The sequence below is a fragment of the Nuphar pumila genome, chromosome 6 (genome assembly GCF_984573655.1).
Source record: "Nuphar pumila chromosome 6, dmNupPumi1.hap1.1, whole genome shotgun sequence".
In the NCBI taxonomy this organism is placed as follows: domain Eukaryota; kingdom Viridiplantae; phylum Streptophyta; class Magnoliopsida; order Nymphaeales; family Nymphaeaceae; genus Nuphar; species Nuphar pumila.
In genome coordinates, this window is record NC_143254.1 from 29,239,337 (window position 1) to 29,300,284 (window position 60,948).

Sequence of the window (60,948 nt, forward strand, 5' to 3'; positions counted from 1 at the left end):
AGGCTGCAACCCCTTCTCTTCGTTAGAGCGGCACCCCACGTCGATAATGGATGTTCACGCGTTCAGCAAGGGAGGTCCACACAGTCCAACAATGGAGGTCGACCACCACCGTGAGAGAGAGGGAGAGAGAGAGATATACGTCTAATATAACTCCTTACCAAAAATCTCTCATTTAACTCCTCTATTTAGGGGGAAGTTACCAAATTTTCAAAGCATTTAATCTTCACCCAAATCTTACGTTTTTTGTTGGGATAGCATCTCTTCCGATTTTGCCCTTTACTCCATGTGTCATTTTTTTCAACTTCCACTCTCTTTTTTCATTATTGTGGTACCCCTCATCCCTTGATGCATGGGATTCTCCTCTATCTTTGGTAAGGTGAGAGGAGTTGCTCACATTTTTGGTGGAGAGAGACAAAAAATGTAGGGTTTAATTTGAGCCCACGTTTTTACCCTTTTCACCAAGGTAGAAATCATCACTTTCTTGTAAAAAAAATAATTTGTGCACAAGGGGTTTTGAACTTGGGTTGTGGTATCACACACCGTGTGTCCTACCACAACACCACACCATCACTTGGTGTTTACTTTTGCAGAAAATTCTCTTTATGTCACATTGAGACGTTTTTCCTTGTTGATGGATTTCTTCTATTTTCAAGTGGATTTTTCACCCATTGATTTCTAAACTTGCACTCGCTTACTTTAAATGTGCTTTGGATCTCACGCTATCATCCCGAAACCATCGGGTTTCCTTACTTGGCCTCGTGAACCGGGTCGGATCATCGGATCTCGTCAAAGTTCGGATCTAAATACCCTTTCCAGTATTCGTTATTGGGTTCGCTCGACTGGCCCGCAAGCCTCAAATCACATTGAATATCTCATAAACCATATTATCTCACGTAAACACACATTTTTATTTCATTGAAATTTCTTTAAAATTCATGGGTTTTACATGTGGTTTCTAGAACGAAACCGATAACAAACTCTCACAAGTGGTATTTGGATCCGGATCTTGACAAGATCCGATAATCTGACCCGGTTCACGGGACCCAATGATAAATTCTATGGTTTCGGGATAAGAGCGTGAGATCCGAAACACATTTAAGGTAAGAGAGGGCAAGTTTAAAACCAACAGGTGAAAAATCCACTTGAAAATGGAAGAAATCCATCAACAAGGAAATACGTCCAAATATGACATAAAAAGAATTTTCTTGCAAAAGCAAACACTTGGTGGTGTTGTGGTGTAGTGGTAGGATGCACGGTTGTGTAGAGCCACAACCCAAGTTCAAAAACCCGGAGCACCCACGTAGAAGTGAAAAACATTATTTTTTTATGAAATCCGGAATGAAACTGAAAAGGGTTAAATACAATTTAATTCATACACATTGCAATGAAAGACAATGTAGCACAAGTAGTGGAGTTTGTTGCCCCTTTGGTGGAAGACCTCGGTTCAAAACCCCCTGTACATGGATTTTTCATTTTTGCACAAAAAGGGAATGATGTTGACAAAAAAAAACTCTATTTCATAACCACCTCCCACCAAAAACGTGTGGGAGTGTTTTTAGGTTCTCTTTTTTCAAGAAACAAGGAAAAATCCCACCAAATGGGGGAGGGTACCAATAAAGAAGAAAAAATGGAGGTTGTAGGGACTTGTGCAAAGGAGAGGAGTGGGTAGATTTGGAATTTCTAGCCCCACTAAAAAGGTGGGCTGGAAGTTAGGTTTTTGAAAAACCAATACCCCCCTTAGTGGGGAGGGAAGGAGTTAAAGAGAAGGGAAAAAAATGTGTAGCATCTCTCTCTCTCTCTCTCTCTCTCTCTCTCTCTCCATCTTCTCTTCCACCGTGAGTGTAGACTCTATTGCTGTACGATTTGACTCCATTGACATCGTAGTGGGCTCCAACGTGAAGAAGAAACCACCATCGTTGCCAGTCAAAACTTCGAACGAGGTAAGGAGTATTTTTATCTATTTGTGAGTGTTCGATGCCCTTTTGCACAAATGTGCTGCAGCGCCATCTGTTTGGTCTTGGATGGAACCATCTTCATTAGTCAGTAGCAGTCGTTTCTTTTCTGTTTCTAGCCTTCTTTTGCCAAATATCTCACAAGTTTTTCTTTTTCAGTAGAGGAACTAGGGGTAGTATATTTGGGTTGATGCAGGTTTGCTTATTTTAAACCATGATCCTGGAGACTGATATAACCTTGGATTTATGGATCCATAAGGCGTTTATTACTTCAGGGTTAGAACACTGTTCTAGCAACTTTTAGTTTTTTTTCTGTATACTTTAGTTGATGTAGGTCATGACTTACTGGGTTATGGTCACATTTGTGTAGCAAATATTAGGTATAACAACTGCTCAAGAAACAAAACCTATATATATATATATATATATATATATATATATATATATATATATATATATATATATATATATATATATATATATCATTTGATACTAATGCATTCAACAGACTAGACCACGATCCTGCATACTGAATGGTCTTTGATAGCATAGGAATCATATGGTTATTTGTGGATTCATATTGAATTCTTATGCTATTAATATGCTTTCATGGAGCATTCTTGTTATTTATTTATTTATTTTTGAATCAATCTTATAAAGTTACGGTTATACAGGTAGATTTTTGTTATGGCCCAATGCTCTACTAATAACTACATATTTGATTTGTTACCGAATTATCATGCGTGAAGATTTTCTTTGTGGCTACGAAGTACGGATATCTAAACTTGATTTGAGTAGTCAGATATAAGCATGGCAGTGATCTCATGGACGACAAAAAAAAAAAGAAGGATAATGATAATCTTTTTTTTTTGTGTGTGAGTCATTGGAGGTTAAAATGGGTTGTGTAGGTTTTATCGTTCAGAATTTTTGGCAGCGTGTTGGTAGGAGCTGACAGTGGACATCTCACTGTGGTGGGACGTTACAAGTTAAAAATAAATAGGGGTACGTCGAATACCTATTGGTGGGGTTTGCCTAACACCGCTTGCTTATATATATATATATATATATATATATATATATATATATATATATATATATATATATATATATATATATAACATAGGCAAGGGTCGATTGACCCCAGCCTTACTCGGTTATCCAGAACAATGGACCGATTGACCCATTCGGTCAACTTGTGTCTGTCTTGCATCGTTGTGGCTCGATGCAGGATGGCCAGACCAACAAGTGCTGGTGTTGCTGGGTAACCCAACGTTCTGTTGGGGGGCCTGAGCCAGCTCGAGCAGCGGCTAGGATGCTGCAGACGGGTGGAACCGGACCCGGGTGAACCCAACCATCTAAATGGATGGATTATTCTTAATGTTTTTTTTTTTTTATAATCTTGTTCTTGTAACTTATAGTTGTTGCTAAGGCTGAACCACACATGAGTGCAAGGCTATGTTGGGGCTGGTTTGCTCGTTCCTTGATGGGGTGGACCCAACCATCTAAATTGCTGGATTATTCTTAATGCTTTTATTTATAACCTGTAGCCTTGGTAACCAGCATTGAAATGCTGTTATTGGGTGTATATGCTATGACCAGGATGCTGGCCACTACTTGTAACATACAACATATTGATAGGGGTCTATTGTGGCCAATCAAGCTTGAAAGGAAATGCTGAACCCCATAGTTGAGGTGCAGCCCGTCAATCTCCTCCTTTCTTGAGGTTAGTGGAGCCTCACCCGAGCAAGGGTGATAACCGAACCGAGTGGTCCAGCTCCTCCCTAACCGTGGGCGACAAGTGAGTCGCAGGTTTTGAATCGCGCACACTCATGGTGGCAGCTACATGGCCACATCGAGTCAATAGCTCAGGGTGCCGAGAATGTGCTTCCGGTTTCACCAAACCGTGGATGGGCCTTTCAAAAATATATTTAGTAAGAGGACCAAGCCTATATACCACATAGATGGCAAACTTTATGGGTACGAATGTGTACGCCATATCCGAAAACAAATATTAAAATAAGGGTTCTGAGTCGAGTAAGATTCTGGGAAATATTACTTCATGTTGGTGCTTATAGGCACCACGGCTCAAAAATGCATATAATTGGTGTGAACCCTGAGTCGGGTTTGGGATTTTGGAAATCCCCTGTGGTGTGAGGGATTGCACAAGAGAAACAAACAAAGGAATGTGAATCATCAAATATGAGATTTACGAGGCTCTGGGTATACCTGAAGGAAGGTATATGTTACCGGACCCCTCATAGTGCGATAGCTCGCACTTGGTTATAAAGAAAATGTAAAATGAAATATAAAACCTTTGAGACTCTGGGTATACCTGAAAGACGGTATATGTTACCGGATTCTCCGAGCTCTGAGTACACCTGAAAGATGGTGTATGTTACTGGACTCATGGTCTACCTTAGAGAGGGTAGGTGGTACAAGCTTCGTGAACATTCTTGTTTTCGTGAGAGCTAGGCGTCTCACCAGGTCCCCAGTCCACGAAGTTAGGGGACCAGGACTACCAGTATGTCCTAGGTGGTAGATCCAAGTCTTCTGCAGAAGTACAGGGTGCATCCTAATTTTTGTTTTAGCCACGGGGGAGTTCTCTCTCGGTCACTGACCGTCCCCTTTGGATATCCGTATGACTAGTCATACGGGTTATTAAATAATAGACACCCGTATGGTCTCGGTCCGCTACGAGGTCTATGCCTGTGCGTACCCACAGGGTAAAAGTAAGCTAAACATTAAATAATTTAAGTTGACTGGAATTTATTTCTGAAGAGTTATAAACTGTTGATATGACTTTTACAAAACTTGTGTAATCTACAGCTTGTGCTAATGTGGATAAATGCATCTTTAGTTCAATCATATTTTGTTTTGTATCATGAATTAGAAAGCATGATCTTTTTATTAGAATGATATAAATTTCTATGCTAGTTATATCTGTAGTTATTGTACATACTTGTACACATGACACTGAGCACCACATATAAATATAATGTTTCTTACGCAGACAGGGGAGTCTGACCCTTCTGCTTTAAATGTTTTTCAGGAAGCAACTAAATCGGAGTATCGTGGGCGTCGCGTATGGAAGTAGTCAAGAAATCTCAGTTATTCAGTGTTTTCTGTTTGAACTCTGATTAGTGGATTAACATTTTTGTCATGGGATGTAATTATTGACATTAATGTTTTAATTAATAAATGTTATGCTTTTATTACTTCTCTGTTTTTACCCTGTAATGCACCCGACTTGTGTTTTTCGCACTCCCGCTATTTTAAAAAAAAAAAAAATTTACTCCAAAATTTTTACTATAAAAAGTTGGGGTGTTACAACGAGAAACTCAATATGTTTGTCATGAGTTTAAAATAACATTTTTTGGATGTCTTCACTTGCTATTTGGATTTGGTGGTAACCTATTTGAACACCTATCTTGGTGAAGACTCAAGCTCCATGCAATCCCTTTAAGAGCACATCTATGATCAGAATGAGGTTCTTGTCCTTTATGGTCACAACGTTTAAGGTCCTCTAATTCATGCAAAAATGCCAAGTATTGTCTTTCTTTTATACCAAGAATGCAAGATAAGAGTAGGGACTCAAACTAGGCTGGATCACCCTACTATCGAGCAATTTCTGGACAAGTCTTTTAATCCCGTCATTTTTGGAATGGGCATAATGATAGGACCTAACACTCATACGCCTAACAATTGGGTTGAGTGTTATATGATGGTCTTGAGACTTTTGACGAAAAAAAATCACCTTGAAAAAAACTTTCTTGAATTGATCAATGATCTCTTGCATTTTGGGTTCTACTTCTTCTGACCCTTCATCCTCTCATGGTTCTTTTACCGTGATTGTACAAAGTAGCCTCTCTTGAGTAACTCTATATATCTCAAGAGCTTCCTTGAAGCCCACTTCATTCACTTCCTTGGGGATAAGGGCTTTTAGACAAATCTTACTTCTATAATGCTCAAAACTCATTTTCATCTTACTAAAATTTCATTGAACCTTGCCAAAGGTCCGCAATCAACTCATTCCAAGGACTATATCTGCCCCTTTCATAGGCAACACATAGAGGTCCACCATAAACTTGAATCCTTGGAGATCCAACTCCACCTCCGAGCAAACATACAAATACTTGAAGTGGTTTATGTTTTCAATCATGACATTGAACCTTGGTTGATCTTTGGTCAGGTAACCTCTGATTTGCACAAGATCTTTCCTTACAAAATTATGCATTGATCCTGTGTCGATCAACACCTCAATATCTTCCTTGTTCTAATGTCTCCTAACTCGCATGGAGTTTAGAACAAATACCCTAGCCAAGTCATGGTATGAAATTCCATGGCCTTGCTCGGTTTCCTCCTCATAATCACTTGATTCATCTTCTCTGTTGTTTTCACATACCACAAATATTTTAAGGGTCTTGCACTTATGACCCAGTGTCCACTTCTCATCACAGCTATAACAAAGGATCTTTCTCCTACGATCTGCCATTTGAGCCTTAGAAATAAATTTGGTTCATATATTGGAACCTGATTTGGATTTAGGTCCAATATTTCTAGCCAATTTTTTATTACCGTACTCGTCGGGGGGTCGATTGGGCCTCTTCACATGGGTCAATTTCTCCAAACACTCTTGATCAGCCATGTCTTGACATAACACTCTTAGAGGGTTTGTGGGTCTAATGTCATTAATTTAAACCGCATTTCATCCTAGAGTCCTCCCACAAAAGCACATATCAAAGTTGACTTAGACCAATCACCACACATAGTGCAAAGGTTTTCACAATCCAATTGATATTCTCGGACCAACCCCTTTTGCATGAGGTTCTTTATCTCTACATTATGGTTAACATAGAGAGATGGTCGAAATTGCTTGAGCACTTCCCACTCAAATTCATACCAAGTCAGGGTCCTGTGGTGTTGTTTACACCAATGGTGCCAATGAATAGTCTCACCATTGAGGTGAGCTACCACACATCTTAGTCTAATTTTCATTAATATGTTTTAGGTTACACTGTATTGCTTGGCTTTATACAACCATTGATTTATATCTTCTAGAGAATATAGAGAATGGGATCTTCATTGGCCTTGGAAGAGAAACTTCAGAAGAGTTGCACCTTCGCGTTCCACCTCTCGATACCGTCCAAAGATAGAACCTTATGTTTCATCCTCCTCCCGATCATTATACTCTTATTCATAGGCTCCACCATAACCATTTGTGAATTGGTTTGCTAGTAAGATTGTACAAATTTATTGCAAATGTTCTTTAATGGCTTGCATATTGGTTTTGAGAGTGGTTGCCTTTCAAAATCGCCTATTCTTATAATGGTTTTTTTGGTGGCCTTTTGAATGAACTTGGGGTTCATCTCTAGAAAATCATTGTTACCCCTCTTGGGAGGTATGAAGATAAACCAGGTTTTCTCTAATACCACATCAATATATTTTGGGCCTATGGGGTTTAGATAGATCCAAATAGAAAAAACAAAAAACTTGTATAGTTGGGTCCTGATGGGTTTTACTAAAAAAATTGGTTCTCCTAAATGGATGGGCAAAAAAATCCTAAATTTTTAGATATTGAACTAGACATGTCTAGAAAAGTCTAGTTAAAATTTGAGAGCCTAACTATATGGGGTTTGAGTTTTATGAGGTTAGGAATAGGAAACCAAAAATATGGTCACGGCTGGGTTTCAGGTTTGGTTCGATAAATAGGTTGGTTCTCCTAATTCGTTTAGAGTTTGGGGCTAGCTTTTGGCAGGTAGGTTGGGGGCACTTTGGATCGCCTATAGTTAAAATTGCAGGGTTTGATAAGGTCATATGAGGGATATATGACCTAGAGAAATTGGGCCAAATTCTATAGTTCAGAACATGAAAGAACTGAGTTGGTTAACTAGATTTGGATTCTGTCAAAAGGGTGTAGAAGTGGGTTTGAGCCTAGGTGAAAGTGGTTTTGAATTATTAGAACCTAGGTGAGATACTTAGAGAGGTCTAATATAACTTACTATGGGTGGGCTGGGTCTGGTACAATCAGAAAAACATTGTGCCTTTAAAGGCTTTAGTTCTTCGCGTGTAGTCTTTGAGCATAGTGACAAATATTTTTATCGGCAATTTCTTGTTTTTCAAAAACTCATGAGAAATTTAAAAAAATCTATAAATCTTGCATTTTTGGCAAAATCTTAGCAATAAAAAAGTAAATTTAAAAATATATAATTTATTTTTTATAATAAAATATTAATAAAAAGTATTTAAAATAAAAATACATGATTTTCCATGATAAATAGCCATTTAAAACGTAAATATCATGTTTAAATAATGGTATTTATGTTTTTTCATAAATTTCATGATATTTTGAAAATCTTGTGAGAAATTGTTGTTTCAAACTTTCAGGCAATTTCTTACGATATTTCTCAAGTTTTTCATAAATCTCGTGATATTTGCCACTGTCTTTGAGCACCTTGGTGAAAGTATGCTTGGGCTGCAGCATAGGACCACTTATAATGATTAGATTCACTAGGGATTAGCTACTATACTAAGTAAGGTATGGGCCTTACCAAGTAAGAGAGATGAGTCAAGGGAAGGTACTCACAATAAGCTCAAAGAGGGGACACCTTGGTGGGCCCCACTAGGGCCAGCCAACCCTCCTTGGATCCATGTCCACCTTTGCCAATCTGATCTGCTCCATGCTTTGATCTGCCCAAGGCTGATTTGGGTTAGTTTTCTTCTTGCTCCAATCCATCCAATGCTAAAGTGAATCTAGTTTTAAATGGATATGTATCACCCTCTCCCTTCTTACCTTCTTATCACTATCATCCTTCACCTCAATTGTGTCATCCTTCCTCTCTGCCACTTCAACTTCCTTTTATTAAGGATCATCCTCTACCCACACTCTTACTCTCCATCTTAGCATTGGTTTCCTCCCTTTGATAGGATTCCTCCTCTGCCCTCTCACCACCTATACTTTGATTCTCCACATCAGCATTGACTTTTTTATTTGCTTGTGATGGATCTTCTCCATAAATATTAGACAAATCTAAGCTTATAAAATTACATAAAATAATTCAAATAACAACAAAAATATAACCAAACTTACTACGGGCTTAAGTATTGGCTTAGTTCAAGCACCAAAAGAGGGTAAGTTAGGCGATATGGACTCTAGGCTTGGCTAGATAGGCTAGGAGGAGTAGGTGCCTACCATGAGAAAATGGGGTCTTTTGGAGTTTTTTTTGCAAGTCTGACCCTATAGATGTATTCAACATGTTTGATTTGCTAAAAAATGACACCTAGATCGTGCTTTTTTGATGAAAACATAATTTTTTTTAGCTTGAATATTTATAAAAATTATAGACCATCCATTTTCAAACCTCAGTCCAAGAGGCCATTCTTATAAAATCAAGCATGTAGAACACATTTGTGTCGTTAGATTTAAGAAAAATATGAAAAAGAAAAAACACTTTTGAACCCTCTGGCGATAGGCACGGATTAGATTAGACAGCTACCCTCTCTATCTATATATATAGAACACATTTGTATGGTCAGATTTGAGAAAAACATGAAAAAGAAAAACCCTTTAGAAGCCCGATAGCCATGGATTAGATTAGACAACTTCTCTCTCTCTCTCTCTCTCTCTATATATATATATATATATATATATATATATATATATATATATATATATATATATATATATATATATATATATAAGTGTGTGTATGCATGTGTTTAATCTAGCTTTGAAATCATAGATATGGGTAGGGCAAAGGGCCGACCCAGCCCGCTAAGGGAACAGGCCAACAGGGTTGTTGACTGAGCCAGCCCATCAATTGACAGGCTGGACCTAAGGCCCGGTTCAGGCCAACTCATTTGGAAATCCTTGGCCCACTGCATGCTTGTTTAGACCGTGGGCCTAATCGAGTTGGGCATGGCAGGATATACATATAATATATATATGTATAAATACAATATGTATTATATATATTCACACACAGATATGTCTGTGTGTGTGTGCTGGGCCAGGCCAAAAGCCTGATTCGGGCTTAGCCGAGGCCGATTTTAAAGGCTGAGGCCTGGCCCATGGTGGGCTGGGCCGGGCCAGCCGCGGGCCACTTGACACACTATATCCACTCAATCTGTCCTCGTAGATAACTACATGGATTTTTCGCAGAGGATTGCATCTTAAAACATATTTTTTGAAGTAAAACATGATTTTTCAGTCATGAAATTTTGGTAAACTGTGGGCTATTGATTTTTAAAGTGATTAACAAACATGCTTACATGCTGCAAACATATAATCCAAACTTTTTTTCTTCTGAACAAACTATATAGCCCACATCTATAAGATTAGATCAATAGAACATTTGAAAAAAAAAAAGTGAACAATATCTTTTCTAGCAGGTTGCGCGTACAAAATCTATAATGTAGCAAATTTTCCTCAAAAAATGAATGTAGCAAAAATATGTCCTACAAAGACACTCACAAACTCGTGTTCACATGTACGCTTTTATGGCTTACACAAAAGGAGCTATTCTGTCATATATGCATTCAATATGACTATTTCGTATTCTGGTCAAATGATAAAATGTTTTATAAAAGTAGGTAGGCTCCTTGCAAAGTAAGTTCTCTATTATCCTAAAAGTAGAGGTGCCGACGTTATTTGATCATGCTAATGCAATACCCAAGCTATGTGTGAAAAGATCAGGTGCAATATGACTGCACAAATATTTGTGCATTAACCACCGGATCACCCTCCATCTTGGGGACAGGCCTGTCAGTTGTGGGGCTAAGGCCTGATGGGGGGCAATCAGGTGCTTAATGCACAAATTTTGTGCAATATGGTTGCACCTGATCCGGACTCAAGAGATGTGGGTCAGTAGTAGCATCGCTTCAAAATACCACGTTTTCTCTTTTCATCATCTAATGCCTTGTTTTATTCCTTTTCCTCTTTTGGAACGATAGCACGTTGTCTTGTATGATGACTGCTGCATCAATCTTATCTTCTTTCTTAATTGTATTTATCCAGCTTAATAATTTGTTAAAAGTGACGTGGCGGTGGCGGTGGTGGTGATGGTGATGGAGAGTGAAAAAAAAGTAGTTATCAAAAAAATAAGTTTCATAAATTGAGTTTCGCAATTTCAATGTACAGGTGAATCTCAGTTTTGCTGGCAAAATAAAATTTCTATAAAACTTTTGAGGTTTTACTGGATCACGTTTTAATGAAAGGGTAGAATAGACAAAAATACTCCCAAATTCAATAAAAATTGGGTGGGTGGGTATGCTAAGAATATTGCGATATCTTCTGACCACTATAAAATATCATTATTCTCAAAGGTAGTATGGTCATTTTCTATTTTTCTTTCATTATAAGAAAAAAAAACACATTGTGCATGTGTAATAAAAACAAGACACCAATAGACACAAGTTTTTTTTAATGATGGGGAACCTTCATCGAAGCGAGGAAAACCCAGGGTGGGGCCCCACAACCACCCTACCTTTCATGGCCCACCTCTGAAAGCTACATACACACTTGTGCACCAGCGAGATTTGATCTGGTGCCTTAATCTCAGCATCCTCACAACCACCCTGCTAGCCACGCATGTGATCCCTGTGGTGGTAGGCTCAAGTTAGTATGTTGCATTGTGCTCCATAGTTCAATATCCCAACTTATCCCGATTTTTTGAGAAAATGAGTGCATTTCACACCTAAGTCAGGAACATAGTAAAAATTATCATTTTGATAAAATATTGACAAACAAAATCTTGTGATGTTTTAAAAAATGGAGCTGTTTATCAGCAAAATATCAAGAAATTGTCAGTATATATAAATATATAATATATAAAAATAAGAATACAAATATAAATAATGCATAAAACTAAAAAAAGTGATATTATCACATTAATTACTTAATATCCAGTTAAAAAGGTGACGTAAGTGCTATTTCTAAAGTATGATGCCTTTTGGTATAATATCGTCATTTGAAAATATCTTATAAAAGCACGATATTTTAAGAATATGAGTTATTTGTATCCAGGGCTGGTAAACAAACAGAGCAGCTCGTGACTGGGCTTGATTCAGCTGGTCATGAAAGAGTCCATGATGGGTTCATATAGCTGGTGAGTCAAGCCATGAGCAGCTTGCTTAGCTTAAATGAGTTGAGTCTGAGCACAGGGTTTTTAGCTCAGCTCAGCGGGAGAGAGTTTGTATTGATAATCTCTCTCTCTCTCTCTCTCTCTCTCTATATATATATATATATATATATTAAATGTAATATATAAAACCAAGAATGTACAAAATATATATACAAAGAGGATGCATGAAAAATATATAAATAAAATATGAACTATTAATTATAATATATAAAATAAATATTAAGTATTATATATATTTCATGTATAAATAACATGGAATGTTTTTACACAAGTCAGCTTGTGTTGGGCTCGTCCATGGACACTAACCTAGTCACAAGCTCAATCCAGTACTAGTAAATGAGCCAAGCCTGAACATATCTAGTTGGCTTCATTCAACTTGTTTACCAGACCTACTTGTGACCAGGAACAGAGCTACACATAGGTAGGGGTGTCAACGGGTCAGGTTTGGTTCGATCCCAGGTAGAATCAGACTTGGACCAGATTTTTGGGTATGATATCGAGTCTGAACCCAATCCTAATCGGCTCTATCATAAGAGAAATCATACCCGGACTTGATAAGAACTACATGAACCAGACCCAATAAAATAATAAATTTTTTTATCATTTTTACATTGAAAATTTATGGGTCTTAATTGAAACTCGGGTCAAGGCGGGTATGATATAAAATTTCACAAACTATACCTAGATTCATGTATTGATCGGACCTTCGGGTCCGGATCCAGGTCTTCTTATTTGTCACCATACTCGGACCTTATAGGGTTTGGTCCGGGTCGGGTTCGGAAAAACCCGACCGAGCCCTAACTCAAATGTTGTGTCTCCTCCTAAGCCCACCCACCCTCTCTCTCTCTCTCTTGAGTGTGTCATCTGGTCCATTGCTAGACCCACACTCGCACACTTGTGCCCGCCCTAATTTGGATTTCTGGCTCCACCATTGCTTGCGACTATGGTCGAGAATGTGGCAAAGTGATATGAAGGGTATTTTGGTTATTTAAAAAGTCAAGGAATTAGTTTGAACACGTGAACAGAAAGATTCTTTCTTGTCTTTGACCAGAATTTATGTGGACAATGTGGTAACTCTACCCTCTGAAGAATTTGTGGCTTCCATGGCCTTTGAATCACGGCATAGGAGTGTGTGAGTGGGCCCCAAGTTTTTGGCGTCTTTAATTCACACGCGACACATTGTTTAGTAAAAAAGAAAAAGATGGGTCACAAACTTGAAAATTCCTAAATTCCATGGCCTTCCCTCTCCAATTCCACTCAGACTTTGACTTTTAATTCTTGGGTTTCTCTTTCTTGAGAATTCCAATCAACCTAAGCAGCGCTCAATTACAACAACATCCCCACACAGTCTTCAGGAACACAAAAATGCCACTCAGTACAACAACACAAATGGATTGGATTAGTCAAAACTCTGATCCAGATCCAGGACATTGTTCTTAAAAATAGAGGTGAAACCAAGTTTATATATATATATATATATATATATATATATATATATATATATATATATATATATATATATATATATATTATAATGGTACACACTTGATTTACATAGATCTAATTTCCAAAAGCAAAATCTAACCTTAATTTGAATCATGTTTAACATGTCCTATTTACTGGTTTCATGTTTAAAAGTTGACTTCAACCTTCATCTTCATGAATTGTGAGCCACATTTTTTGCCAATTAAATCTTGTGATATATTTGCATATCCTTTAGGGTAGGTTTGATGGCTTGTTCAGGATTGAACTAGAATGTTGTGTTTTAAATGTTCATTGTTTGATGTCGGGTTGGATTACTTTGTTTTGGATAGTATGACCTAATCCACTCACTATTTTACATATAAAAAAGTATTTAAAATTTTAAAATCTCAGATTTGATCTAAAAATTAAAAAATGTTTAAAAAGTTCAAAAAAATGTATATTCAAAATCACATTTTATGTTGAAAAACATAAAATGATTTCTGGTAAGATTTCTAACTTTTTTATTTTTCTCAAGTTCTTATCAACAAAATCTTGGGAAAATAAAAAATAAATAATTTATCAGCAAAATCTTGAAAATTTTCAAAAACAAAAAAAAAATTGTGATGCAACAAATTTCCAAATTCATCAAAACTGTAAAAACCATATGCTATATTATACAATTTCTCCAGGGGATGCAACAAATTTCTAAAAAGAAATCAAGTTTATAACAGAAAGAAATTTTCAGGGCATGAACCCTCCACCCAGAAAAATTTAATCTTTTGAAATCTTTCAACAATTCAACAAGAGGAAATCCATGAATGTTTCAAATTCATAGCACAAAAGATCAAACAAAAAACCAACCCTATTTCATACATACTATCATAGTATGCTCAACATAAAACCAACAGGTTCTCATATTTACCCTCAATTCCCCCACAGAGCACCACCACGATGAAATCAACCAAAAACACCATCAAATGCACACCCAAAACAAACCCTAGAACATGTCCTGGACAAGAATATGATCACATTATAGCCATTAATAGATCTTTCCCCAATCACTGTTTTTTTTTTGTTTCCTACTGTTCTATAAACTCGCGAGAAATTGAAAAAAATCCATAAATCTCATGTTTTTTTGGCAAAATCTTGGCAATAAAAAAATTAATTAAAAATATAAAAAAGTATTTTTTATAAGAAAATATTAATACAAATTATTTACAAATAAAAATACATGATTTTTTTCATGATAAATAGCCGTTTAAAACATAAATACCGTGTTTAAATCACAGCATTTATGTTTTTTTATAAATTTCACGATATTTTGTAAATCTCGCCAGAAATTGCCGTTTTAAACTTTCAGGCAATTTCTCACGATATTATCGCGAGATTTTCATAAATCTCGTGATATTTGTCACACTGGGTCAATGTATAACTATTAATAGATCTTTCCTCAATCTACATATAGGCACCTAACCGATGTCCAATTCACATCAAGCCTCCTCATATTTCAAATATCTACGATAAATGCTTCAATTTTTCAGAAATCACTCGGCCAAACCGCGTGGGTTACTTTTTCCTTTGCTTAACCCTAGTTAAAACTCAAAGAGAGAGAGCACTAAAGGCAAGAGGATAAAATTAATTTTGGGACGGAAAGTAACCCAAGCAGCTAACTGACGATTTTTTAAAAAGTTAGGAGTTCTCATTAAATTGTTGAAACTTGAGGTAGTGAAACGTAAATTCTATATCGCACTATGTTGTGTGCCTATTTGTATTACCCTACAAAGTAGTTGTATTGCTTGAAACCTTTTTAATGTTGAAATCACTTCTTTCATACATTGAGCTTTTGTCATATCGCCGTATTTGTGATATTTTAATAGGCCATGGGATGAGAATAAGGAAGAGTCAGTGCACAAAAGGACACCATGGAAAAGGAATTCCGAGCATTTTCAGGGTAGAGAAGACCAAGAAAATAATGAATGTAAGGTTGCTGAATTTGAGGTACCATTCTTTTTCTTATGAGAAACTGGTTTATTTCAACTGAGAATATTTTAGTCTACTTGATAAATTTATGAGTACATGCAAGCACGGTGGAATTATTTTTCCCATTCTAACTAAGTCCATGTCAGCCATGGACGGTGGTCGATGGAGATGGCAACTGCAGGTGGTCAACATAATCAAAATGTCTCTCTCTCTCTCTCTCTCTCTCTCTCTCTCTCTATATATATATATATATATATATATATATATATATATATTGACTACTAATGAAGGTACGAAACTAAGGAGTAGCAATCACTTTTTTCTTCAAAAATTTCAAATTATATGTAGATCCAATGTGACAGATGTGATCTGCATAGTTTGTTTATTTAGAAACTTGTTTTGAATCATGTGATTATGAAAAGTAATTAGGTTTTTAAAGGGAATAAAAAATCAACGACCCATAATGTGCTAAAATTTCATAACTCAAAAAGATCACATTTTTACATAAAAAAATGTGATGGAAGGCTTGATCCTTAGCAAACAAACCATGCTGAACACATCTATGTGGTTAGATTGAGTCTATAGAACTTGCACCTATGATTTCTAGCTCATTAGTTACGTACCTTTATTAGTACCCAATATTAACCCTATGTATATACACCACCAAATATGCAAACTACTTATAAACTAGGTATTTTTGGTACTTCATAAATCCAACCTTGCATATGTATTCAAGATGGCCTATTTGTTAGGAATCAACACTTGTACAACTTTCACTATAATTCTTAATACAACTTTCACTTTCAAGATGGCCTAACCCCGGCATGCTTATTGAAAAAGGAATCAACACTTGGATCATGTTTTTTCAACAAAAAAAATATGAAAGTTTAGAAAAATTTTGTGCAGTTGATTTTGAAGCCCCCAAAAAACTAAATCCATATGTAGAAGACATCCATAGTCAAGATTTTCAAAAAATACAAAAAATCCCAAAAAATTGCCAGTAAGCATGGTTGTTCATAGGATTCTAGTAGGGAGGATTGCACTATTCTATATAGGTGAATATTTGGCGCCAGTACAAAATTATTGAGTAAAAATTACTATTTTTCCAATATGTTTTGTAGATCAACCCTAAAAACAAGGTTGTTAAATGCGATGAGGCGAAGCGAGGCGTTGAGCCTGCGCTTCGCCTCTGAGGCATACGCCTCTCACAACGGGACGTCGTCGAGGCGGTGGGAGGGGAGGCAGTAGGAGAAGGACCACACGCCCAGCTGGTACGGAAGCGAGGGGGGCCGCGTCTGAAACCATCTATGCCGGTCGTCTGATGGTCGGAAAAGACTGAGCAGCCAACGGCGAAGTTCGCCACCGGGGGCTTCTTCGGCAGCGACAGAGTATCGGAGAGGAGGAGGCCGCCACCGGTGATGCCGGAGCTAGACAGGAGGATGTACGGGGGACAAGGAGCGGCGGAGGAGCAGTTGGCCGGCACGTGGCGGTGGATCCAGCGACACTTGGGGTTCGCACAGCCGATGAATCGGGCGGAGGAGGAAGACTTGGGGATGAAGGAGGGGATTTCGGAGGTTGATGAGGGGCAATTTGCGCATCACAGCAACGCCTCAGTACCTTGAGCGTGCGCCTCGCCTCTGAGGCGTACGCTTCAGGTACTGAGGCGTACGCCTCTCACAACACTGCCTAAAAATGCGATCTACATATTCATTCAATAAAAAATGAGTTTTGAATAGTATGATTGTCACATGCAAGCATGTTTCTCTAGCTGCAAAAATAAACACCTGATGTTATATCACTTTATGATTTATAAAAAAATATTTTTTTACGTTCATTATTCATGCTTTGACCCTTAGCAAGAACTATTTTGAATACGTCTACGTATTCTCTTTGCACACATGATTTTCAACTCAATAGTCATACCTTCATTAATAAACAAATAAATAAATATATATACATATAAGTAATGAAATCCTACACTTTTGATATGTAATGAAATTATTTCAACTGAGTGGAGTTGATAAGTAATGAATAATTTCAGTCTTCAGACTAGCTAAAGAATTTCAGACCTATTGCGTTGTGTAACATTTTGTATAAGATTGTTTTTAAGGTAATGGTGAACATAATGGAAGTTATTCTCATGAGAATTGTTTCCAAGAGGTCCTATGTAAACCAAAAAATGAAAGTGGTGTTGGGTTTCACAAGACCAAAGAGTTGAATATTGCTTATCTGGCCAAGCTTGCGATAGATGTATTTTTTGGGTTCTCTTTATAAGCTAAGTTCATGCACTCCAGGTATCTCGGCAATAAAAGTTTTTGAGGAGCTAATTTGGATGTTAGTTTTGGAGCTTGAAAGGGGATTCTATGAGGTTGGAAGAAGGTAGAGACTCTAATATCTTGTGTGGTTGCATATGAGACTGTTACTCAATTTTGAACATATCCTTAGCAGAGTAGATCATTGATATGTCTCATACATGAGGGATAAAGATGCGAGATTGTTAATTTGAAGAAAATCTTTGTGGAAGATGAGTTGGTGTTATGTGTAGATTGACATATGAAAGTTTGTAGCCTAATCTAATAGGATTTCAGCTATCTCATGGCCTTGATAGACTATGGTGGAGATGCTCTGTATGCACAGCATAAATCAATAGGAAGGATATCTGAAATTCTATTTGAAAGGATGCTTCATCTTATGAGTGATTCGATTATGTGTAGCTTAAAAGAATATCACATAGGGCAGCATGGGTTGCTTATTTGGTTGGTCATAGAAGGCTTCTTACCCAAAACAGATTGAAAGAGTTTAGAGTTATATTGCCAAATAGATTTTTTTTTTTAAAGGCAAGTTAGGGTTAGGCAAACCTCTACCAGATATCTCTTAAGCCCCATGTGGTAGAGGGATTCAAACTTGGGCCTTCAGCTTGACACAGGACCCCACCTACCACCAGGGATACCACCTCGATGAATGCCCTCTAGGTTTGGGGTTGCATTGCCAAATAGATGCCCTCTATGTTTCGAGCATTTATTGTTTTTGTGATCTATTACTCAATTGATTTGGAAACATGTGTGCAGACTTTTTATGGAGAAACAAATACTTCATTTTGATTTTAATCAGAAACTTAAATGGTAGATGATGTGTTTCCACCCTCTATGACTCAAACATTGTTGGGTTCATATTGTTTGCAAGAATATTTGAAAGTTGAGGAACACATCTTATCATGAGAATGCGCTTCCAAGTAGATCTGCAATTGTTGATCTGGTTTAGGTGTCTTGCACCAAACATTTTAATGTGATAGGGTGGTCATTTTCTTAGATGAAATTGATTTCTTTGTTTACAAGAATCATATTTATAGTAGACAATTATTGGCTACCGAAACACATTACACATGTGAACAAATTTGTGTCATGCTACTATAGAGGCTGGGATCTTCTCTCCTTTGCTGCCTATGACAAAGACAGACTTATTTCTTAAGGGGTATGAAGAGAGTTTCAAACTCAAATTTTGTTGAAGATGAGTGTTTGCACCTGTTGTCGTCCATTCAGCAAGGTAGACATGTATATGTGATTTGAAATAACCAACGGTGGTGCAGAATCGGGAGGGGTGATGTTTAAGGATGTTGATCTTCAAATCCAACGTTTACTAACAAATCCTTTTGTCTTTGAGGATGTTTTTTTATAAGGGGTCTTTGATGATCATGGTTTTATTCTTTACTTACTTCGATCTTGCAATAATTTGCTGTGAAAAGATAAGCCACCGGATTGGCTACCCTTGAGGGTGATTTTTTGAAATTTTTTTATTCTTTAATATAAAAATCAGGGTAACCCTAGCGTTCTTGTTTCAAAGAAAAAAGCTCTACTTACTAGTTAAGCAGCCATCAACCCTAAATCGACCATAGTCCCCCAAAATGGCTCCTCAAAAATATCTATTTGGCTTATTTCAAGTCATTTCACAACTCCGTGAATCTGGATTTTCGGTTGAGGTGATTTTTGATATATATATATATATATATATATATATATATATATATATATATATATATATATATATATATATATATATATATAGAGAGAGAGAGAGAGAGATAATGGCTTTGTGTGGACCGATCGATTTGTACAATGCCTAACCTTTCTTGATTGGCAGAGAGTAGGGGGTATGGCCCATAGTTTTCTAGGTTGCGGTTCAACAATTAGTTGGTTGATGTCAAACCTCTGGGTGTGAAGAAGGATATGCATTCATTGAATGAGTGTTGTGATTGAAAGCGATAGGCCCATAATTTGCTAGCATCAAACTTGATCTGATTCAGCCAAAGGTTGTTGCACTCGATTATGTATGACTTGGTTTCTTATAAAAGAGACTGCTTTGGCAGTGCATCACTTCTGAGATCCATAGACTCAAGTCTTGTGGCTGACCATACACCAGTCTACTTATTTAATTTGGAGTTTTGTGAAATGCTCTATATGATACCTTTGGCTACTACAACAACAAATAGTTTTTTTTTGAAAGAAAAAATATGGTTTCATTCAAATTAGATAGGAAGAATTACAAGTTGTAGCGATGAGATGTCACAATTCAAAAAAAAAAAAAAAAGACAAATCAAAAGAACTGCAAGCTCTATATGAAAAGAACGTTCAAATTGGTCCAATTAATTTTACACCGGATAAATAGTTCACGAAGGGCAGCTTTCACAATTTGAATGTGGTGTAAACTGTCTTCCATGTGAATTCTTTGATTCTATTGTAGCCATATGAGGCGCCAAAGAATGAGAACAAAGCACCTTTAAGCAAAGATGAACTTAGTTTCCCGCATTCGGAGATGTGAAGCGATAAGAACATCCCTAAGATCATCCCGTGCATACCAATGTTGGTATGTGGGGCAGCTGAATGCCAAACTAGTTTGAAGCGATTTCTCACAAAATCACATTCCCAGAAAATATGCAAAGTCGATTCCTCCTTGCTTCTACATAGTAGGCATATGCTCATGATGTACATACCTCTTGATTTGAACACCTGATGGGTGAGGAGTATTATGATGGGGAGCTAATTCTTTTGGGGGTTTAAGTGCCTGGATGAGAATTTTATGGGGCTGTTCAAAGATTTAAGCTTTTCCTTGTAAGTTATTGGATGGATCTATTACGAGGTTTTGGACTGATCTTTGGAATGGTCCACCCACTTACCTCTCTTATTTCTTAGACAGATAAGTCGTGTCTTTTACTCGCATCTTGAATTTCCTGCAACTAGCAGGCTCCCAGATCATCTAGATTCTGACATCACTAAGAAACCTAGAAGTTCGAGGACTTTCAGTATTCCTTGAAACCAAGATTCTTGAACTGTTAAGTCTTTGGTGCAGATGTGCATTAGTATCAAAGAGTTGAAACTCAGAGGTGCAAGTTGTTTTGACTCAACCCTTGGATTGTGTTTTTTCAACAAAATCATACAGTTTTTAGTTGTAAAAAATTTAGTGCATTTGTGACCTTTTGAGTTTTAAATTACCAAATAAACTATACATACAACAACTTCCAGTACTTCGAAAGTTGATCCCCACCAAAGAGACCATGCAGCTATATCTTATGGTGATTCACTTAACAAAATGTGAATAATAAGATACTGCTCAGTTCAACTCATTGACACTGACGCAAGCCAGAGGCGATCAGCGTCACAAGCGTGTTCATAAGAAATAAGAGCTTTAGTGGCGGTTGAGATTGCCAATAAAATTCTTTTTAAACTACACTTGGCATGCATTGAGCGTGTCCGATTTGGGTCCGACTTTTGAGAGTTTAATGATACTCCCAACTATATATATATATATTGTGGTTTCTAAACATGATACCATACAATGGTACACAATCTTGTTTGCCTGGATCTAACCACACAAATGTATTTAACATGATTTATTTACCATGTTAGTAGGTTTATATCAACTCCAGCATATCACGTGATTCAATTTTCAAGATACTGACTCTCAAAAAATAAATTCAAGATACTGAAAAAACAATAATTCGTGAAGATGGGGATAGATTAAAAATGACATAAAATGTCACGTTGGAATAAACTTTAATACATAAAATAGTAAATAAATAAAGCTAAACATGATCCAAAGGTCACTTTTTGTTTTTTGAGACTAGATTCATGTAAATCAAGAGCCTATAACACCATAAGTTATGGTGCACTGCATCATTATATATAAAAATATAAAAAAACTAAATCATATATATATGCATTGCCTACTACTTCTAAATAATTGCGAGAACTACTAGAAATTCTTTTGTCGTATATAACATAGCTTATATAGCCTAACCCTTTCAAATCAATGTACTGATGTCCAATTTTAACACCAAATATAATATTGGATGTCTTCAAGAAATTTCAAATTTATTATCAGTAGAACATCAAGCATAACAATAGGGCTCATTATTTGGTCATGACAGGTTAGGCAGATGGACAAGACTGGCGGGAAGCATTCCCATTGGTTTCTCTTTCTTCCTCACTTGTACAATCAAGGGAACACCAAGCAAGTGGAAAGGATTGATAAATGTGAATTGTCAATTCAAAGCTTCTCAAGGAGGGCTAGCTCTTCTTCAACAGTTGAGGCAGGTGAAGTCATGTTCTTGCCCTCTAATAAATGTGGGGAGATCACCAACAACACTCTTGGTGAGAGGGGGATCAATCTAGAGCTTACCATATCTACCCCTGGCTCACACTAGAACCAGATCTAGGCCAAGTTTTGTAAAATCACTGCATGTACTTCAGTACACCACGGCTTCATGTTTCCGTGTACAAACTTGCACGTGAGACATGTAGACGCGCTTCTCTTGTTACCACAATAAGTCAGCATGCGTGCAGGTGCTCTATGTTTAGATGTCATTCTTTTCATTATTAGTATATAATCTCTCTCTCTCTCTCTCTCTCTCTCTCTCTCTCTCTCTCTCTCTCTCTCTCGAGGTAGAAGCTTAAGACTATCATTTTTTAAAAAGTTAACTAGAAAAGCAAGTTAAGTTGTCGTCTGAGAATTTTTTGGGAAAATGAGGCATTTCATCTTAACTATCTGAAAGTTACGGCTGCTAAACATAATTTTTCCATGAGTTAGGCATCTATATGTAAATTATTCAAAAAAATGCACATAAAGCAACAAGTTTTCATTCCACCATAAGCATCCCATTTATCAGAAGCTTAATAGATCTATTAAAACCATAAGGGTTACGTCGAAAGGTTTAACTAGCTCTAGTTTCACTAATGAAAACAAAAACCACATGCTAAGAAAGAAAATGCACATGAGAAACAAATGGGGCTGCATTGCACCATAAGCCTCCCAAAAGTCAGATGTTTAATGGATCTACTAAAACCACATAGCTTTAGGATATTAAAAGGTTTCACATGATTAGGGCTGGGATACAACAGGAGCCATTTGTAATTATGCTCATGTTCGGCTTGTCAAGAACTCATTCGAATCATAAAATTGAATCAGCAAGCCAAACACAAATGATGAGTAGTCAAATTAACTCAGCTTGTATAGGTTCAATGACTAGTAATAAATATATTTTACATAAACTGGTAAATGGCTCGTCCTTGCGAAAGGGTCATGTACAAGGCACACCCGCACATAAATCAAACATGATGAGTAAAGCTTAATCTAATAATAGAGATGTAAATTGTTTAAATTCAAAATTGGTTAACGACAAGGATAAAAGGCTTTAGGAGCGACGATGCTATTGTTGGATGCATATGAGGGTAGAGTTCTTATCGGACTTACCTATCCATTAGGAAAACCGTTTTTTAGATTAGCATGTGCTGATTCTGTAATCTCTTATTCTTATCCTTTTGGTGGTTTCCTTTTCCAACTGGGGTGTTAGTTTTTTCCCTTTATATAGGGCTTCCTCTATAACCGTGAGGGTATGAAATAATATACTGGTTGTTAGCCTCTCTTCATCCGTGGATGTAGGCACATTGTCGAACCACGTTAAAATGTTATGTCTCTTCATGCGTGTGGTGTGTGTTTCATAACATGGTATTAGAGTGTGTTCCTGATTCCTAGTAAGGTTCATCGTTGGCTAGCATCCATGACTAAAGACGGAAGAGCTATCGCCGGTAACACCATGAGAAACTCAGCGACTGATAATGGCGGAGCATCATCTGCAGACGCTAAGGTTGGTTAACATGATCAAAATCATCTTCTTAAGATTACTAGTACTTTATTCCCTGGAACCGATTGATTACCTGAGTTGGGCAAAGGCCGTCAAACTTTTTCTAAGAGGTAAATCCAAAGTTGGGTATATCACTAGAAAAAATGTGAAACCAGATCCCACCTATGAAAAATGGGAATCTGAAAATGATATGGCCATGAGTTGGATATTAAACTCTATGGAACCAACCATTGCTAGAACTTTTTTGTTTATGGATTCTACTCAAGAAATCTGGGATGCTGTTAAAGAAATCTATGGAGAACAGTTCAATCTTGCAAGAGTATACGAACTGCAGCTAAAAATTGTTAAACACACGTGAAGACAAGACCTTTAGCGTTTACATTGGCACTCTTTGGGAGATGTGGGATGAATTACTCCAATATCGTCCTCCAACTGGAGATATTTTTGAAAATAAAAAACGTCTTGAGGAAGATAAGGTGTTTAAAGTGCTTGCTGGTCTTGGCCCAGATTATGAGAATTTGTGAAGCCAAATTTTAATGACTATACCCCTGCCATCTTACAACACTGTTTGTGCCATGATCCAATGGGAAGAAACTCACAGAAAGGTTATGAATCCAGGTCCTAAAATTAAGGAAGAGCAATATGAACAGATGGCGTTTCAGGTTGGTTTCAAGAAGCATCAATCGGTTGAGACTTCCAACAATACCACCCAAGACCGATCTAAGGCGAGGCCTAAAATTAAATGCATGTATTGCAAAAAACTGGGTCACTCCAAAGATCAGTGTTGAGACCTCGTTGGTCGACCTAACTGAGACAAGGAGACAGGTATAAAAAAGGATTTTCGGTTCTTTGAGCAAATGGCCAAGACTAACATAACCACCACCTCTCCGGTTAGTGATGTTCCTGTTGATCAGCAAGGTAAGATTCATGCATGTTTCTTATATCTTTCAAATAATGAATGGATTGTAGATTATGGGGCCTCCAACCACATGACAAATTGTTGCAACAGTTTAACGAGTACAAAAAAACTCGTATACACTGTCGATGGATCCATCATGATGGTCGCCGGGGAAGAAATAATAGGCTTATCAATCAAAATTGTGACTCTAAAGTGCTTATTGTTCCTAAACTTGCTGCTAATCTTATATTTGTGCATAAGATTACAAAGACTCTTAATTGTTTGGCTGTTTTCTCCTCAAAGGATGTGGTTTTTCAGGACAAAAATGAAGAAGGTGATTGGTAGAGACATAGAACATGATGGACTATACGTCTTCAGTCAACCAACAAAGGTTTTCTTAAGTTGTGCTCAATCTAGTACTCTTTATAGTCTTTGGCACTCTCGTCTTGGACATGCTTATGCTAGAGTTTTAAAGCTTTTACTTTCCGAACTCTGTCATGATAATTTAGCGTGTACTAAAAGCAATGTGCTGTTTGAAGTTGTTCATTCTGATGTGTGGGGTCCAGCCCCAGTTGACTATGTGCTTGGTTTTAAATACTATGTTACATTCATTGAAGATAAATCTCGTATTACTTGAGTATATTTTCTGAAACATAAACATGAAGTAGCCAAAGTTTTCAAAAGCTTTTATAATCTTGTGCTTACTCAATATGAATGCAAGATAAAGCATCTCAGATCTGATAATGGAGGAGAATACATTAATGACATCCTTAGTGATTTTTTTATCCAGCAAGGTATATTGCCCCAAACCACTTGTGTTGGAACTCCGCAACAAAATGGAGTTGCCGGAAAGAAAAATCATCACTTACTCAATGTTGCTCGGTCTCTCATGTTTCAGATGAACATGCCTCAACAATATTGGGCGGACGCTATAACTACTGCGTGTTACATTATAAACCGTGTCCCGAGTTCTAGTTTGGGAAATGAAATACCTATGGAAAGTTTGAGAAGTCGTAAAATGTTCATCAAACATTTGAAAGTTTTTGGGTGCAAGTACTTTGTTCATCTTCAAGACAAATTTTTGAAAAAGGTTGAAAAAAGAGTTATTAAATGTGTTTTGTTGGCTATTCATCTTCAAAAAGGGGTTTTAAGTGTTTTGATCCCATCACAAGAAAGTTGTATATTTCAAGAGATGTGAAATTTTTTAAAAACGAGGCTTACTAGCTGTGTCCTACTAAGGGATTGAATCAGCCGAATATAATTAGTCCTATACCTAGACCTTTTTTGCCTATTCTAGAGTCGTTAACTGAACCTAGCCCTGATGGCCCAGCCGACTTTTCCAGTCAAGAAACCATCAGCCCTTCCATGCTGAATCCTAATGTCGACTAGTCTATACCAAATGCCAATGTCGACCCTAATTTTGTGTTTGATTCCAACCCAAGTCAAGCTATACCCCACTCTACTCAAGAGATCGATAATATCCGAAGATCTTCTCGGCCCATACGACCTCCTGTTAGACTCAGAGATTATTACTCTTATTGCACTAGTGAAACATCTAAATCCCATTCTATAGAGCTTCAATTTGATTTTTCAAAACTATCCAAGCCTTATCAAGTCTACCTGTCTAAGATTTATGCTCATCATGAACCATCTAGTTATACAGAAGCGTTTGAAGATTCCTGATGGAAAAAGGCAATGGATGACGAGTTGGGAGCCTTGCTGAAAAACAATACTTGGACATTAGTCAACTTGCCTCAAGGAAAAAGAACTATGGGATGTCGATGGATATATAATATCAAGTACAATAGTGATGGTTCTATCGAAAGGTACAAAGCAAAGCTTGTAGCTAAGGGATATATGCAAAAAGAAGGAATTGATTTTTCTGAGACCTTTGCTCTTATTTGCCAATATGAGTTCTATTCATATTCTTCTTTCAGTTGCTCCAATTAAACAATGGAGAGTTTATCAATTGGATGTAAAAAATGTGTTTTTCCACGATGATTTAGAAGAAGAAGTATATATGGACCCTCCACCTGGGTTTAAGTGTGAGGATGAAAAAGCTTGCAAGCTTCAAAAATCCATTTACGACCTCAAACAATCTTCTCAAGACTGGTTTGCCAAACTTAGCCAAGTCCTTGTTAAAATCAGATATAGATGGAGTATTGCAGATTATACCATGTTTGTGCATATTTCATCGTAGGGCACTGTGATTCTGCTAGTCTATATTGATGACATAATTGTAACAGGGAACAATACAACTATGATGCAGAAAACCAAAGAGGTCATGCATGACAAATTCTAAATCAAAGATCTGGGCAAACTAAGGTATTTTCTTGGAATCGAAGTGGCACACTCAAAAAAAGGAATTTTCTTATATCAACGAAAATACACATTGGACCTTCTCAAAGACACTGGTATAATTGGGGCAAAAGCTGCAGAAACTCCTCTTAAAACTAACTGCAAATTAAAGAAAAGTGATGTAGAGGTTGTTTCAAACATTGAGAGTTTTCAAAAGCTCATGAAAAAATTAATTTATTTGACTATTACTCGGCCAGATATCACATATACGGTCAGCGTAATAAGCCAATTCATGCATCAACCACGATCCACTCATGTCGAAGCTGCTCACAGAATTCTCAAGTATCTCAAGGAAAGCCCAGGCAAGAAGATCCTTATGAAGAAAAATGAAAACCTTGATATTGTTGGATTTACTAACGCCGACTAGGCAGGTGACCCTAATGATAGAAGATCGACTACAAGCTTCTATTTTTTTGTTGGTGGTAATCTTGTTACTTGGAAGAGCAAGAAACAGTCAGTTGTTGCTAGATCTAGTGTTGAAGCTGAGTATCATGCCATGGTGGCATGTACATGTAAACTCATTTGGATTAAAGCGCTCATTCATGACATGGGGATAAAAATGATCCAACCAATGAAACTCAAGTGTGACAACATGGCCGCTATGTACATCGAAGTCAATTCTGTTTTTCATGAGAAAACCAAGCATATTGAAGTCGATTGTCATTTTGTGAGAAAAAAGATTCAAACTAAAGAAATTCACACTTTCTATGTTGGAATCCATGAGCAATTAGCTGGTATCTTCACCAAGTCCCTGAGTCGTGAGAAGCATCACAAATTGAGCTACAAGTTGGGTCAGATAGACATTTGCGCACCAACTTTGAGGGAGAGATTGTTGGATGCGTATGAGGGTAGAGTCCTTATCGGACTTACCTCTCTATTAGGAAAACCGTTTTTTAGATTAGCATATGCTGATTCAGTAATCTCTTATTCTTATCCTTTTGGTGGTTTCCTTTTCCAGTTGGGGTGTTAGTTTTCTTTCTTTATATAGGGCTTCCTCTGTAACCGTAAGGGTATGAAATAATATATTGGTTGTTAGCCTCTCTTCATCCTAGGATGTAGGCACATTGCCGAACCACGTTAAAACGTTGCATCTCTTCATGCGTGTGGTGTGTGTTTCATAACAACTATTAGAAAAAATGTCGTTATTGAGTAAATAGCAGCGACATTTTTGGCTACATATACCTAGTTTTTGTTGCTCTTCAGCAGCCAGAAAATTGGGTCACTGATATTGATTCAACCAACAATAGCGACCCCAATTAACAGCGACTTCCTAAGCAATAGCACAACTTTATAAGTGGCTGCTATTAGAAATAGTTGTCACTTTGGATGTTGCTAATGTCGCCGCTATTGCCTATAGACCCGCAAAAACCAAAAACATGAATTAAAACTTGCATGTACAAAAAATGTAAGACCAAATATACAGTTCAACATAATGAATCTCATAAGCTCAAATGTCCTGCCCTATAAGCTAAGAGGTACAATGCAAAGCTTAATCAACAAGGCATTAAGCGCCATCTGAGAACTGGGTAAAGCAAAGATTTGAGAATTTTTTGCCCTTGTTAATGCTCAGTTCTCACATTTCTCTGCGAAAAAAGGAATTAAAAGAATATTCCCATCACCTAGCACTTCTCATTCTTTTTTCCAATATACAAGCTGGCAACGGCCACCATACCCCTTAGTTGAAAGTAGTGATACTTTATCAGGTAAGTTATCGCATTCAACCCCACAAAGAGCTCCCTTTGTTATTGTTTATAAAATGAAGAATCAGATTCTTTTTACATAAGAATTTTTAGAAGTTCTATTGTAGACATTTAGGGCAAAAAATGAGGCAAGATAACTTGTTGAGAAGTGGGTCTTCTATATGCAGTTAGTGCTACAGCCAGTAGCATAGTCACAAATATCAGTGAGAAATCCAAGGCATATTGTGATAATTTAACAAAAGATAAGAAAAGAAACATGCAATAAATTGGTTTTGTCGCTATTTTTTATTTATTGCAATTGTGCCATATTCTATTAACACAATCATGACATAAATGCACTTTTTTAAACATTAATCCATATTGGTCTTTATAAGGGAATTTTTGGCACTTTATGAAAGATAGAAATTGTGATCTTTTTAATCAAAGACAACAGCTTTCATCTTGTGTCCTACAACAGCAAATGCATGCTTGTAAATATCAAAACATGAAGATTCCCTCTTTAAGAGGAAAGAAAGGTCCCACCACTTCCTCTGTGTTAATATGGTACTAAAACAACACAGTAGGACAATGCATTTACTTATCGTGGATAAATGAACTCTTCAATAATTCTAGTAGAAAGTTTGACCACCAACCTTTCACCTTTTACAGCAAGAACTCCGACCATTAAATCATTGTGGCCAACTATAAATTTTGTGGCTGAATACTTCATAATATCTACAACCATAAAAGAACTGGTGACATAGAGATACTATACAGAGATCTATTCTTGAACTACATGATTCGAATTTCATCAAATCAAGAAGTTATTAACCACAATGCACACATATACCTACTTCATCAAATCAAGAAGCTTAGCTTTTAACAGAGACTAAAAGACTTTATATTGTTTGCCCTACTTCAAACACTATCCCTTTCATTGCCACCTTCAACCTTTAATGAAAGAGCACAACAGGTACATTTTTTTATCTATGGTAAATATAAGTCTATTCATATTCTTTTCTTCATTGTTTTGACATACATGTACTAAAGTTGGCCCCACGTTGGTGTTGGAGACACTTCAGAGGGTCTTAATCCTAATTATCACTATTGTTGAATGCACTTCAAAGGGCCCTATCTATGTTGATACCCATAAGAAGAAGTCATACTTTATCACTTTTAAGTAGGATTATTCAAGATATGAGTATGGTTATCGAATTTTTAGAAAATCAAGTTTAAAAAATATAGATACAAATTAAAAGAGTTGTTAGGCAGAATGATCAAGGTCATTAGATCTGATAAGGAAGGTGAGTATAACTCTGATGAGTTTAAAGTCTTTTGCTATGACAACCATATTACTCTTTATACTACTATGTCTGACACCCCTTAGAAGAATGGTGCAGTAGAAAGATGAAATTGAACCCTAATGGACATGACTCATTCCATGTTAACACATAGGAAACTTCTAAAAATATTTTGAGGAGACGCTCTTTGCACTGCCATGTATGTTTTAAACAAGCTTCGTTCAAAGTCTGTTAAGCTATATAACACCTTATGAGTTATAAACTAGTAGGAAACCAGATTTGACTCATTTACACAAGTAGGGCTCAGTTGCACATGCATTAATTCCTAGACATCTAAGGAATAAGTTAGACAACACATCACTAAGATGCATTTTTGTTGGTTATTCTGAAGGTTGAAAGGAGTATATATTGTATAACCCTGAAAAAGATTTTATAAAGAGTAGCAATGTCGAATTCCTAGAAGACAAGGAATAGAAATTTGATGATGATGGTATGTCATTAAGTGAACCAGAGATTTCTATGTCATTTAAAGAGAATCAAGAAACAATTGTAGATGACGAGCAATCTTCACAACATATAAATAGACATAAAAGGTTCAAAGTTCTTTCATCCTATTTGGATGATTATTATGTGTTCTTGACAGAAGAACTATGTTACTTTGTTGATTTGGATGAAGCTATTGATAATCTCAGCTTTTAAAATGTGATTAGTTCACATGAATCCAATGAATGGATTGAAGCAATGCAATATGAAATTGACTCAATAGAAAAAAATAGAGTATGAGAACTTGCAACATTGCTTGATGGTCGCAAGGCAATTGGTTCCAAATGTGTCCTTAAAAATAAATATAAAGTTGATAGAACCATTGACAAGTTTAAAGCAATATTGGTTGCAAAAGGTTATACTCAACGCGAGGGCATCAATTATGATGAAACTTACTCGCCAATGGTGAAATTAGCTTTTATTCAAATGATATTGGCATCAATAATGTTCTATGACCTTGAATTATATCAAATGAATGTAAAAACAACTTTTCTAAATGGTGAACTAAAAGAGATTATATATATGCAACCAGAGAACTTTATTATAGAAGGTCAAGAGGATAAGGTGTACAGGTTGAAGAAAACTTTGTACAGACTTAAGTAATCATCCAGACAATGGTACATGACTTTTCATAAGGCAGTTACCAAATTGAGTTATGTTGCAAATAAGCTAGATCACTATATATATCAGAAAAAATAAGAGTATTTTTACCATCATATCCTTATATGTTAACGATATACAAATAAAAAGGAATGACATGGAATGGTTATCGAAACCAAGACTTGGCTATCATCTCAGTTTGAGATGAAAGACTTGGATGAAGCATTGTACACTAAAGAAGCTGAATATAGGGTTATGTGGCATTGCACACTACAAAAGCTGAATATATAGCTTGTAATATGGCTGTGACCTTTGAGGTCTAGATTGGTTATTTTTTTAGTGAGTTGAGACTGGATATCTTAAATGAACAAGTCCAAATATATTGTAATAATAAAGCTGCAATAAGATTAATGAACTTTGAAGCTGATAGCTCTAAGAGTAAACATATTGAGGTAAAATATCAGTATGTTCATGACATGATAACGAAAAATAAAATCTTAGTTAATCATTTACCTTCGATAGATATGGTAGTCGATCCATTGACGAAGACTATTACTGAGGATGTCTTTGCAAGACATGTGAGTCAAATGGGATTCAGGTATGTGTAAATTATCATGAGTGAATAGTTCACTTAGTGTGAAAGAAATCTTCATGATGCACGTATTAACATTTGCAATATACGTGCATAGAATATGAGTTGGTGAGTGTACAAATGCAAACGCCCATTAGAGTGGGAGTAGGCTTTATGACACTAAACCCTCCTAAATAACTTACAGCTAAGTGGGTGATGTTAGGATTTGTGGCCATAAATGGCCTGATCTTCCAATTAAAGGATATTAAATATTCCATAATGAGAGGATCCAGGATTGTTGAGGAAGGGCCACCTCAATGGCGTTGGTATCCTATGTGTGCATGAGAGCTCAGCCCACCTCTCATTCACGTATTTAAGAAGCATCAATTGCCTTAGAATCATAATTGTCACATGCATACAGTTATGATTCTCAAAGACCGGGGGGAGAATTTCACCAAGGATGCAGCCTCAGTGTTTAGATAAGGGAGTCTCATTCTATGGAAATACAATTTGAAAAAAAATCCAAAGAAAAAATCAGAAAGAAGAGTGAATACCTTGCAAAGGTTGTGAATACTCCAATTCTCAAAGATCGAAAGAGTATCAGCGTGCTCCTCCTAGATTTGACCGCTTCCGATCATCAGACTTCATCGATCCTACTAACCAAAAGTCTCCCATGCACATGCCCAAAAAAATGAATTTCAAATCCTAAATACATGCATCAACCTTACTAATTTCATTCTTATGAAACCCAAATTATGTCAAATAAGATGTGTTTTTTAAAGAACTACTTTGCTATGATGGAAGGCCACCGAATGGAATAGAGTATAAGCTTATAATCAAGATAAATGTCTTTTTTCACACCTTTTGTGATTTCTCCTCACAAAGATGAAGATAGTAGGATGGAGCCATAAAAGGATCAGATTGTGATTTGTAATAATTCTTATATGTGGGGTGTTGAAATAAATCTAAAAGGATAAAACCTTGGGTTTCTTTATGATGTAATGAGTTGAGAACCGATGCTTAACTTCACCCCCATTAAAATGTAAGTTAGGTTGAAACATTGATTATAATTGGGTTGGATATTAGGATGACAGTCGACCATCATAATTAAAGAGGAGTTTGGATCAAACAAGACTACACAAGATGAGACACTAAGAAGATCTAATGAAAACCTGAATGAATACATTTGGGTGCAAGAAGGCAACAAGCAAGATTAAGATAAATTACATTTCTATGTACCAAAATATTTGCCGTGAGGACAAGGCAAATAGAAGAGTGGTAGATTGTTAAAAGCCTCATGGTTTGGTCTAGATCCACTTGGATTGGACCACTTATATTTATGTATGAGATATGTATTTGGAACCGTTTAGCTTGTAAGTGGGCATAATGATCATGCAATTAGGTCTTAGGTTTGGGATATCCTTATGTTAAAATTCACAATCCATATGGAGGGTGTAAAAAGGATACATGAGTATTTTGTATTAGAGATGACTTGTGTAGCTTTTATAGGAAGTCATGACTTAGAGTCTATACGTCCTACTCTAGCCTTTATTTTGTAACATTTTGGACAATCAAGCACTTTTCTTGAGTACTCTTGGTCTATTTTGGTTTTCTAACGTAAAATTGGTTCTAATTTAGTGTTAGTGGCTCTAATTTAATTAGTGTTAGAGGCAGTAGAACTTAGATCTATCTAAGATCTATAGATCATCATTTCATACTCCACACTCCATCATAGCCATCCATCTAATTTATCTAAAACTTCTCATAATCCTAACTGTCCAACATCTCCCTATTCAATTATTGCTCATTTCCCTTAAACTCCACGTACATAGATCTAAGGTTACAAGCTTGAAGCTTATAACATTGAAACTTTCAAACAACCGTTAAGAGTTTGGGAACAACGTAAAAGACTTTAAAAACTCAGCAAGCTAAAGCAATTGGAGCTTGAGGGTAGGGTGTCTAGCAAAGAATCATAAAGGTTTGATAGAGAAGTACAAGAGCAGTTCTCTTATTTGAGTATAGATTGGTATATTTACTATTATTGTTTTATTTGGCCGTTAAGTAGGAACGTCAATCTCGCAGTACCTTACCTCAATTATCACCTTATCATAATATTGGCTAATTTCATTCTTTTAACCAGCCGAGGAAGAATTTGAAAATTGATGAAACCAAAAGGCACTCACCAAGTGAAGCATTAGGGCTTTTGTTCATTGGGGGATGGATTTTCCATCTCCAAGGAAAATAAATAAAAAATACCTAATTCTCCTTCGGATTGTGCCACTTTTGCTATTACTTTTACTCTTATTATTGGCTTAATTAGTCATGTGGAAATGTTGGAAGATCTGGCCAAAGAAGGTGATAGCCTTGGAGATTGATTCATATGGTTGGTTATTTATGTTGTGTACGAGCCAATTTGAGCTTAGTTCAATAGGTTTAGTCTAATTTTTATTATTTTTAATTTTAAAAAGTATTTTTTTATGCCATGTATGCTACTATACTTTCCTTGTTGCATTATTATCTTCTAATCTATGTCACAAATATTGCCCATGTATTGCATCATATTTACAAAATGTAAAAATCATGATAAATTGAATATCACCAATGTAATCATAATATTTAAAATTGTGATAAATTAAATCTATTGCTTTTGTAGATAGTGTGCATAATAAAATCCTTATTTTATTATTTTTATTTTTATTTTTATTGTTGACATTTTAATTTTTTTAGGTTTTTGAAAGAAATTAAAAGCAATCTTATTAAAGCTGCAATATCAAGAATTTCTGCATATTTTTATGCTCAATAATATCAAATTTTTATCTATGAAGGTTAAGAGCTGTCAATGACAGCCTTACATCTGGTACTCAATCCGATAAAAAAATGCCAACCCAAATATTCTTCAGGTGAACTTGAACCCAAATTGAGTAATATGTGATTCGAGTTTGGGTTATAATTTTTGTTAGACAGCCATCCCAACCCCACTTGATCTAAGTATTTTATATGCATTTCTGGTAAAAAAAACAGAGCTTAATGGTGATTTAGGTGGACTAAATCCTTCCAGCCTGGCTTTGGATTTTTTACCCTTTTTTCGTTATGGTCGGCTTTCATTTGAAAATGTTTTCTTGCGGTGACATGGATCCTTCCTTTTTCTTTACTTTAAAATGGTTATAACGTGAAATAATAGGAGCGCAAAAATAAAAAACTTGGGAAAAGTATGAAAAATACCGCCGTCTGTGGGAATCGAACCCACGACCACGTGGTTAAAAGCCACGCGCTCTACCAGCTGAGCTAAGACGGCAAGATCGATAAGTAATCCGCATATTTATTATTTAAATATAGTTTAGACGACCTTTCTTTGCTCGTCATAGTATAGTTCTTTCTAGGGATGCCAATTTAAACATCCAAAGGCAAAGAAGAATGCATTGAAGTTGGCTGATAATGGCCGCGTTATCTTTAAGTTTTTTTCAGGTGAAGAATCCTTTTTATTCTAAGCTATTCGTGTAACAGAATGAAGCCAAGGTTACATAAATTCATCACTTTCAAATTGATTCATGGCGAAAGCTGCAAAAGAAGTTTGAGAAAACTTTTCTTAGCAGAGCCAATTATCCCATTTTTACCTAAAAGAGAGTAAAGAAACAAATATTTTATGTATTACTCAGAACTTTTCTAGGACATCTGCATTGTACATAACGTGAAAATCCCTCCTCTCTCCCTCTCTAATAGGCGTATGGGTTTCGATCATCTGTTCAATAGAGCCCTTATAAATGCTTTTTCTTTTTTTAGGGTTTAAAGTTTCATGTGTATTTTTTTGTCTAATTAGCATTTCGGTTTTTTATTGTGATTTTTGTCAATGAGGTGAATGTTTAATTAGGTATTTTTATGGTTTTTTAATCAACATTAGATATGATTAAACATGCTTGATTTTAGTTATAATTTGAGGAGTTTCATTTTATCTAGATTAGTATGTATATATATATATATATATATATATATGTATATATATATATATATGAATGATTTTTGTAAGCGAGTGGGTTTTTGATTTATTTTTTAAATAGCATGAATATTTAATTATGTCTTAGGGTCTTATTTTTAAATTAGCATTTAGGTTTTTTATTTTAATTTTTAAAATAAAATAAAATTTTAATTAGGTATTGGACATGCATGATTTTAGTCAGCCTTTTCAGAATAATTTATTTATATATAAATATTGTTAATTTAGCTTATTAGGATTTATTTTTCCTTTTCACTGTGTTGGTCCCCCACCATAGTTTAAATTCCTGGCTCTCGCCCCTACTTAGTCTCCCGAGTAATATTAATTGCTTGATTGATTTCACAGTAATTGCATATTTTGTTTATAGGGAAAATTTTATTTATGGGGCATCCTTTTGCCCATAATTTCGAATATGGGCCAGATGTTTTTGAAATTTTAAATATGCACCAATTTTTTTTTTTTTTTGAAAACTATCAAACAAGAGCCTGCATTTTATTATTGCCTTTAACTGAGGTTAAATTCATCTATCCAATTACAACATTAAAAGTTCACACCTTTGAAGAGGGTTTGCATGTCATTAAATAGGGCCCTTTCGTGGATTCATCTGTGGCAGAAATGGAATCCGATCCCCCACAGGAACCATTTCCACGAAAAATTCATGCCCAGCATGTAAAATGATACGCCCATTGAGGATTTCCGGTGAAAATGTCACTTTCCACCGTTTGTGTTGTCATTGTGTGCCCCTCGGAAAATGCATGTGTTTTCGCAAAAGCAGCCTACTTTGCATCACATGTAAACCCTTTCCTTACTTTTTTTTTAAGAGGATAAGTACTTTTTAGTTTTTAAAGGACAATACAAGAAACCAAAAAGGACTCACGCTTTCCAATATGATAGGCGTTGACCTATATCCGTAGTTGACAGTTTTCATGAAAAGTTTGGTACTATTTGAAATTTCAGAAATGTGTGGCCCATATTTGGAATTAAGGGCAATAGTTTGGCCCTTAATTGAAATTTTCTCTTGTTTATACGGTGAGTTATGCGACAAGAATAAAGTCTTTTGTTATGACATTGGAGGTCCGAAATTTGCTACTTGAAATAGTATCGGTATCGGCCCTGAATCGTTGGGCCACCGATTCAGCTGATACCGATGCTCAACTGAATCTGTATCGGCCCAAAAATAATAAAAAATTATAACGTGTCAATCATAATGTGACACATGTTAAAACTATTAAAATAAATGTAAAAATAATATTAAAAAATATCTTTTAGTATTTTTTTATAGTATTAAAAAATAGCCTATTCAGGCATGCAGCATATCGAATTTCTATTGATACTATGCGTATGGGGCCGATATGCACCGATACTGATAACATTGGAAAATATCATCACTTGTAAAATAATAATTATAAAAACTATTTAAAAATATAAGGTATAAATAAAAGTAAAATTAACATAAAAGATTAAAAATTACCTTTCTCATTAAGTTTGCAACAAAATTGCAAAATTGGTATTCGTGATGTAGCTACAGTATTGGCATTAGGGATTAAGAGCATCTTCCTCTCAAGTTTTAGTTGATCTTATGTAGTTTTGTCACCTCTTGGGCATGTTTGAATGGCCCGAACGGGGCTGACTGGTCCCCACGACGGTGCTGTCCAGCGTTTGATGTGCATGAACCAAGCAGTCCCCATGGGGACCTCTTTCTTCTTCTTCTTCTTTTCTAAGGGCAATCTGGGGTTAGGCAGACCTACAAGTTATACAACTATACCATTGGGTTTTGAACCTGCAACGTCCTAACACAAGGTGACGTGCACTAGCTGCTGCTACCAGAACTTTTGAGGAGAACATTTTATTGTTATAATAAATTCATAATTGGCATGTTTCGCCCTGTGATTCTTGGATTTTCACTTCTTCCTGTGACTGCAAATTACAACCACAATACTTTATCAACTTTAATGACATGAAAAATGACAAGCTGCAAATGTGATTCTCACTTGAGAATGCTCCTCTCTTCAATCCTGTTAAAGTTGGTCATAAAACTAACCTTGTGTCTAACAATCATATCTAACTTTTAGACTTTTAGCTGTGATTGCTCATTCCACCTGTGACCTAAGATTTGACCTAATAATCTTAAGTCCTCTTATCTTTGATATCTCATGACCAAGTCAACTGAGAGCCAATACGAGTCGAAACAAGCAATGCAACCCACACTGCTGAGGAGCCTGTCTGACTCGATCGAACTAGTCCACTTTAGGGGCACGACCATTGTAAACCATGTAAGCATGCATTGCTGCCAAGCACCGGACCAAGATAGATTCATGATTCGAAACTACAGGCAGGCAGGCAAACGACATCTTCTCCTAGCCGCAGCTGACTCAGCTCAAGCCGATGAAACTCGTCAATAAACACGGCTCATTCAAGAGAGGAGGTCGACTCAAACCTGGTATTCATGGTCCATGTTTGACCAAGCCACCGAACCAACCAAAAAAGACACTCGGAATGAAGCGAGCGAGCACCAGTGGAGTCTTGATTGTAAAGCCAATATATAGATTTCTAATATCCCGAAAACGATTCATAATATCCAGAAAAGATGGCAGGGCCATTTTGTTTAGATTAGACTCATGGGGAGGACGAGCGTGATTGGTGGATCATACTGACATTATCTACAGAGACGTTGAGACAGCCAACATATGAAAACACAATCTTCTGAATTTTTTTTCTAACATCAAGAGACTCTTAAACCCATCTGAAATATTGCCGATGAGTCGCCACCATTCTTCTTCCTTCTGAGGATGGAGATCTCTCTAGGATCAGCCATCCACCCTGTCTTCCACTCTTCTGCTTCGGTTCTTCCTAGCCTGTTTGGTTTCCCTCAGAATCTCAGGTTCCCGCTTTGTAGCACTCATGGGAGAAGGCAGAGTGTGGTCATTAGAGCAGCTGTTGCAGTGGAACAGCCCTCACATACTAAGGTTTCGCTTGTTAAGATTGGTACAAGAGGAAGGTAAGACTCTTCCATTAGTGGGGTTCTTCTTTTCTCTTTGCTATTGTTGGTTAGTTGTTTGTTGGTACAGTTTTGTGTTTCAGGCTATAAACCATTTCATATGATTGATGTTTAATCACTTCTCAATGCTGTCATTGATGCGGTCATCTGATATTTTCTTACTGTCTTTCGGGTTTTCATTAGATTAGTGCAGATTTAAGTTGGATTTGTGTTCTGTATGGAGATTTAGGATGGCTTTATCCTTTTCTGCTTGTGTTTAGCAGCTTTTTGCACAAACTTAAGTGGATTTAGAATTCCAAGTGATGAAATTTCAGTTAAGAACCATTGAAATGGAGGAGGGTCGTCATCTATCTGCCTGAAATGTGGTGAAATTTATATGATGTTGGTTTTCTGGGGTGATTCGGATGTGCTTGGAAATAGCTTTCCTTTTATTTCTTTTTTAGAATTGGTTTAAAGAATTGGATAGAGGCATGGCGTGAACTCCAGATGATGGCTTTTCCTAAATGTAGCAAAACTGTGATTATTCTATCAGTTCTCCAGATCTTGTTTCTGACGTCCTCTATTCAGAAACAAATAGAGTAAAGTTGAAGTTTGTGCTAGCATAAATAATTGCCACAAAAAAAATCCTTAGGTGACCTAGTAATGTTTTGAATTTTTTTTCTAAGGGCGTGCTTAGGTCAAAATGATACCTCTTTTCTTTTTTTATTTTTATTCGATGAATGTGATTAGTTAAGGGTAGGTAGGTCTTTTATGGATAGTCACTGCCAGAGAAATATTGATATTAGAGGAATATAACTACAAAAAACTATAAGTAATTTGCTGCTGTCCACATTTCTCTTCCACTAAAATAGTATTCATTATTTTCTTTGGTTTCAAAAGCAGTAGTAAGGCTGAAAAAATGTTACATAAGAAATTTTTAGTACTTTTGTTGTCTGCTTTGTTCTTTCCTATTATCTATTTGTTCTTATCATGAACTTCACCTACTTGAGCCTAAGTAGCGCATTATTGATATCACACTGAACCAACTGCATTTTGAACTGATGAGCTATTCCATATATTTTCCAAACGTCGCTACTAACATCTAGTTTGCTAGAGGAGGGACCAAATTAGTGTTGAGTTGGAAAGGATGTTACTATTCTGTAGCGCCTTGTGCTAAACATTTTTCTTAGTTTTGGAAATATGTAACATAGAGACAGAAGCTAATATGCAAGCCATTTATAATCATTGGGAAATCTTCCCAAATTTTATTATCTTTGAAAGTAAAACCATAATTCAATGTGATGCTGCTCCTGTTATACATTCCGAAAATAAATGATTATGTTTCTTTGACCTTGTTTGTATTAATTCAAATGGATGATGAGCCTTTTACTCGTATCTGTATGAGATATTCAACTGTGGTACTTCCATCAAGATGGTATGGTGCTATCTTATCAGTCAGGCATAATCTTTTATGCGCTTCTAATCCTTAACACTTGACCTTTTCTGATTTTCTAGATCATTTGATTGCTCTCTCATTACTTTTTTTTTCTTGAAAGGAGTCCCGTCTCATTTCATTATTAGAGAGAAATGGATGTGGAATAGAGAGTATACAACAAAATCCTAATTTCTCTGCATTTACTGAAACATGTTGCATGATTCGGCAATCGTTCCAAATGGAATCCATGTTTCCCCAAATGTTGTTTTACTAGACCATGGGGAGTTAGGTCTGGACGTTTCCTGAAGGAAAAAAATTATCCTGAACTTTATCATTTTCCAGGAAACAGCTTATTTATCAGTTAGAACATTGATGATGGGTTTCTAGTACTATCAAACCTATACCTTTTCACACATATTCAGCAGTTTTCTTTAGGTACCTCTACAATTGTAAGAGCCTTCCTTGCCTAAGATGCATTCACGGATCTGAGGGCGACTTAACCTCCAACCAGCCAATGGAGGTGGTTCCTGCTTTAATCATCTTACTTGGGGATATATAGATACCACTTCATGCAGAGTGCAATGAGCATTGAGCATCGAGCATCCATTTATGCACCTTTCCAGGAAGCAATAATACTCATAAATGCTTGTTCATTTCAGTGAGAAGACATTTCATGATATCGCCTCTCATTATCTATTGAAACCTGTTTCTTATCCAAAATGTCTAGAATGCTACCTTGTTGCAGAATTAAGTTTTTGAAGCTAACCATAAATATGTCATGATTGTTGAAGAGAAAAGCTCATAAGCGTTGATTGTAGCACCCCTTGATCTTTAGCGTTGATTGTAGCACTCCTTGATCTATGTGGAACTTATATATGTCCCTCCATTGTATATTTATCCTTTGCATATGTCTCTTTATGTCATGCTTGAATGAGTAAATTTTTTCTTGCGGCAAAACAATCAATCAGGATAATGTATTTATGATGTGATTTCCTGGATGTTTGATCTAATGTCATTAAAGGTTGAGAAACATGTATATTTTTTCTACTTGTTACACAGTTAGTTTATCTATTGTTTGTTGGATGATGTTTGTACTGCTTTCTTGTAAGACAGTCCATTAGCCCTTGCCCAGGCTTACGAGACACAAGCCAAACTCAAGGCTACTCATTCAGAACTAGCAGAAGAAGGTGCAATTGAAATAATAATCATTAAGACAACTGGTGATAAGATATTGAATCAACCATTAGCAGATATAGGTGGCAAAGGACTTTTTACAAAAGAGATAGATGAAGCTCTTTTAGATGGCACTATTGATATTGCTGTCCATTCAATGAAGGATGTGCCAACTTATTTTCCTGATGGGATGATTTTACCATGCAATCTGCCACGAGAGGATGTTCGAGATGCGTTTATTTGTCCAACTGCAACCTCCTTGGCTGAGCTTCCACCTGGAAGCATCGTTGGTAGCGCTTCCCTCAGAAGACAATCTCAAATACTCTACAGATATCCATCACTTAAAGTAAGCAAGTTACTTATTATGATCAATGTTTTTGTTCTTTTGTTAATGAGCTTGAGATTGATTCTTTTAGTTGCATGAAACAAAGTTACAAACAAATTCAGCAAGTATAGACTTGTATTATTCATGTTTCTGAGTATTTATTCAGGTTATTATTTATACCATATAATTCTATGCACCATTAGCTTCCTTTTGAAGAGATCAAATAATCTGAGGCACTGGAGTCCATGGTTGGGTTGGCTCAGAATTTAGAAAACAATTTAACGTGACCATATATTACTGATTCAACACAGAAATGTTATGAGACAGACTAACTGTAACTATGTCAAAGTTCGACATGTGCCTGAGTCAAGGTCTGATTCTCTCATTGCTGAATTATATCAAACATCCTCTGCAGTGAACCTGCAAAATGGAATAATGCTAAAACTGGACTGGACCATGTTCCTTTACATGGTTCAAATTGAGCTTGTACCAAGTGGGAAAAGACTGTTCCACTCAGAGTTTCATATGGTATATCTCATAAACTATCTGTTCTAACAGTCAGTTTCAATGTGGCCATCAAGTAAAGAAGATTATTACAACCTGTAGCCTTGGGTGAGATTGGATCAACAACAAGATCTGGAAGTATAGAAAGTCTTGAACATTTGGTTTGAACAATTTATAATGAGCATCTTTTTTATGTTGTGGATTGATTATATGGCTAGGTAATGCTTCAGCATTAGTTTTTATGTTTATTCTTTGCAGTTTACTAAACCAACAGATTGGTCACAGGCATATATTTAATTATTTTAGGAAAAAATGATGGATGATGAAAAATTAAGGATAAGTCCGTTGAAGATATACAGGTCAGTTGGGTTTATGAAGTGATGAATGGCCTGATACTCATGCATGAATGCAACTATCATTGCTGGATCCGCAATGTCTAGTGATCATCATCTATACTTTCATGGTTGTTTGTTGCTCCCAGTCATCTTATGTTTTTCATTTCAGTTATTTTGCAACTTTCTTTCATTTTTCTTTTTTTTCTAGGAGCCTTAATACCTAGTTTGACAAGAAAAGACCAACTTGAGAAATTTGTGAATGATACATTCCACAGTCTGTCCAGTTGATTTTGTAAGTCAGAGGATGTGTTACTAAAAGCTATCTAATAAAGGACCAAGGATCTCCCAAGTCGTAAATATCAATGGAGCTTTTATGGGACTACATAAAAAAATCTACTATGTTAGTTCAAATCATATGTATACACTACTATGAAAATGAAGAGTGAAAAAAGAAACATCTGAAATATTGAACGATCAAATAGTGTAAATAAAATGTTCTTTCTTTAAGCTCACTGTAACTTCAGTAAGAAGTGAAAGAAGCTTTCAAAGTCATTTAAAGAACCTTCCATGAAATCTGAGATTGGTTCCTTCTGTGAAACCAACCGAAGGATCGCAATTGCTGAAAGATAAGTTCAGCATCGATTTGGGTTTTAGAAAACACATGCTTGCTCAGAACTATGTTAAGAACTTTGATGTAGAAACAAGATTGAAGAAACATGCATTTTTTGTCCCACCACGGTGTGTTTTAAACGGAATGTTTTCACTGTGCAACTGAGCTGATCGCCCAAGTCTATCTATAATTGAATAAACAGAATCTCTGACCATCTTAACAGGTGCAAGTTATGCAAGTCAAGCATGTATATCTAGCAGTTCTGTTGATAGTTTAGGATTTTATATGTTTCTGACAGGAATTACAGGATAAAAATACTTGGGACTGTGATGGTGTCATTTGACATTAAGCTGTGAACCTGGTCACCAGGTTCACTTATTGCAGGCTGTGGGTCACCACCTAGAAACCATTCTGAGTACAATCATTTCGACTAGAAAGCACTCTGGGATTGTGAGAACTCGGTCATGGTATCAGATTTGTTCACAGGAGATAAGAGGTAGAGAGAGAGAGAGAGAGAGAGAGAGAGAGAGCAATTCACAAAAGGCTGTGCGGCACTGCAATGCTCGACCTCCAAAACCCTAAGCATTATAAATTAAAAACATATACATATTACAATAATGCCATTAATGAAATCCTATTTAACATGTGTACATATAATATGTGTATGGATCTGGATCCAGATCCATACGCATATGCAATGTTGTATTCTAACACCCTCCCTCAAGTTGTACGTGATTTTGGAGCATGTACAACTTGCTCTTCAATAGCCAAAATTGACGTCCTGTTAATCCCTTGGTAAATAGGTCTGCCACTTGATCTTCTGTTCGAACATGACGTAGTTCTATCTCCTTCATCTCGACTTTCTGTCGTATGAAATGTTGATCAATCTCAATGTGCTTCGTTCTGCTATGCTGGATAGGATTACATGCAATGTTTATTGCGCTTTGATTGTCACATAAAAGAAATGATCGAATAATTGTCTCCCCAAGATCACTCAATAAGTGTCTAATCCATGTGACCTCTGTCGTGCCTGCAGCCATCGATCTGTATTCAGCCTTTGTACTCGATCGTGCCACTGCCTTTTGTTTTCTGCTGCTCCAGGACACTAAATTGTGCCCAATATAAACACAGTATCTAGAGACAGATCGTCTCTCATCTGGATCCCCTGCCCAATCTGCGTCTGTATAAGTGATGAGTGCATGTCCTCTATGCAGATTATCGTTCTTGCGATAAACAAGTCTGTCTCCTATAGTTCCTTTTAAATAGCGTAGAATGTGCTTCACAGCTTCCATATGACCCTCCGTTGGAGCATGCATAAACTGGGATACCTGATTGACAGCATAAACTATATCAGGTCTGGTAAAGGTCAAGTATTGTAACATCCCTACGAGACTTCTATACGTTGTAGGGTTGACACAAAGATGACCATCTTCAGAGCTCAGCCTTTGATGTAATACACTAGGAGTGCTGACTGGTTTGCAATTCGTCATCCCGGCTCTTTCCAGAAGATTAAGAGTGTATTTTTGTTGCATGAGTGTCAATGTATCTTGTTGTCTGTCAACTTCCACACCAAGAAAGTACCGCAACTCCCCTAAATCTTTCATCTTGAAAGTTTTCATTAAAAAATGTTTCACGTCTTGCACATGACTATCTGAGCTCCCAGTGATCACAATGTCATCAACATATATAAGAAGAAGTATAACAATGTCCGCCTTTTGGTAAATAAAGAGAGAGTGATCCAGAGAGCATCTTCTAAAACCATAACTCTGAATCTGCATAGAGAAACTTTCAAACCAGGAACGGCACGCCTGTTTCAACCCATACAGAGATTTCCTTAGTTTGCACACCCAGGCAATAGGATCCTTCTCGACATAACCAGGTGGTTTCTTCATATATACATCTTCCTTTAAAGTTCCATGCAAAAATGCATTTTTAACATCCATCTGGCTAAGGCTCCAACCTTGATCGACTGCTAGGGATATGATAATACGAATAGTACCCATTTTGACTACGGGACTAAAAGTTTCGTCGTAGTCTTCACTATATTGTTGTGTGAATCCTCGAGCAACAAGTCGCGCCTTATGTTTGTCAATACTTCCTTTAGGCTTATATTTTATTTTATAAACCCATTTTGAGCCAACTACATTCTTTCCTTCTGGCCGAGGGACTATTTCTCAAGTCTGGCATTCATGAAGAGCTTCCATTTCTTTATTCATAGCTTCAGTCCAATGACGAGATTGAAGAGCTTGATTAAAACAAGTGGGTTCATTCTGTTTTGTGAGCTGAGACATAAACAACTAGAAATCAAGGGAGAAGGTCTCATAACTCACCCATCGTTGAATAGGATGCTTAATGTGTGAAGGCCTTTGAGCCGAATCATTGGCGATGCCTTCCTCCACATTCCTCGGCTCTGTATTTTTGCTCTGTCTAGTGTATATCTGTCCAGAGAAACGTTCTACTGGGGGTGGCTCAATTGGAGATAATTCAACATGCATTTGTGAGTCATTCAATTCCCTACTCAAGCCAAAGGAAGAGCAATTTGTTTGACATGTTTCTCCTGTATTAGCAAAGAGGTATGCGCTCATCCATGGATCATATACTTCTAATTCTCGAGGTGGCAACACTGCAGGTCCTAATGCGTTTTGTAGTAGGGTCATAGCATCGATAACCTTTGTATTCATCTGCATACCCAACAAATATGCACTTGACAGCCTTATCCTGAAACTTATTTCGCAGAGATGAATCAATATGTACATAACATACACAACCAAAAACACGCAGCTCATCGTAAGAGGGATGTTGCCCAAATAAAGTATAATAGGGAGATTTCCGATCCAAAAGTGCCATAGGAAGACGATTTATGATATGAACAGATGTGTGAAAAACTTCTGTCCAGAGACTAACGGGCACATTGCTATCATGTAACATGCTCATCGCGCTCTCGACAATATGCCTGTGTTTCCTCTCTGCAACCCCATTTTGTTGAGGAGTATGAGGGCAAGAAACCTGTCGACTTATTCCTTTATCCCGAAGAAAGGCAATAAACTCGTTCGATGAATACTCTCCTCCACCATCACATTATAAATGCACAATATCACAAGCAAACTTTGTTTTGACCATCGAATGAAACTCCCAAAATATTTGAAAAACTTCATACTTGTGTTTTAAGAAATATATCCAAGTATAACGGGAATAGGAATCAATAAAGACAACATAGTAGCGACTACCAGAAAGAGAAGGAATAGGTGCAGGTCCCCAAACATCGGAACAAATAATCCCAAATGGCTTTGAAGCTCTTTTATTTATAATATGAAAAGGAAGGACATGGCTTTTGCAGAGTTCGCATGAAGAACATTTATTATTATTATCAGAAAATGAACATAAACTAGATTCTGGAAGGAAACCATCAGATACAAGATTTTCAACGAAACCTCGACTACAATGTCCCAAACGACTATGCCAAATATCTGGCTTATTACAATGAGATGAATTAAAAACTTCCAATGAAGGAAAAAACAAAGACTCTGAAGGCGAAGACACTGAAGAACGCTTGGACGACTTCAACTGGAGGACTGGTACTGAGGGTGAAGACACTGAAGGAATCTCCTTGAAGACGTACATGTTTCCTTGTCGCTTCCCCTTAGCGAACGTCTCCTTCGTTCGTATATCCTTAACATAAACAGAAGAGGGAGTAAATTCGACGGAAGAATTCATATCATCAACAAGTTTAGCTACAGAAACAATGTTCTTTTTAATATTAGGAGCAAGAAGAACATTGGACAGGTGAAGTGAGGACTTTGACATAGGGATATGTGCATTTCCAGTATGACTAATGGAGTGATAAGTTCCATCTCCCGTAACTATACTACCTTTTTCAAAATAAGGCAATAAGTGAGATAACTGTAATGAAAAGATGCAGAAGCACCAATAGAGCAAAAGTCACTCTTTAAGAGTGACCACTAGAGCCAAGAACACAAACACCAAATGTGCACACACAAAACTCTCAAATATATAAAATGACTTAAAGTCATAAGTTGGATATTATTGAAGAAAGGAAAAGAAGGGTGAAAAACCCATGCTACAAGAGGAGAACACCTCCTCTATTTATAGAGGAGGGGGGCATCAAGAAGGGACTACAAGGGGGCTCCCTTGTAGTCGTTAGGAGCTCCAACGGTCAGAAATCTGACCGTTGGGGCCCCAACGACTACAAGAGTGGGGCCCCTTGTGGTAATCCAAAAGAAAGAAAATAAAAAGAAAAAAATAAAAAAGGAAAAGGGAAAAAAGAAAAAAGGTAAAAAGTATATTGGCTGATTTACAAGAATACCCCTATCGGGTATTTCAATAAAAGAGAATACGTATATATATACATATATGTATATATATATTTTAACACGCCCCCTCAAACTTTACGGGGAGAAGACCGAAAGTTTGCTAAGGAGAAACATAAATCGTGGAGTTGGGAGCGCCTTGGTGAAAAAGTCAGCTAGTTGATACTCTGAAGTAACATATGGTAATGAGATAGTCCCTCTGAGGTATTTGTCTCGAACATAGTAGCAATCCATTTCGATATGCTTGGTCCGCTCATGAAAGGTGTGATTGCTGGCAATGTATATCGCACTTTTGTTATCACAGCAGAGCTTGGTGGGAGTGGAAATGGGGACGCCCATGTCAGCAAGGAGACTTCTGAGCCATACGATTTCCATAGTTGTCATTGCCATGGCCCGATATTCAACTTCAGTGGATGACAGTGAAACCTTCTGCTGCTTCTTGCATCTCCACGAAATGAGGGATTCACCTAAAAAAATACAAAGACCCGTTATTGAGATACGATCATTGGGATTTCCTCCCCAGTCAGCATCAGTAAAAGCAGTTAAGTCAAGAGATGGGGAAGAGGATAAGAAGAGTCCCTTGGATATAGTATTTTTGATATATCGCACAATTCTCATTACGACTGCCATATGAACTGAAGTAAGTGCATGCTGAAACTGGCTTGTTGCATGAACCGCATGAGCTATGTTTGGACGTGTGATGGATAGATAGGTGAGAGATCCGATTAATTGACGTTTGGGGGTTGGATCCTCAAGTAGAACACCATCTTCAAGTCTCAGTTTTGCATTAATAACTTCGGGAGTCTCAACTTTCTTTTCATCAGATATTCCTTACTTGGTACAAATTTCTGCAGCTAATTTCATTTGAGATAGGATGTATCCTCGCGGGGAATAAGCCACTTCAATCCCTAAAAAATATCTCAAATAACCAAGGTCAGACATATCAAAAGTTTCTTTTAACATGGACTTTACATCATTTACTTCCTTTTTGTCATTCCCAGTAATGATCATATCATCAACATACAGTAGAAGCATAATAATGGAGTCACCTGTCCTTTTAACAAAAAGAGCAGTGTCAGTATAGCAAGAAGAAAATCCTAAATTGATTAATACGTTACTAAACCTATCATACCAAGCTTTAGGAGCTTCCTTAAGTCCATATAAAGCCTTTTTTAATTTCAAAATTTTTCCATTTAAATTCATACCTGGAGGCGGTTCCATATAAACTTCTTCATTTAAATTACCATTCAAAAAGGCATTTTTGACATCAAGTTGAAAGATTGGCCATTTTTTAACTGAGGCAATAGCAATAAGAGCTCGAACACTAGTCATTCGAGCAACTGGGGCAAAAGTTTCATCATAATCTACCCCATACTCTTGGGCATATCCCTTGGCTACCAACCTAGCCTTATATCTTTCCAATGAACCATCACTCTTAGTTTTTACTTTAAAAACCCATCTACATCCAATGGGTTTCTTGCCATTGGGAGGATCAATGATTTCCCAAGTTTGTGCCTTTTTAAGAGCATTAAGTTCCAGTTCCATAGCTTCATTCCAATGAGCATATTGCTTAGCATCATTGTAATGAGATGGTACATGAAAGGAGTGAAGAGCAAGTAGGCATGCTCGAAAGTTAGGAGAAAAGGAATCATAAGAAAGAAATCTATTTGGTATTTTGGAAATCCGATTCGATCTTCTTTGAGAGGTCTCATCAATGGACTCACTTTGGAAAAAAATTTCAAGGGCATAAGGAGGATTTCTTTCATTCCTTCTAGAGTAGACTTGAATTTGTCTTGAAATATTTTCTTCTAAGTTTTGATCATCACTCGGATGTTCAAAAAGATCTTCACTAAGGGATTCACTAGGATCAATATGATCATCTATGATGTTTTCTTTAGGCAACAAGTCAAATAGAAAGGAATAATCAATATTTTCATTTGGTTGTTGCGAAGAACCATTTTCCTCTTCAAGGAATGTGACATCTTTATAGATATAAAGCTTGTTTTTAAGTATGTCAAAACATCGATAACCTTTTTTTTTTCGCCATATCCCAAAAAGATACATTCAATAGCCCTAGGAGAAAGTTTATCATTTTTGTGAGTTAGAACAAAACATTTACATTCCAAAATCCTTTTGGGCCGAAGCGGTTTTGACCTCTACTTTATGGATTTTTTGACTCTTCCATCTAAGTCATCTTGCAATCTTGTGTTTCAACGACCGATGGTACATCATTAAAAATTGAAAGTATTGGATCACTCGATTTACATGGATGCCAAGTCTCTTTCTCACCTAAATGGCAAGATGTTGGAGAACTTCAGAGATATGATTTAGAGTTTCTTTGATATCTCCTTCTTTGGTACATTCTTCCTTTGGAGAATTTTCTCCAACCGCGGCTACCTTTCCTTTGAGTTTTGGACAAACCGGTCTAATGTGTCCCGGTTGATTACAATAATGGCATATTATTCCCTTTCTAGGCCCATTACTATTTTTGTTAAAATGGGGAGGTCTATATGCTTTAACATTCGATCCGGGCCTAGTAACGGCCAAAACTTCATCACTCTTAATGCTCAAGCCAAGTCTAGTTTCTTCTTGACATATCTCGACAAGGGCATCTTCAATAGGTAGGGCTTTGCTTCTATGGAGAAGAGATGCCCTAACTTGTTCAAATTTCGGGCGAAGACCATGAAGAAATTGAAAAAAATGTTCCTTTTCAATTTGTTCCCTCCTTAATTCAATATCTTCCGGAGCCACCCACTTAGGCTCAAGAAGAGCAAGTTCATCCCAAAGAGGAGTTAGAGAGCTAAAATAGTCCCGGACACTCATGTCCATTTGTTTGGTGGAACGGATTTTTTCTTGACAAAAGAATTGTCGAGCAAGATCCTTTTGGGTATACATACCCTTAATGAAAAACCAAGCCTCATTGGCTCTTCTAAATTTGGCAATATTAGCACAATTTTTAAGGTCAACATTGTTCATAAACCATGCCAAAATTTTGGCATGGTTACTTTCCCAATCCTCAATTTTGGATTGATGATCATTAATAGCTTTGATGCGCTCATCGCCATCTAAAGCTTTTTCAACTTCATTTTCAATTTTGGTGAGAATAAGAGAGGGTTCGGGAGTAGTTCCCATAACAAAACCCCAAAGTTTCTTACCTCTAAGATGATTTTCCATAGCGAAGGCCCACATGAGATAGTTGGACCCATTTAGCTTAAAAGAAAGCTCCAGTTTAGAGTCACGTTCCATCGACACCAAAAAAGTCCTTCCTTTCTTCAAAAATGAGAGCCACACGTTCCAAAGAAAAGCCCAATCACCAACCGAGATCTGATACCATGTAATGAAAAGAGGCGGAAGCACCAATAGAGCAAAAGTCACTCTTTAAGAGTGACCACTAGAGCCAAGAACACAAACACCAAATGTGCACACACAAAACTCTCAAATATAAAAAATGACTTAAAGTCATAAGTTGGATATTATTGAAGAAAGGAAAAGAAGGGTGAAAAACCCATGCTACAAGAGGAGAACACCTCCTCTATTTATAGAGGAGGGCGGCATCAAGAAGGGACTACAAGGGGGCTCCCTTGTAGTCGTTGGGAGCTCCAACGGTCAGAAATCTGACCGTTGGGGCCCCAACGACTACAAGAGTGGGGCCCCTTGTGGTCATCCAAAAGAAAGAAAATAAAAAGAAAAAAAGGAAAAAGGAAAAGGGAAAAAAGAAAGAAGGAAAAAGGTAAAAAGTACATTGGCTGATTTACAAGAATACCCCTATCGGGTATTTCAATAAAAGAGAATACGTATATATATACATATATGTATATATATACTTATATATATGGATGTATATATATATATATAAGTATATGTATATATATACATATTTTAACAATAACTTACCTGCATTACCCGTAACATATGTGGCGGCACCTGAATCAACATACCATTCGCCTTGTTCATTTTGCTTGATCGACATCTGTGACAATGCTGATAACAAAAGTTGTTGCACATCTGTGGATGGCACTTTTGTGTCCACAACAGTAGCTGATTTATTCTCAATTTTGTTTATTTTTCTTTTATTCTGTAGATTGAACCAATAATCAGCTTTCACATGTCCTCTTTTGTTACATAAGAAACAAGTGTGCACTCTCCTCTGATTCCCTGTATTAAAAGCCCCTGAAATATTAGATGTAGGCAAAATACCACGTCCTCCCTGCCCGAAACGTCCGCGGCCTCTGCCTCCTTGATGCCCTCCATTCCCTCGTCCAAAACCTACAGAAGTGTCCATGGCCAAAACTGAACGAGGACGAGCTGATTTATTTCCTTCTGCTCTTTGCTTCATAATCATCTCATGCTGGAGAAGTTTCGCTTGGAGGTCGTCAAAAGTGAGCAAGTGAGGAAGGCAGGATAAAGTTGTGGTAAACATGTCAAAATCAGGACCCAATCCATTGAGAAGTTGTTGAACTTTATCTTTATCTGCAATAGCACTTCCAACAACAGCCAATTGATCAGTAATACTCTTCAAGCGGCCTATGTATTCCATGACTGTCATGGAGCCTTTCTTCAAACTTTGAAATTCATGTTTTAAGTACATAACTCGGGCTTCTGATATCTGAGAGTATGTCTGAGACAACTTACTCCACAGATCTGCCGCAGTGCAATCATCTGAAAGAGTAACCAGCACTTCTTGAGAGAGTATTGACGTAATATAAGCAACCAAAGATTGATCCCGCTTCCTCCAAGCTGTATACTCTGGATTCTTAATAGAAATGGTAATTGTGTCACCCTTCTCATCTTTGGTTTCCTGCAAAATAAGCCGTGGTGGTATAGGAACTAAACCACCCAAATGTTCATCGAGATCCTGACTCCGTATAAAAGGAAGGATTTGCCTCTTCCAGGTCAAAAAATTAGAATGAGTAAGTTTTTTCAGTAACGAGCTGACTTAAGAAATTGGCAGAGGGACCGGATGACGAAGAGAAGTCCATAGCAGTGAAACGGTGAATAAGCAAACAAGATGAATGGGAAGAAAATAAAACAGATTTTGAGAACACTTAATCAATCAGTAAACCTTAAATAAGGCATATACCTGTACTACCAAAAGTGTTGCACAAAGAACACTAAAACAACAATAAAACAGTCATTGGTGTTTAGGAAAAGATGGAACCAACATAGGTCTGAAAACCAGTCATTGGTGTTTAGGAAAAGATGGAACCAACACAGGTCTGAAAACCAGTTGTTGGTGTTAAAAAAAAATTGCAAACACAGGTGTGAAAAACAGTCGTTGATGTTGAGAAAAAAAATGGAATGAAGAAGAAGGTAAACAAATACCAATGAACGAATGAAATTTTTAGATTCAGAAGAAAAGAGAAGATGTCACGCTGGGGTTTGCTGTTCACGAGGGTGTTACACTGGGTTGCTGTTCACGCTTCTCACGCTGGAACTGTTCACGTTGGGCTTGCTGTTCACGATTAAGAACCTTCACCACGATCTGAAGATGATCACGCTGTTCACGATTAAGAACCACGATCTAAAGATGATCACGCTGGGGTTTGCTGCTCACGCTGTGGTTGCTGTTCACGATGAAGAACCTTCACCACGATCTGTCAGAACTTCTTCACGCACAGGATTAACCTGAGCTCTGATACCATATCAGATTTGTTCACAGGAGATAAGAGGGAGAGAGAGAGAGAGAGAGAGAGAGCAATTCACAAAAGGTTGGGGCGGCACTGCAATGCTCGACCTCCAAAACCCTAAGCATTATAAATTAAAAACATATACATATTACAATAATGCCATTAATGAAATCCTATTTAACATGTGTACATATAATATGTGTATGGATCTGGATCCAGATCCATACGCATATGCAATGCTGTATTCTAACACATGGTTCATAGCTTGCTGCCCAAATTAGAGAACCCTCTAACTACCAGTATGAATGCCATGGATGTACCATCAGGTTGGATAGTTGAGATTAGATAAGCATGTCAAGTTAAGTTCTCTTCAACTTACCATGAGTAATGTGGATAACATTATCTTTCAAAGATAAAATCTTTGACCATCCATGCACCCAAAAGAACTTTGAAGACATCAAAATTCAATTGTGTGATTGCACAACTTGTAATTCTCAATGTGCGAACATTGTAAAATAGTATTATAAACTGATTATCTAAATCCACAAGAAATGCTGGCATCTAGGGAGCTGAAATTCTAACCATATTGTGTGACGCTCTTTCTTTTTATTTTCCTTTCCTTTCCTTGCTTGTTCCTTTTCATGTTTGAGCCAGAGTTACCGGAAGCGCCATAGGGAGTGGGGAAGCGCGCTTCCCCAAAGCACGTTTTGGAAGCGCGAAACGTCGTGCTTCTGAAACGCGCTGGGAAGCACAAAAAAATTTGGGATGGGAAGCGCGCTTCCCCCTTTTTTTCATTCTTTTTGTATTTTTATTTTTATTTATTTTTTTCTCTTTTTTCGCTTCCGGTTCACTTCCGAGACGATTCCCGGTTCGCTTCTAACTGTCTAAGTCATCCCACACTTCCCGCTTTCTAAAATTTTGAAAGTATCGCGCTTCTCGCTTCCTCAACTGAAAGTTCAAAAATCATTTTGTCAAGCACATGGATTAATCACATGGTTTTGCCTGATATTGTGGTTGTTATGCTTATGCCTGATGCAACTGAACTTTTCTTGTCATTAATCAGATATTTTACAAGCTGAGCAAATTTTGTTATGTATATTTAAAAATATATTTGATATGAGATCTTAATTGTCGGCGCGTAGCATTCTTGATGTGAACTTCTAAATTAGATCTTCTCATAATCACAGTATTGTTTTTTTACTTATTCATGCTTACAGCATTTTCATGACTTAATCTTTCAGGTGGTAAATTTTAGAGGCAATGTCCAAACTCGACTAAGAAAATTGAATGAAGGAGAGGTCCAGGCAACATTATTGGCATTGGCAGGCCTAAAGCGCCTCTCCATGACTGAGAATGTTACTTCTATCCTCTCTCTGGAGGAAATGCTTCCAGCAATTGCACAAGGAGCTATTGGCATTGCCTGTAGAAGCAATGATGACAAAATGGTATGTGATAAAATGCTATTTCAAAGACTTTTTTTAGGTTATTGCAAGGATGACTTTATTGCATGAATGGATAAAAAATGCTATTCCAAGGTTTCTGCCTCATTGAAGTGTTAATTTTTTAATACGTTTTTGAGGTTTTACTTTTCTGTTTTCTATTTCTTTGAAATACACTATATGCTTATTAACAAATTTGTTTATAACATGGTGTGGCACTTATGATATACTGGCTGGTTTCACTTTTATAATGCACGATATATGAACTTTACAAGATAGCAATAAATCACACTCTTGTGTCTCATATAAGACCCATCTTTGCAGATATATTGGGAACCAAAGCTTGTGGATACTTTGTTGATCTTGATATACTATTATATTCAGGCCATTATCATAAATTAGTGAATGGATATTTAATAAAATCATCATTATATCTCCTCAAACACTTGGGCAATAGCAATCAATTTGTGCTAATAGTGATCATTGTTACTGGGAATGAATGTTTTCAAGTGGTCTAAATTCGTCACTGGTGTGCCACACATCACAACAGGTCAACGCAGAAACATGCCATGTTAGTTTGGCATCATAATTTGGATTGACAGCATTTTTGAGATAAACAAAAATATTGTTGATGTTATTATATTATATTTTTTATATATATATATATATATACGGGCTGTGGGCCTGGTTCGGATCGAGCTTGGGCCTAATTTATAGGCCCAAGCCCAGCCCGTTGCCCACCTCTACATATGGATGCCATGCCTGTGATATCAGCCATACTTGAAAATATCTCAAATCTCAATTTCCTGTGCATGGATGCCCGTTATGCAAGCATACAGAACAAAAATCACATGTTCTTAATCTTTTGCCAGTTTTCTCCTTGATATTAGTCATTACCATTGATTGAACTGTTGATTCTTTTTTCTTCCATAATGTGAATATTGTGCATGAGACTGTCAAGGGTGTCTGTTCAACACACGGAATATTTGATGGCATTCTAGAAAGATCTCATCATATGTTCTCAACTCTTTCCTAGTGTTGTTTTTCTTCCATTGTCTAGGTAAGGTTACAAGAACCAAAAACTCTGTTCGAATAAAATTCTTAGAATCTTGGTATTTGTTGGTGTTATGCATGGTAAGGGATTTAGGGAGATTTGCTTTTGGAAGATAACAATTGATCTTCAGGACTCAGATTTGGTTTTATTTGTGATGTTTACTGTTGCTTCCTTGTGCCTTGCCATTTCCAACAATTTGTTTCTACAAAATGTATCCTTCGATAACTCAACAATCTGGCAATAAGCTACTTGAATTGAATTGTAACCTTTCTACTGCCATTGACTGCAACCATTGATGCAGGCTGGTTACATAGCTTCTCTGAATGATGATGAGACAAGATTAGCTGTTGCATGTGAAAGGGCCTTCCTTGAAACATTGGACGGGTCTTGCCGCACGCCAATTGCAGGTTATGCATTCCGTGACAAGGATGGATATTGCCTGTTCAGAGGCTTAGTGGCATCCCCAGATGGAACCAGAGGTAATTGTTTCTGATAGTGGTCTATTGATGTCAAAGCTCAAATCAGGTTATTGTACTGAGCTTTTGATGTTTACTAGCAACTTCTAATCAACTCTACACTTTTCAGTGCTTGAGACTTCAAGAAGAGGTCTATACAATGTTGAAGATATGGTGTCAATGGGGAAGGATGCTGGGAAAGAATTGATTTCACGTGCCGGTCCTGGCTTTTTTGACTGGTAATAAGGAAAGAAATATGGGCAGTTCCTGTTACCTTCTTCAATGCTGCCCTAAAACCCACGTTAGTAAGTTGCAATTGAAGTGTCTGTATCATTAGATTCGATTCAGTTTTGTATGAAGATTTTGAGTGCTCTTTTTTCTTTTTGTTTTAGAAGTTTGTAGAGAGAGGGATAGATGTTTGTTCTTTATAGTGGGGTAGTGATGAGGGTATGTAGGGATTCGATTATTAAATAAAAATCATTATGAGATAATTTCCAAGCTTTTATGGCTCTGAAATCAATCTATGGTGCAATCTTATTTCTTTGATGAAACTTCAATGCACACATGTTCAGTTGTTCATACACAGGTTACATTTTAAAGTTATATGAAGTGCCCAATTTTCAAAATTTTAATGAGAGCTTATGCAAAGAAAGATTATGCCTCAACATTCATGAAGATCCAGTAAACACTCACCAGTAACCCAAGCACATAAGCTAATAATTCATTAGTTTGTGTTCATACTGTTGCACATTGTTCTTTAAGTGAGGTGCTTACCCGCACATGCACATGATTTTTCCTTTTTCCTCATCTTTGGAGGACCTAGCTCAAGGTACGTAAATACCAACTATAAACTCTCTCAGATGTATTCTCTGATGGACAAGGGTGGGCTGGGGTTTTACGCCAATGAACTCTGTCAATGAGGTAGCTTTTCCCCAGTTATTGAAAAAAGTTCATGTTAAAAAACCAATTATTCCTACAACACGTGCACTCTTCACATACCAAACATCCAACCTTCTAGAGGGCGGATCAGGTGCAATCACATTGCACACTTTGAGTTTGTCGCTGCACCTGACTGCCCTCCATCTCGGGGGCTCAACAGAAAATGGAAGGCAGATCAGGTGCAGCGGCACACTCAAAGTGCTCAATGTGAATGCACCTGATCTGCCGTCAATGTTCTCCTTGGCTGTTGAAGCCTATTTATACCCTGTCCTCAGCAATTTATTCATGTCCTTTAAGGGATTATCAGTCCTTGGATATGTAATAACTCAAGCCTCAGACAGGCATTTTTATCTGGTTGATATGATACTTTTTTTTAAGAAAGGCAAGCTGGGGTTACTCAGACCCCACCAGTTATTTTTTAACGTACCATTGGGGTTGGAAACTACAATGTTTCACCATAAAGAGATGTGCACTGACAGCTCCTACCAAACAGGTGGAGCCCTAGTTGGTCTGGTTGATATGATACTTGGTCAAACGAATTACCAGTTCTGCTGAGAAGTGTAACATTCTAATAACTCATCAATAATAACGCAATTAAAAAAAAATTCATTCAATGGTGACCAGTAGGGATGGCTGTGATCTCCACCATCACCTGTCTCAAAAAATTTCCCTTCTTTCCTGCACCAGTTTTGATTTTAACCTCCATCCTTGGTCCATTCTCCGTTTCATGTCCTCCATCCCCGGTCCAAACAGAGCGAGGCAGGGTGGAGCCCTGTTTCTTCGGTCCTTTCGCAGCCGCAGCCGCAGCCGCCTTCCGCCATTAGAGGAAGGAGAGAGGAGAAATTTGAGAAAAAAAATTTATGTTAGGGTTAGGTATATATATATATAAGGGTATAATAATAATTTTCTTACATAGATTGGAGGCGGGGCATGGGAAAGGCAAGAATTAATCCATTCCTGCCTTCATCCCTAATCCATTCCCCATTTCATGTCCTCTATCCTCAGTCCAAATAGGGCGAGGTGGGGTGGGGCCCCATTTTCTCCTGATCCTCTGCCATCCCTAGTGACTAGGCCAATAAGCATTAGCAACAGTGAAGGGATTGCCAAAGAAAAGAACTGTCCTTGATGGTTTTTTGTCATGGATGATTCATCAAAATATTAATATTAATGTACAAACTCTTTTTTCATTTTGCCCATGGGGTGGTTGCGTCTAGTTGGCCTAGAGTAGGGATGACAGTGGACCAAGGGAAAAAGGCCCCTGCCCACCTCACCCAATTTGGATTGGGGATGGAGGACATGAAACGGAGAATGAACTAGGGATGATGGTTAAAATCAAAACCCGTGCGGGATAAACTAAATCTTGCAACTGCGTCGCCCCGTCCCATCCTCGACCCCTGTTAAGAAAACTACTATATATATATTCTAACTCTAACATAAAATCCATTCTCGAATCTCTCATTTCTTCTTCCTCTAACGAGCCACGCGAGCTCTCATTTCCCTCTTCTCCTTCTTCTAGTGGTGGAAGGATCAAAAAAATGGAGACTCGTCCTGCCTCACCTCATTTGAACTTGGGATGGAGGACATGAAACAAAGAATGAGCCAAGAATGGAGGTTAAAATCAAAACCCAAGCGGAGATAGTAGCGGGGATGGAGGGCAAAATTTTGAAACAGAACGGGGGTGGCAACCTTGTCCCCGCCTTCGGCCTGGTCTACTCCCATCCATGCTTGAAATGAATGGTCCACTGCCATCCACCACCTTTGGGTGTTGAGGTTGAAGAAGCAGTTAGGATGCTTAATATCTTTCTCTCCTCGTCACAGTTGCAAGATATAACTGCAGATATGGTTACAACAATTTCAGCAGTCTCTACTCTGGTAAGTGACTCCCTCGGTCCTACAGTTGGTGCAGTCTCTGGTCTGAGGGGTGATTCCCTCGATCCTACAAGGGTTGCAGAATGTGAGGGGATGTTCGACATATAAGCAATGGCAAAAGAAGAAGGATGAGGCCTTCCTTAAATGTTATGGCTATCGATAGCAAGTCTCCACGAAGGTCGTCCAGGCCACACACACCCTGGATTTTCTCAGATTTTGTATAATGAAGACTGCTTGTTGGAATATTAGGGGCTTGAATTGTCCCGCAAAATGTATGTTTTTGACAAATTAAGTTAGACAGGAGATGCCAGACCTGATTGTTATATGTGAAACTAAGATGAATGACATTTCATGTGTTGTAACCTCTGGTATCTGGAGGGGTGCTGATTATTTTTTTAAGCCTGCAGTCAGTCATGTCGGGGGTATCCTAATTTGGGAGAAGCAGTCATTAGAATTTTTTCAACTGGCCATGAGATTTTTTTCATTGTCTGTTGCTTTCAATTTACAAGAGGTTGGAAGGAAGGTCGTGGTCACTATTGTACATGATTCTAATCACGCCGTCATGAGGCATGTGTTCAGGGAAGATTTAAATAGGATTGTCGTCTCAAACGAGGAGTGTCATTTTCTAATAGGAGATTTTAATTGCTTATTGTCAATACATGACTTTAATAACCTTGTTCTTCCTAATCCATCTATGCGAGATTTTCAAGATTTTGTTCGTCGGCATCACATTTATCATATTCCTTTAATCGGAAAGCATTTCTCATGGTCAAATCTGTAGGGTATTAGACAGGGTCTTTGTCACTCCAAATTTGTTGAATTCCATTCCCGATGTTAGGTGTGTTTTGCTAGCTTCTATCTCAGATCATGGTCATGTCATCACTCTTTGGGGGGGGTGGTTTTAAATCAGCCATGAATTTTGTGTTTGAAGAATGGTGGCTCCAGGAGCTAGATTTTTACACAGTTATTACTGAATCATAGAACAAGCCTTCTAATGAGCATTGGGCAGCTATCCAGTGTCACAAGAAATTGTCTCGTCTAGCTAAGGATATCAAGGCTTGGCTTTATAGTCGAATTGTGATTAAATTTCAGCAAATGGTTGCATGGGAGCAAGAGATTTCAACGTTGTATTAGGCAATGTCTTCCCTTGAGTCTCTCTCTAATGTGCAACTTCAGAGTTTGTAGGCCAGATCCATTGAGTTATCAATGCTATTGAAAAACTGGAGGATCAAGGAGGAAATTCGATGGAAACAGAGGGCTAGGGTGAAATGGTTTGTGGTAGGAGATGAAAATACTAATTTTTTTCATTCATATGTTTCTCATCGCCATAGGAGGAAAGTCATTCCTTCAATCACCATTGGGAGAGTTCCTTATTTTAATCAACACGTTAATTCAACAGTCACTCAATATTTTAAGGATTTATATTCTATTTCGTTAACAGCGGAAGGCGTGATTGGTCGAGCTTTTGTTGGGACGATTCAACAAGAGCAAGACAGAATTATGCAAAAAAAGTTCTCTGAAGAAAAAAATTATAGGGCCATCAAAGATTTGTCGGGGTGGAAAGCACCAAGAGCAGATGGGTTTCATGTGGATTTTTTCAGAATATTTTGAGACTGTGTCAAGACTGATGTGGTTAACATGTTTGATGAGTTCTATCGTAACTCCAAACTGCCTAAACAAACTCACTTGGATATTATATCGTTAATTCCAAAAAATAATGTAGTCACAGATATCTCAAGGTTTCGCTCGATTTCTATTATGAGTGCTCTCTATCATATGATTGCCAAAGTTTTAGCTAATAGGATGAAAACAATGACACACTAGATTTTTTTGGACTCTCAGTTCGCATTTATCCACAATAAGAGGGTTCAACAATCTTTTATCATGCCATCAGAAGTCATTCATTCATTGTAACTTAGTGGTCAGCCATATTTTGTTCTAAAATTAGATTTTCATAAAGCCTATGATTATGTGCATTGGTCCTTATTTCAAATGATTTCAAATTTTGGTATTGGTCATCATTTTTCTGGGTGGGTGAGGGAATTGGTTTCAAATGCTCAGGCCATGATAAATATTAATGGTGTAAGAGAAGACCAGATCAAGTTGGGGCGTGGATTACGGCAAGGTTGCCCACTCTTGCCATTGTTGTTCAATGCAGTTGCAGAGGGACTAGTGGTGTTGCTTAAGCGGGCAACGACAAAGCGATTAATAGATCTTTTAGACGTTCCAGATCTTTCAAAACATATCCTTATTTATGTTGATGATATG

General features: G+C 37.1%; 1 protein-coding gene and 1 non-coding gene across 2 annotated transcripts; one reads left to right on the forward strand and one right to left on the reverse strand.

Moving 5' to 3' along the window:
* Positions 1 to 34,841: 34,841 nt before the first annotated feature.
* TRNAK-UUU (transfer RNA lysine (anticodon UUU)) lies at positions 34,842 to 34,914 on the reverse strand. The gene has a single exon. It is a non-coding gene; the product is annotated as a tRNA-Lys (tRNA).
* A 3,315-nt stretch (positions 34,915 to 38,229) lies between these two features.
* LOC149834510 (porphobilinogen deaminase, chloroplastic-like) lies at positions 38,230 to 56,388 on the forward strand. The gene is made up of 5 exons (XM_090011446.1): positions 38,230 to 38,608; positions 41,136 to 41,541; positions 54,166 to 54,369; positions 55,719 to 55,896; positions 56,003 to 56,388. Exons 1-5 carry the CDS (start codon positions 38,400 to 38,402, stop codon positions 56,113 to 56,115), a joined length of 1,110 nt encoding a protein of 369 aa, XP_089867572.1. The 5' UTR covers positions 38,230 to 38,399; the 3' UTR covers positions 56,116 to 56,388.
* The last annotated feature ends 4,560 nt before the right edge of the window (positions 56,389 to 60,948 follow it).

Excerpts from the sequence above, each read along its gene's own strand:
- LOC149834510 (XM_090011446.1), top strand. The coding sequence starts at position 38,400 with ATGGAGATCTCTCTAGGATCAGCCATCCACCCTGTCTTCCACTCTTCT. Across the intron at positions 38,609-41,135 it reads AAGATTGGTACAAGAGGAAG|TCCATTAGCCCTTGCCCAGG; the intron begins GTAAGACTCTTC and ends CTTGTAAGACAG. Across the intron at positions 41,542-54,165 it reads ACAGATATCCATCACTTAAA|GTGGTAAATTTTAGAGGCAA; the intron begins GTAAGCAAGTTA and ends TTAATCTTTCAG.